General features: G+C 29.8%; 1 protein-coding gene across 1 annotated transcript; it reads right to left on the reverse strand.

Moving 5' to 3' along the window:
- Positions 1 to 6,087: 6,087 nt before the first annotated feature.
- LOC129968680 (uncharacterized) lies at positions 6,088 to 30,945 on the reverse strand. The gene is made up of 4 exons (XM_056082816.1): positions 30,808 to 30,945; positions 25,837 to 25,962; positions 20,326 to 20,410; positions 6,088 to 12,097 (listed from the first exon to the last, which is right to left on the reverse strand). The coding sequence occupies exons 1-4, from the start codon at positions 30,814 to 30,816 to the stop codon at positions 6,201 to 6,203; spliced, it is 6,117 nt and encodes a 2,038-aa protein (XP_055938791.1). The 5' UTR covers positions 30,817 to 30,945; the 3' UTR covers positions 6,088 to 6,200.
- Positions 30,946 to 72,089: the final 41,144 nt, after the last annotated feature.

Consider the following 72,089-nt stretch of genomic DNA (forward strand, 5'->3'; position numbering starts at 1 on the left):
TTTGGGCGAAGTTAAAAATATCCGGTCTCCTATAGTCAGCATGATTGTAGGATAATCAGAACCCAACTTTTATTTTTGCGTCCATCATTTTAGGCAGATTTATTGTATTTTTTTATTATTGATTTATCGGTTTGGGAATAAACCTGAGCATGAATAAAAATTAGCAATTTGATCGTAAACTTCTCAGTTTATTTACATTTTATTCAATGTTGGATTGTAACAAAAGTCAATGGGCTGATGGAATTTTTATAATTTTATAGTTATAATGATTTATTACATTCTAATTTCACTTGCTAATATTTTTTTTCAGGATTATTTATATTTTATATTTGGAATTGCATTTTCTTTTCTTTTAATGGATCACTATTCTTTTCAATACCAATTTAGTGATATAATGGAGACAGACTTCAATATAAAGAACCATAACTTTTAATGCTACTCTATATTTACATCTAAAGTCTACAAATTGATAATATTTTTTTAATTTCTTAAATTTAAATATTTAAATTTAAAATTTGAATATTTGTGAACAATATGGATAGAAGTCTCATTGCAAAGAAACAAAACTGTTAATGTTGCCAAATATTTTTACCAAAACTTTTACAAATAATATATATATATATGTACATATTTTATTTCTTAAACACTCTGCTAATGTACGTGAGATTTTTACTATATCTTTGATTAAATTAATCTGCCACCATCAAATATGAATTAACTGTTCGTTAAGACAAGTATATTTCCTAGCTTATATCAAAAAATTAAAAAAAAAATGATTAACTAGATTTGATTTTTAAAAATGATAATTTATAAAAAAATATTCCTCAACATTTTTTCTATCTGTAATATATTTATTTTGTGGGACAAACAGTATTACCCTAACTCTGTTTTCTTTGAATACGAAACAATCCGGGAAAAAAAAAAGAAAGGAAAGAAAAAGGAAAAAAAGAAAAAGTATTTCGATAACATCAGCACGATAGCATTGGATAAAACGATAGGGGAAAAAAATAATAAATTAATCAACCTTTGGTTTCTGAAATGATATCTCTTATTTTCTTTTGATGAATCATAAATCATCCGTTTGAGTTCGGTATTACAGAGTTCTTCCTTTCAGAAGATTACTTCCTCCTGTATGAGCTAAAACTGGAGATCAAAATCGAATTGATAATAAATATTACTGGTTAAAAGGAAACATTTCATTCTGTTTTATTATATTGCGCGCTCATAATGCCATGAGTGTATGATGAAAATGTGTTATAGATGTAAAATAACATATAAGAAGCTCGGAGACTAATGCATTTTGAAAAAAAAATTGCTGTAGTTTACTTGACTCTAAAGGTAGTTGTCGAAAGATTATTTCTATTACTTGAACGAATCTGAACTATTGAAAAAAAAATTAAAAATGATTAGAAATTAATTTTTTATTTGCCAAGATTGGATAACTTTATTTAAGATTCTGGCAAGATCTACACATTTCATTTAGAGAGTTTCTAGCTACGGATATGGAATGGATATAACCAATGTTCCTTATTAACGTGGAGAAATAATGTAAGTATTTTTAAAATATATTATCTATGCTTCTTTATCTGTTTGTACATTTCTTTTTGTCCAATTTTTATTTGATTTTTTGTGTCTTTTTATTAATTGATTAATTTTGTTAGTTTGCAATCCCTGAATATTATTTCCTTCACTCATACATAATTAAACATAACTAGTCCGCCCCATCTGCAGGTACACGGAAATTTGAATGGTTCCTCGATTTGCTGAAACAGTATAGGCGGAAACCATGGCTGACTCCTACGGGAACTCCCCAGCCACTGTATAATCCTTCCCGTAGGAGGCACGTCCTCTCGTCGATGAGGGGTTACCGGCCCTTCATCTTTGTACCTACGAAAGCGGCGAGAACCAGCTACTATACAGGAAGCATCTCATTCCCATATCTAAGGCGCCCTCTAGGGGCATTCTCATACATATAGTATCTCAGGTTGAAATTCAGTATCTAATTTAAACTCGAAATGAAATTTTTTACTTGCATTATTTTAAAAAAATTACTATATAGCACTTAAAATGACAAAGTAATACATACAGTTTTTTTTATTGCTTAAGAATTTTAAAGATTTACGTCATTTTTTTTTATCTTAAAAGTGAATCTATTCATGTTTAAAATGTATAACACTAAAAATTACAAAATTTCGCTTAAGATATTTACAATATTTTTACTCTCAGACATCCTTTTGTTATAAAATCTTAAAATATACAGTGCATAACTAACTTTTATGTAGCCTTTACGAAGATTTCAAATAATCTTATTTAAATAAGCAATTTTGACATAAAAAGAATATTTTTACTTGTATGATTAGTGTAAGAAGTAAATATTTGTAGAGTTTATCATTTAAAGAAAACTGTCAGTTAAAAAATTTCCTTCCGCAGTTCTTTTTATGTAGTATGTATGTCATTGTCTCTTTTTCTTTTTAACTTAAAAAGAAACAGATGAAATTAAACATGTTTCAAACATTATCTCCACCCAGTCAATTATTTTGTTTTCAACGTTGAAGTGAAAGAATGAAAATTTTAGATTTATTCACCGAATTTCCCCGTTTTTATTAATTAATATTTGTATTTGATTAATTTCTGCAATCGGGAATCCAATATCACATAATGAATTTTGACCTAGCTATTAAAAACTCTCAAATAGTATAGTTAGCCTTGCATAATGAAATCACTTACAATCCATGTGAAACAGACAATATTTAATACAATAATTATTTTTTAAAAAATGCAGCAAATTGTGTAAATAGATTTTATCTTATTACACAAAGGCAAATAAGAGTTGTCTATCTAACGAATTTTAATCAGAGATGCAACTGAAATTCTGATAAACATCCACTGCTGTGACTTGATAGGATGAAGAAAATGGTAAACTTCATTATAAAAAACACAAACTTTAAAAAATGATTTAGCTTTTTTTTTTTGTTTCTTGATGATGATAGAAATGAAACGCTTATGATGTGCTCTTTAGATCCTTTTTAAGTTTTATTATAAATATCATGGTTAATATGATTAGCTGGTTATTATTAATAACTAGAAGATGTGCCTGTCTAGACCGGTTGTTAACCTGTTAGTAATAAATCATATTTTGATTGTCAAACATTAACGAACTAACGCAGAAAATCTCATGCGCAGCGGTAGAGTGCTTTAGAAATAATATATATATATATATATATATATATATATATATATATATATATATATATATATATATATATATATATATATATATATATATATATATATATATATATATATATATATATATATATATATATATATATATTATTTACAGTACACTTTAGATGTAAATATTTAATAACATTAGAATTTTTATTGGGATTTTCACTGTTTATTACGTTCACGGACACTCAGATCAAAACTAATAAATAAAAGATTGGAACAAATAGGGATCCTCTGAGGAAACAGACAAACAAAAACCCAATGCCGAGCAGGAAATTAAAAAAAAAGTCTAAAAAATCTGAATGAAAATATTAGCAGCAATTATCAGCTTGATCTAATAAAAGAGGTTATAATGAATCATCAAACATGTAAAATAATAATAAAAATTGCATGTCTCAGCTCATTGATCTTTGTTATTTATTCATGTTTTTATTTTATTCGTACACTGATGAATCAGTCATTTTAAACATTGAAAAAGCTACTCGAGTTGCTAGACGCCAAAACAAAAGTTCTGATCTGTATTCGATGGTGTCACAGACCAAAAGAGCGGGGATATTTTTAACTCCGTTCAACGTTACATGCTGATAATCGGTAAAAGTGATTAATCAATTTATCACATGGGTCGGTTACTATAAGTGGCAGTTTATTATCAATGTAATGCCTGATTATTATTAATATTAACTGACTGGTCATACTGACGTGAGATAAATATTGGAATATATTGCGAAGTGATAAATAATTTAATGTATCAAAATTATGCATTCTTAAAAATTAATTTTTTTAAAGATAATTAATAAATTTGTGACAAAAATTATGAAAAAGTTACTACTTTTAGACAAAGATATATATATATATATATATATATATAAAACAGAAAAAAAAGTATGTATTTTGTATCGGGGCTTTTTAATAACACTAGTTAAAAATTTCGTTTTTCTAATTTGATATACCGTAGATTCCTAATTCCAATCTAATTAATAATGAATTGATGATAATTGAATGTTTGAATTAACATTTTCAAACTTTTTTTACTGGCAGTATTCATGTTGTAGCTGTAGAATGTTTAATTTTATTTATGAACTGATACAATTGTCGTACCAATAAAAAATTAGGTTCCTTTATTTTTTTTATTCAATTTATTCCTTTTATTATTATCTTTTTTATCATTATTTTTTATCACCTATAGTAAATAACTTAAGCATTTAAGAATAGGTTGACCATCTTATTCTTCTGTGTTTCCCTCCCCATTGCTAAGTCACAGAATAAGCAAGAATTTTCACAATCACAAGTCACAGAATTTCGCATTTTCGAAGTATATAGAAATGGTGTGGATTGAATTACCTCCACTCTGATAAGGGGCAGTATATCCTGCGAAAAAATTTAGACTTTGGTCAGTTATGATTATTAAGATTCACCCTTCAATTCCCTTGTTATTGTAGCCAGTGATGTTTTTCATATGACACCTAATACTTAAGCAGGGAAGTGGGTAGATCTTGTGTAATTCTTCCGATGTGCTTTTGTATATTCCAGTATGTGATTACATGATTTATTACTCTTAAATAAAAACAAGAGGGTGATCGAAGGTAGCTACAGATCTTACTTTTAATTATTAAAAAAATAGGTGAAAGCATCTTCTGGCTCTTGATTTTTGACATCTCGTAATTTAAAGGTTAAGGCTTGAAATTCACTTATAAAGCGTAAGTGCATATATGCAAAACTTTGGTATAGAGGCAATCCTTAATTAGATTAATCAAGTAACCATAGTACAGGCTTCTGTCAACCAGTGTCACAATTGTCAATCAATGATATAACAAACAATAAGAATGTAAGCTTGAAGTTTTAATTAATTATTAAAATTTTTCCAAAACAATGAATTTAATCTTCCAAAGCCAGCGGGAATGGACACCTCGAAATTTTCTCTCATATTCCATAATAAAGGTTTTGTTCTCCTCATTGCTCGCAAAAATTGTGGACCTTGGATAAGTAGGAGAATGCTTTACTTGAGATTGACGTACAATTATTACAATTGATAGCAATTTTACATTTTTACTGAATCTATAGTATGTTCCTTGGCGAGTGTTTTGGCGATTAATCTCTGGCATGTGCTTAATAGTATTCGAAGATTGAATTTGTACTTTAGAACACGTTTTTCTCTAACTAAACTAAACTTTATTGGAACTAAAATTTAACATAGAACTATAGTTATGGCAACAAAATCACATATGAAATTTGATGTTGTTAATCCATTGGAATTTTGAATTTTCGCTTTCTGAAAGTACGTACTAACTTATAATCGGACAATCAGACAGACAGACTTCTTCTGAATAGATTTTGCTCAAAATCTGATAGAAATCTACAAATTTGATATAAAATCCATATATCAAATTTGTGCGAAAATAATTGTTTGTAAAAATTTGCCAAAGTATTGTGAGCTGGCGAATTTCGTCAACTCTTCTTAACTTTCGGCCTCTTCTATTGCAGGAGAAAAAGTGGAATTATAAATGCAGTTATTTAGTAAAATGAAGATATTTTTTTAAAAAGTTTATATAAATTTTAATTTGCAGTGAAATAAATATGTCTTTTCGAAGACATATTTATTATTATTATCAAAGCTTATTTAAAGCACTTTATATTATGCTTATTCATAGAATAAACTATATTGCTTATTCATGTTAGTAACATGTAATACTAAAATAAATATAATTTCTACATAATTCTTGATTCTATATTTAATAAAATATTGTTCAAACTCTTTTAATACAACACATTTAAAATCAATATATCATCAGTAATAAAAAAAAATATATATATAAATATTTATTTTAGAAGTATTAGAAAGCAATAATGACGCACAAAGAGTTTTAATACAAACATTTAATATAAAATTAAAAATAAATTCGGATTTATACTCATTTCAAAACTATTCAATATAAAGCTATATCTAACATTGCGTTTCTTTCTTTTTTCGTTCACACTAAAATTTGATCTAATCTTTCCTGCTGCTGTACGATGGGGCTTCGAAGGTGGGGAACACGGTAATTGAATGGAGACATAAATGATGGAAGAGGTACGTAACTAGGGACATCTACTGGAAGTTTTTCTTGCAGATATTTTTGACTAAGATTGTCCAAAACCATTTTTGATTTTCTAGATGGTAGGCCAATATTTCTTTTCAATTGCATCTGTTCAAAAACTACTGGCTTCGGCAACTGACTTTGCTCAATAACATCATCGACTTTCATTTGTAACTGACTACTATCACTCGTGTCTAACAATTTTTGAACAGTTTGACTAATTGGAGTATTAATCGCTTTTACACTTTGGGTAAAAACTGGTTCCTCAGCTTGTGCTACAGCCAAATTCGGTTCAATCTTCTGCTGCAGTTCAATGCTTTCTTGACCAACCTTTTGTTGAACTTGGATCATTGGTTGCATCTTAGAGGCACCTTCTAAAGATAACTGTGGATTTGATGTTCTTGAACCTGAAAAAATAGAACCTCTTACGCCACTTCCATACCTTTGCAATGAAGGATCCCTAGAACCTGATGGTAATCTCTGACCATCTCTCCCAGGACCTATGTAAGAAACTGGAATAAACGAGTCGGAAGACAAGGGACCAGAGACACGACCAGAAAGACTTTTCGATATATCGCTTATCTCGGCTGCTGAAAGAGAAATTTTATTAATATCAGTATCTCCTTTTAATACTCCTGACAAAGCTTGTCTTAGTTCCTCTTCATTCTGCTTTTCCATTAACTGCCTATTTAATTCAATTATATTTGCGTTCAGGCCGGGTCCCGATAAAATAGGACTTTTGTCCTCAGGTTTCCTTAAAACAGGTGCAGAGATTTGGGGCTTCGGTAAAGCTTGAGGAGAAACTCGAAGCACAGGTGTTGATGATCTTTGATTTCCTGTAACACTGCCTCCAGCTATGCCTGCTGAATTTATCATGGCAGATTGAATGTTTGCACCTTGAATGACTGTTGTAGCTCCTGTCCTTTGTCCTGGAATAATTCGTCCTGCACCTTGTACACCTGAAGTCGTCACTCGTGTGCCAGTGTATCTTATACGTTGATCGAATCCACTTACAGCTCCAGCACTTCCACCGATGATCTGTGGTTTGGGAGCAGCAGGAATTCTCTGTCTAACAACTGCTGGTCTCCTTTGCTGAGGTGTTGGAATAGCTGGTTTTCTTTGTGCTGGTGCCGCTGGCTTTGGTAACTGCTCTGGTCTTCTCTGTTGAGGAACTGGAGCTGCTGGTCTCGGGGCTGCGCCACCCACTCGTCTGGATAAGTCTGTGAGTTCAGCCTCCGAAAGAATTATTGCTCCAAGATCTGAATCAGTTCGTACAATTCCGGACAACGTTTGTTTGATTTCCTGTTCGCTCTGCTTTTGCATTAATTGCCTGTTCAGTTCTACAATATCTGTGCTCAGATCAGGTTGTGGCAGTATCGGAACAGGGGCCTGTGGCTTAGGCAATGCTGGAGCTGGAACTTGTGGCTTTGGAATAACTTGCGGAGAAACCCGTGGCCTGGGTGCTGCTGCTCCCTGACTTCCGAGCTGGAAACCTCCTACAGCATTACCGAGAATAAATTGCATGTTTTCTCCTTGAATGATAGGTGTACCTCCGATTGCTTGCCCTGGAATAATTCGTCCTGCACTTTGTACTCCTGAAGTCGTCACTCGAGTGCCAGTGTATCTTATACGTTGATCGAATCCACTCACAGCTCCTGCACTTCCACCGATGATCTGTGGTTTGGGAGCAGCTGGAATTCTCTGTCTAACAACTGCTGGTCTCCTTTGCTGAGGTGTTGGAATAGCTGGTTTTCTTTGTGCTGGTGCTGCTGGCTTTGGTAACTGCTCTGGTCTTCTTTGTTGAGGAGCTGGAGCTGCTGGTCTCGGGGCTGCGCCACCCACTCGTCTGGATAAGTCTGTGAGTTCAGCCTCCGAAAGAATTATTGCTCCAAGATCTGAATCAGTTCGTACAATTCCGGACAACGTTTGTTTGATTTCCTGTTCGCTCTGCTTTTGCATTAATTGCCTGTTAAGTTCTACAATATCTGTGCTCAGATCAGGTTGTGGTAGTGTTGGAGCAGGGGCCTGTGGTTTAGGCAGTGCTGGAGCTGAAACTTGTGGCTTTGGAATAGCTTGCGGAGAAACCCGTGGCCTGGGTACTGCTGCTCCTTGACTGCCGGGCTGCAAACCTCCTACAGCATTACCGAGAATAAATTGCATGTTTTCTCCTTGAATGATAGGTGTACCGCCGATTGCTTGCCCTGGAATAATTCGTGCTGCACTTTGTACACCTGAAGTTGTCACTCGTGTGCCAGTGTATCTTATACGGTGATCGAATCCACTTACAGCTCCTGCACTTCCACCGATGATCTGTGGTTTGGGAGCAGCTGGAATTCTCTGTCTAACAACTGCTGGTCTCCTTTGCTGAGGTGTTGGAATAGCTGGTTTTCTTTGTGCTGGTGCTGCTGGCTTTGGTAACTGCTCTGGTCTTCTCTGTTGAGGAGCTGGAGCTGCTGGTCTCGGGGCTGCGCCACCCACTCGTCTGGATAAGTCTGTGAGTTCAGCCTCCGAAAGAATTATTGCTCCAAGATCTGAATCAGTTCGTACAATTCCGGACAACGTTTCTTTGATTTCCTGTTCGCTCTGCTTTTGCATTAATTGCCTGTTCAGTTCTACAATATCTGTGCTCAGATCAGGTTGTGGCAGTATCGGAACAGGGGCCTGTGGCTTAGGCAGTGCTGGAGCTGAAACTTGTGGCTTTGGAATAGCTTGCGGAGAAACCCGTGGCCTGGGTACTGCTGCTCCCTGACTTCCGGGCTGAAAACCTCCTGCAGCATTACCGAGAATAAATTGCATGTTTTCTCCTTGAATGATAGGTGTACCTCCGATTGCTTGCCCTGGAATAATTCGTCCTGCACTTTGTACTCCTGAAGTCGTCACTCGAGTGCCAGTGTATCTTATACGTTGATCGAATCCACTCACAGCTCCTGCACTTCCACCGATGATCTGTGGTTTGGGAGCAGCTGGAATTCTCTGTCTAACAACTGCTGGTCTCCTTTGCTGAGGTGTTGGAATAGCTGGTTTTCTTTGTGCTGGTGCTGCTGGCTTTGGTAACTGCTCTGGTCTTCTTTGTTGAGGAGCTGGAGCTGCTGGTCTCGGGGCTGCGCCACCCACTCGTCTGGATAAGTCTGTGAGTTCAGCCTCCGAAAGAATTATTGCTCCAAGATCTGAATCAGTTCGTACAATTCCGGACAACGTTTGTTTGATTTCCTGTTCGCTCTGCTTTTGCATTAATTGCCTGTTAAGTTCTACAATATCTGTGCTCAGATCAGGTTGTGGTAGTGTTGGAGCAGGGGCCTGTGGTTTAGGCAGTGCTGGAGCTGAAACTTGTGGCTTTGGAATAGCTTGCGGAGAAACCCGTGGCCTGGGTACTGCTGCTCCTTGACTGCCGGGCTGCAAACCTCCTACAGCATTACCGAGAATAAATTGCATGTTTTCTCCTTGAATGATAGGTGTACCGCCGATTGCTTGCCCTGGAATAATTCGTGCTGCACTTTGTACACCTGAAGTTGTCACTCGTGTGCCAGTGTATCTTATACGTTGATCGAATCCACTTACAGCTCCTGCACTTCCACCGATGATCTGTGGTTTGGGAGCAGCTGGAATTCTTTGTCTAACAACTGCTGGTCTCCTTTGCTGAGGTGTTGGAATAGCTGGTTTTCTTTGTGCTGGTGCTGCTGGCTTTGGTAACTGCTCTGGTCTTCTCTGTTGAGGAGCTGGAGCTGCTGGTCTCGGGGCTGCGCCACCCACTCGTCTGGATAAGTCTGTGAGTTCAGCCTCCGAAAGAATTATTGCTCCAAGATCTGAATCAGTTCGTACAATTCCGGACAACGTTTCTTTGATTTCCTGTTCGCTCTGCTTTTGCATTAATTGCCTGTTCAGTTCTACAATATCTGTGCTCAGATCAGGTTGTGGCAGTATCGGAACAGGGGCCTGTGGCTTAGGCAGTGCTGGAGCTGAAACTTGTGGCTTTGGAATAACTTGCGGAGAAACCCGTGGCCTGGGTGCTGCTGCTCCCTGACTTCCGAGCTGGAAACCTCCTACAGCATTACCGAGAATAAATTGCATGTTTTCTCCTTGAATAATAGGTGTACCTCCGATTGCTTGCCCTGGAATAATTTGTCCAGCACCTTGTACTCCTGAAGTCGTCACTCTTGTGCCAGTGTATCTTATACGTTGATCGAATCCACTCACAGCTCCTGCACTTCCACCGATGATCTGTGGTTTGGGAGCAGCTGGAATTCTCTGTCTAACAACTGCTGGTCTCCTTTGCTGAGGTGTTGGAATAGCTGGTTTTCTTTGTGCTGGTGCTGCTGGCTTTGGTAACTGCTCTGGTCTTCTCTGTTGAGGAGCTGGAGCTGCTGGTCTCGGGGCTGCGCCACCCACTCGTCTGGATAAGTCTGTGAGTTCAGCCTCCGAAAGAATTATTGCTCCAAGATCTGAATCAGTTCGTACAATTCCGGACAACGTTTGTTTGATTTCCTGTTCGCTCTGCTTTTGCATTAATTGCCTGTTCAGTTCTACAATATCTGTGCTCAGATCAGGTTGTGGCAGTATCGGAACAGGGGCCTGTGGCTTAGGCAGTGCTGGAGCTGAAACTTGTGGCTTTGGAATAGCTTGCGGAGAAACCCGTGGCCTGGGTACTGCTGCTCCCTGACTTCCGGGCTGAAAACCTCCTGCAGCATTACCGAGAATAAATTGCATGTTTTCTCCTTGAATGATAGGTGTACCTCCGATTGCTTGCCCTGGAATAATTCGTCCTGCACTTTGTACTCCTGAAGTCGTCACTCGAGTGCCAGTGTATCTTATACGTTGATCGAATCCACTCACAGATCCAGTATCTCCGCCGATTATCTGTGGGTTGGGAGCGACAGGTATTCTTTGTCTTACCGTTGCTGGTCTGGCTCGTGGGAACTGTTCTGGTCTTCTTTGTTGTGGTGCTGGTTTAATTGGTCTCATTTGTTGTCTTTGATTTGGTGCTCTTCCTTGAGTTTCTTGAATTTCTCCCCTCAAGGCATTGGCTCCGATACGCATTGATATGTCGTTTAGCTCAGCTTCCGAAAGTGTAATCGCACCAATATCTGAATCTGCATTCACGATGCCTGCTAGGGTTCGCTTGAGCTCTTCCTCACTTTGCTTTTCCATTAACTGCCTGTTCAATAATTTAATGTCAGTACTTAATTCTTGATTTCTTATTAAGGGCGTAGCAGTCAGGATTTTTCTGGCTTCTTCGATTCCAGCAAACTCGGTTGGTGCTCGTTCTCCTATATACTGTAAAGGCTGAACTTGCATAGTTTGAGGTAAAACATCGCTTCCTTCTTTTGTGACGGCCGAGGTAAGTTTTTGCTGAGTGAGAATTATGTTAGGCTGATTTAACTTCGTTTCTGCCGATTTGATTGTTTTTTGGGGGAGAATTGATGATGACGTTTTAATTGCTGTAACAACTGTTTGATCGACGATTGGTCTTGATACAGGTTCTCTAAACTGTGGATCTGAGACTGAAAATCGAGTTTTACCCTTTGTAGCAGCAGCAACAGTCTTTAATCTTTTAATATCCGGTGCTTGAACAGCTTCTGCTGCAGGAACGGGGGAAGTTTTCCCGACTGTTGAAGCCAAAGCACTAACAGTTTTGAGACCTTTAACTCGTCCTGGATCACTAGCATCAGCAACTTGAACAACTGGAGCTTGTGCGACAGGCTCAACTGCAGCTTGGTGCAGTTCTGCCGTGCGGTGTGTTTTGCCAGAGAACTCATGTGGTACTTGTACTGTTTTCAAACCAAAAGGAGCTGTTCCTATTGAGGAATAAAAAACTTTGCTAAGTATATTTTTAGCATTGAATAATTTCCTTTTTTATAATTTGGGCAATTATTTTTATGAAAATTAATTTAAATTCTGTTATATTTTTAAAGATATAATTTTGTAATAAATATTTCCTCACTTTCTTTTGCATTAGACTGTGAAATTTTGTACAGTTGTGCGTTCTCAGTTCTTCTTAGAATATAATTATAAATTCACCTATTAATTTTGTTTTCATACGTGAACGTTCTAGCAGTTTGTGAATTTTATCAAAATTAATCATAAGTTCCGTAATGAATTATAAATTGTGTCCAATACTAAAAAGATAGCAAATTATTTTTAATGCGAATTTTAGCAAATGTAAATGTTTTCAAACCAAAAGGAGCTGTTCCTATTGGGGAATAAAAAAATTTGCTAAGTATATTTTTTAGCATTGAATAATTATAAGTATATTAAAAATTAGAATATACTTTTTTCATCAAAATTCTGAATGTAAAAGAAGTATAAGAGGATTGGGTGCTAAAAAATTATGATTAAAAATCAAATCACAATTGTATTGAAAGAAAGAAAATTCCTAAATATTCATTAATCTCAAATGCTTAATGAATGTAACTGAAATTCCATTTGCTTGAAGCATTTCCATCTAAACATTCTTATTTTACAACAAATGAAAAATAATTTTTAAAAATTGAAATTTATTTTGTTAGGAATTCATTAATTTCTAAGTTCCGTAGTAGTTTAGCAATGAAAGCTTTGGAGTAGATGGTAAACGGTGACAAAAATGAGTTCCACAGCAGTTTAGCGATGAAAACTTTGGAATAGATGGTAAGTGATGTCAAAAATACATAATTGGATATGGTAAATGCTACGAATTTACCAATAAATTCCAAAAATACCGTAAAAATGCCAAATATCTGTCCATACTGTTTAAAAATAAAGTATGTTCCGAACGTTTTGAATATAGTAATTAAGATATGCAAAATTATTGGTAAACCAGTAGGAATAATCTCGGAAAAGATAAAATTTTGGTGACTTTGGATTTTATTCAGAATTTACTAAGGTTATGAAAAATCTTTATAAGCAGAACTTCGTTGTATTAAACTGGAAACTAAAACCTAACTTGTCTATGAATTTTTGTCGAACTTGTCTTTTGGGATTGGACGCTTGCTTAATGGATTGTCAAGTATGGATGTCCATTATGGATTGGCCCGAGTTTATTTCCCACGTAACTCTTGTATATTTTTTTGATATATCGCGTCCTGTTTTACTTTTTGTAGCGTAGGTAGTTGAACCAAACAGACATTTTGGTTCTCTTTCTAATAATTAGTTGGGTTCAATACCTCATTTAGCCTTTTGCGTTGTACCAATTTTATAATTCGTTATTTGCAGAATGACGAACCGACTTTCTTTTTTCGTTTTTCTAAAATATAGAGTTTTGTCCAAACCTTAACTTTTGGCCAGGTAAAATCTTCAGCATTTCCAGACACTCCTTGCTAAGAAATGTTATGGTAAATTGTCAGGAAAGACAGAAGAGAGTTTGTATTGATAGAGTTGGTAAATTAAAAGAGATTAGGATGCCATTTGTTGATATCTATCTGATTTTTACCTAAATATTTCAACAGGATAATGTTTTAAAGCTGGAATACTTTCTGTAAATTGCCTCACATTAAAAATTGCATCGAGAGCAAACTGGTGCGTAATGTACTGAATGCAGCACTTTATAGAGTTATATCATTAAGGCTATAGCTATAAAATTTGCCTTGCATGTTAGCTGTCTAATAAAAATAACTTTTCAGAAAAATTATTCAAATAAAAATTAATATAAATTTTAACTTTTTTCTTCAATAATTTTGGAGTACTAAAACTGTTTATGTACTACTTCATCGAATCTTTTGCTATTATGCTTTTGGTAATGCTAACGGTATTATAAAAACATAGTTTTACATAAATTTCAAAATAGAATTTTCGCTTAATAAATTGGTGAAAGTGGACCCAAGGTATTTAGGTATTTCCCCCTTTTTATTTTAAATTTATAAACAGAATAGCCCCAAAAGTGAAAATATTGAGGTAAGACATATGCTTAAATTTTAATATAATCGCCAAAATGAAAAAAAAATGTCTGTAAGTAAAATGCTCCTTTTATACTAATCTATAAACATGCAAAATTTCTTACTTCTATCTGTAAAATTTGGTGAGATATTAAGAGGTAAATGTACTAACCTAGACCACTTTTTCATGCCTAAAATTGCTATTTGAAGTCTTTGGTGATACATTTCAAGGTTAATACAATATCACAATATGTTATTAAAAGTACAAAACCAGAAAATAATAATTAATCAACCTTTATTAAATTTAAAAAATCAGATAAGCATTAATTGTCTTACAAAATTTGTTCAAAATTAACGTCTTCGATTTTTATATAAAATTTTGCTCTTCATTCAGATGCTTACAGCCAACTGTATTACTGTTACATAAAGTAAAATGTCTCTCGTTGGTTACTTATAATAATTTTTTTTATTCATTCCTAGCTCACTTTTCGGAAAAACAAGCGCACAATTGCGAACAAAGAATTTTATCTTCTTGTTCGGATTTACTGTAGTTTTTCTTAGATATCTTCTATGTTCAATTTCTCAAATTTTGATATAATTAAGGTTTATATTAAAATTCATGTTTAATAAATCTGATTATAATAAATTTACTCAAGGCAAAATATAAATTTTCCCCTCTTAATTATCATCAATGGTGATGTAAATGGTATCATCAATGGTTGTTGAGGCATAATATAATTTCCTTGCTCTTTCATCATTATTTTCTTTAAAGAAGGCATAAATGAAATAAAATGAGGACATAATGAATGTGATATAGATGTATGATGATAGAGACTCAAATTACAATTTTCTTGTGATATTGAAAAGATTTTGCTCAGAGAAAGAATTTTGTGGACATTTAAATTATTTTTAAACGAATTAGTATACGGGAATTTAAATTCATTGATGATAAAGCATTTTTATGCATTTCAACTCGTTTTGTGAAATTTCTAGAAGATACTTTCTTTCCTCATATAACCTGAGAAAAATCTATGAGTAAAAAGTTTTTTTTTCTTAATTATTTCAAATGTTTCTACAAGTTAATAAATTTCTGCCTAAGAAATTCGGACTATATTCTTAATTTCTATCTCTGCAGACTTTTTATTTTAAAATGTTTCACATACAAATTATGTTTGTAAAAAAATGCATTGAACATATATTAATGGTTATAATATGTGAAGAATAAAAGATATGTATCTGAAAAAATATTTAAACGAAGGGAAAACTATCTCTTACTAGACATAAGAAAGATTTGGAATGTATTTCTTTGTCTTATTTCAGGCTACATATCGAAGTCCAGATATGCGTATCGAGGTCATTTCCTGTGCTCTCAGTATATTTAAAAGCCAGAGCAGAAATGAAATCGAAATCGAATCCAATTTCGCTTAACCATTCAGCAATAGCACATGTAAAAGAAAATCTAATTGTTTATTTAAAGAGAATGTTTGATAAATAATTTTTTATTTTAATTTTATACAAGCTTAAATATCCTTTAATGAATCTCAAAATGCAAACAGAGTCGCTTCAATCAGCATGACTCTAGTAGAACACAGATATGTACAATATTGAATGATGTTTATCAATATTCACCACAATATTGTATAATATTGATTAATATCATATAATGAACAATATTTTACAATATTGTGCAACAGGTTGTGCTACCTAGGGGAGACAGCCGGCAGTATTATAAATTAAAATTTGTATTTCATTGATTACATTTTTTATCATTTAATAAAAATAATTTGATATTCATATATAAACAAATTAATATATTTAGTTGCATACGCAAAGTGGGCCAAATATGTGTGTGTTAAACAGCGGGATATGAATAGCTTATGGACATGGATCAAACTTCATTTTTAGACTGCAGTTTTAAGTTTTCTGCTAATCGTTTGACAAAAGTATATAATTTAGAATTTTGTCCTGCTAAATTATTCAGTTTCAATTGTCGTTCAACAACTAAATATTTTGTAAAATTAATTTACATAGATTTTTCTTAGGTATATTGCTGATCATATTATTTTGTATAAAAAGCATTTAGCTGTTAGAAATAAAAAAAAGTATTCGGACATTTGATGAAGCATTGTTATATTAAAGCGAATATGATGAAAAAGGAAAGGGAAAGGCAAAAATTTTGAAATTTAATTTAATGAATATCAAGAAGCTTTCAAAAAGGAATTTATAATTGTCACCGGCTTTGCATATAATGAAAATTAAGAAAAGAGAGAGGGAAAATGAAATAATTAATTCTTATATTTACAAAATAATATTTTAGAATGAAATACGGTCTCTTTATTCCTATGACATCAAACAATAGAACGCATTTTTGAACTCGATATTAAATTCTTAAAAATATTAAACATGAATATTGTTGATCCAATAACATTTTTCTCATATTTCTCCTACTTCCCTAGATGCATAATTTATGGTTTTTTGCCTTTTGGATTATTGGAAAGAATAATAAATAATCAGAGTGTAGACCTAAAATTACTATTTTGCAAAGCTATTTAAAAGTTGGAATTAATGTTACATTTTTATCTGACATAAATTTGACGCTTTTATAAAAAAACGCTATTATCATAGAAACAAAAAGTTAGAAAGATAATTTAGAATAAGAGTAATCAAATTAAATTGAGTTTTTAATAGCGTATATTAATTAGAGTATAAAGCAGCAAAATTTTTTTATTTCAATTATTTTCTACTTTTTAATTTTTAGATCTTTTGTTTCCCAAACTTAAAATTAGGAGACCTTTTTGATATGGAATCAAAATTTAAATTAATCAATAGCTAACTGAACATCAATTTCAAAAAATCTGAAATTTCTATTGTTATTGATAGTGCAAAAGTGAAATCAAAATGTGAAAATTAAGTAATGAAAAATAAGTTTAAGTGAAAAATAAGTAAAATAAGTATGGAAGTAATTGAAAACTCTATCACAAAATTTCATTTTCTCAAGCATAAAACAAGTTAATTAAAAGTATTTAGTAAATCATTTAAATAGCATAAATTTTATCTAAAATAACTGATTAAAATGATGCCACTATTATTTAAAAATCTAAGAATCTCTGTAGTTTGAGATGCTATTTATATCAAAACAAAATGCACTTAAATGATCTTTGTTTTGAGTTCCTTAAAAACCAAATCTAATACTTTAAAACCTTGCAATTAATAAATTATTTCTTATACAGAAAATTGCTATCATCATAAAACATAAAAAAACATCATAATAATCATCATACTGATTAAAAATATCTTTCAAAAATCGTCATCAGGATAATTAAAAAATGACGTTCTGCCAATCTTAATTTAATCTCAAATTCACTCGTGTGTCATGAATGACGAGAGAGAGTACATCAACACCATCAACTTTCATAAATAAAAGTTATGCAGGATTTTGGCCAGTAATATCTAAAAAATAGATTGAGAGGCCAGTAATCTCTAAAAATAGATATAAAAATCATGGTGAGTAAGATTTTGAAAAATCTAAGGATTTTTTTGAATGAATTAGCTTATTTCAGAATAATTAGAAAATTTGTATTTTATATCAAGTAGAACTGATAAAACTAAGCCAAAAATCTTGGAGTCCAGAACTGTGAAATATTATTACTAATAGCAATAAAAATGAATGTGTGTGTGTTGGAACTCTACTGGACTAACCATTAGAAGCAGGGTTACCAAATTTGGCTCAATTTACTTTAAAGGATGTAAATAGGTATTTTTGATTGAATTTTGAAATTGTAATTACTTAAAATTAAACATGATTTTGGCATTTTTCGTCCATAATATCTAGAACTATATTTATACAAAGTCATTGTTTTATGTCATTTTAAAATTAATATATATATATATATATATATCTTTTTGGAGATGTGAATTTTGTTTTCGTAAAAGATTTTATTCATTTTGGAAATTCTAAAAACATGTTTTGCATAATATGTAAAAAGGTTTTCCTATTATGACAATGAAAATTAAACCCTTTTTACTTTTTTTCTATAAATATTTGATTGCGCGAATTTTTATACTCTTGAAATCAAAGAAAGAATTGCCTACGCAGTTTACATGATTATTATCTGCACGGTTTACACGATTATTATTTACGCATTTTACATGCTCATTATTTGCGCAGTTCACATGATTATTATTTACGCAGTTTACATGATTATTATCTATGCAGTTTACATGATGTATAAGAGAAAAAAATGCTCCTGAAGACAACATAGAATTGAAAGATGTATGACCCAGACAGTTTCGTTTTTAATGACATGCGTGTGTCTTATAATGAAAATCTGAGACAAAATTTGCTTCTTACTTCCAGATTATCGACTGTTAATTTTTTCATTTATTTTGAAAGCAATTAAAGATTTATAACCATGCTTTGAAATTTAACACCAGATATACCGAGTTATATTTCTCAACTTCCTTACAATATCATCACAGATTCGTGGTCAGAAGTTTACAGATATTGGAGGTCTCATCTCGCTAGGTAAACTCTTAATCCAAGGATTCAGTGCGTATTTAAAGCTGAAGTGTGTCTTCATTTTCTACTGCTCAAAATGACCTGGATGTAGATTTTTACCTAAAGTAGAAATCAACTGTATTCCCAATATATATCAGGTTTGGTTACTTTTCTGAAGGATTCAGGGAAAACAGACTCATGTCTTTGCTTCGCTTAAAAGAATATTAGGCAATCTAGCTGCAAATTTAACAGCAGCGGGCAATTCTTTGCTAAAATTTCACCATTTTCGAAACATGTTCGTTAAAAATACAACCAGATGTTGAAGCTCAAAATATGTCCTGACTCAGCCATGTCGAGTTTTATCACACGAAAGTCGCTGCTAGGTCTTTTTTGAACCCTGAATCTGATGCTCTTTCAGTCAAACCTGATTTCTCCGTTATTTCGAAATATATGGTGTTCATTCCTGTTGGTCTCCTGTATTCTCAAACAGCCTTATTAATTCAACAAATTAATAATCAATTAATTTCCTATTTTTCCTAGCATCCTATTTCCTATTTTTCTCATCAAATTTGCATGAAAATTACTATACTTGATGAAAAATGGGTCAAGGTCTCCATTGTTCTGACATTCGCATTCTTAAAATTGAGATTTGCTCTCGATGGTATCGAATCAATTTTGAAATGATTCGATTTTTCTCTTTTTATTTACACCAATCTATTTTATTCAGTTATACATATCCAAAAATAAAAGTATATGAAAACATACGTATCTTGAAAAGAATTACTTTTACGATGTATTGTGGAAAAATATTTTTCAAAAATAATTCTAAAGAAAAATTTATTAATACATTAGGTTAATATTTTTTTAAACATATCACGTCAGCTTTTTTTCTTCTGTCAGAAGAAGAATAGAAATAAAATAAAAGATTTTGAAAAGCACTTTTTTTCTTTCTAAATCAAATTTTTGAAAGGCAAAGCAAAATTCGAAACATTTGAGGAATCAAATTAAAAATGAATTAGAATTTAATATTTTAATTAAATATGAGTTTTAATCAATTTTAATTTTTTACTAATATTTAATAATTTCTTTTATTTTGAAATTTATTGTGGTTTCGTTTTTTTTAGATTTATTTTTTATTTTTCTTTATTTTCTATTTTCCTATTGAATCTTTTTTCAGCGCATTACTTTTTAGCGATTTTTGTTTTGGCACTCAGATTTTAATTTTTTGAAACTTTATAGTATATCGATACGTTTTAATTTGCATACTTTTTTATCTTTTAAATATTTTTTACCTTTTAGTCTTGATTATACGTAATTATATTGATGCATTGTAAATATATATATATATATATATATATATATATATATATATATATATATATATATATATATATATATATATTGAATATATTATTCTAAATAAATATAATATTTATACTTTTTATATAATTATACGGATTATTTCATAAACAATCAGTATAATGCAATCATGAAGATATAAATGTGCATGCCATTTTTTTACGATGTGATATGATGCGACATACCTTTTCCTCATATAAGATGCATATTAGATCATATTAGATACCAGAAATGAAATTTTCTCATCATATAAAATGTGTATGATATGATCATGGTCTACAATCTGCTTTATTGTTCAGTAATAACACTAAAACAATACCTTTTTTTGTGATTGCTTCTACCGATGTTGTTTTAACACTGGCCGGTATTGATGTCTTCGTAATAACAGCTGGAGCAGCTTCTTCCTAAAAATAACAATAAATAAGATCTATCATGTTTTTATTATTTTATTATACATAAACAAATTGTTAAAAAATTTGAAAATATATATAAATGTGTTTAATATTTATAAAATATTAAATATAATATTTTTACAAATTGAGAATTTTGATATTGTTCGTTATATACTGTTAGCTTCAATTTCTCTTTAATACGTCAAATATATTGTTATAAAATATACTTAATATTATATGATTTAAGGAAACATAAATTTACATGATTTAAATTCAAACGATTCAATCATATTAGAAATTCAAACGATAGATATTAACTAAAATAAATAAATAATTAATTAATTGATAAATATAGTTAATATAATTTTATTTATCATTCCCAAGTAAAATTATGTTGTTGAAATATTAAAAAATCGTTGAAAGTATTTTTTAAAATTAAAAATAAATAAGCAATAGCATTTGACGATCAATTTTTTTAGTTTCTCTTTTATCGAAATTATACAAAGATATAGTATTGTAATTGTTAAAAATATTTGATGTTGAGGATGTGAAGAATTATAATCTGTGAATTTTAGAACATCATAGGTTGGTTCCCCACCCCGAATTTTTAAAATTAATTAAGTTTATCTACTACAAGATAAAATTCATAACTCCAAAACATTACAGGCAACATTAATCAAATTTAATATGCTTTTAAATCAAATTTGTAGATTTTCGTCACATTTTGGCCAACATTTATCGGATGGAAATCGGCTTGTGGATGTTTGTTCTACGTGCATGGATGTTGCAATACTGACAAAACATAATCAATTAGATATACGAAATTTGATATGTGATCTTAAATTAAAACTGCAAATTTATACCAACTTTTAGACACAACCAATAGACGGGCTGGGTTTCAATATGCAGTTTAGATTCTTTTGTTATATCCTGTAGTTACATGCAGAACGCGCCTTATTGCGTAAGTGTATGATAAAATATAGAGGACAGTACTTCCTTTATTTAAAAGCCAATTTTTGTTTTTTGATTTTACAATTAAAAATCAAATTGAAGTAGTTCTGTTACTCTCATGTGGAATATAAGAAAAAAATTAACATCATTAGAGCGAAATAGCCCAAAGATGATGAAGGGCCATTTGAGATTATTTCATTCGGAGGTTTGATTTGAATTTCATCATTTCTTCTTGTAGTGCCATTTGATGACGAAAACGCTAGTTCAAGACCTATTTTTTTGTTTTCTGAATCTGTGTATATTCAAGATTGTTATGAATAAAATTTATTTGATCTTCTCATATACAATAGGAAATTCGATCACGGAATCTTATCGCATGGTTATTGTACAAACGAGTCAAACTTTTGTGGCGTAGCTTCAAAATTGGCCATTGAAACATCACCACTTCACTACTTTATTACGGACTTGTTAAGGTTTTCAGCTTATACCAAGTGTCTCTTTGAATCGTAGCCCATTAGTTAAGTTTTTAACCATTAAAGATAGGCATATACTTTCATTGTTAAAATGTTTAAATGGCGTTCAGAATTATATTTTTTTGTTGCTTGAAGCGTACTTATACTAGTGAAAACTATACTTATGAAAAGATTATGAACGTTTTATACAATCCATCATTTCAATTAATCCATTCTTAACACAGTAGCATTTTAAACAAAACCATTCTTCTGCTAACAAAAGTGATCGATTTATAAAGCATTGAATATCAAAATTAGATTTGTCAACAGCTATCTTAAGAAAATGCTATGAGTTGATTGATGGTATTTTATAAATCGGTCATCGATATGGTATAAAATCATTTGAAATTTAATTTTCAAAGCTCATAACTTTATCCCTTCTTTGTCGTTAAAGTGGAAGCATTTCTCCCCTATAATATTTATGTTTCAAAAATATTTGACTGATTATGACTAATATGATTGGGGACTGTATAAAAATTTGAACGTCGTAATTTTTTTAGAAATTTATTTATGGACTCAAGTAACATGAAATATAATTTTATACGTGATTGAAGTTCTTTTCGATTTGGAAATATGTGACAATATCGAAGGTTTGGAAATTAGAATGGACATCAAGGCTATACTATCAAAATTCAACTGTCGAATACTGTATTATGTTTCATGACATTTATTGCCATTTTTGTATACTATAGGAAATAAATTATGGAATGAAAATTTGTGAGTAATTTTCAAATGACAGAATGACCAATCATAGTGAAATAATATTACTTTAAATATTTCAGGAAACTGAGTCAAAAATAATCTCAAAGCATATCATTTTTCTTTTTTAGTCTGTAATATGAAATTAGATATACAATTTAAGATCTCTTGCTTAATTTATTCATACTACAAAAGAATTTTGAGAACAGTAATGTCTATAAATATAGATGGTTTTAAAACTTCAGATAGTTTGAAAAATATTGCGAAAAAGGTGAAAATTTCGGAACATTTTCAAAGTATTCTACTCTGAATTAGTTATCCCTTTTGTTTATTGTTACGGTATTTCTATTGGATACTTCATGTGAATGCAACATTATTGGTCAAACTGTTACGTTTCATGCAGCTTCTGCAAAGAATGTGTAATAAATACTGTGTGCCATATATGACAGTAAAATAAAAGCATTATTAACTGCTACATTGAAGAGCTTATAATTCTTATATTGGTGTTTATTGCTTTCAACACGAGTTTGTAATTATAAATAACTAATTTCGCAATCGGAATGATCAGTTCAAAACTTGCCTTTTCTTACAAAACTGATAATTTTTATATAACTTAGAAAGCTATGTATCCTGTTGAATCTTGGTGAAATTATAAACTCGTGCTAAGTACTTGATGATTTCAAGCAATTTTATTTAAGTTCTTCTGTTCTTCGGGAATAGAAATCCAAGAATCGCACTTTGGTACGATTTCGAGTGCTACATTTTATATCCCCTTTCTCACTCGTTTAAATTTTGGTTCATGGGCGCCATTTTGGGACGAACCTCATACTTTTGAATCTTTGCCAGATGGCAAAACTAATATTTGAATCGACACATACTTTTCCAAGTTTCTATATTCACTAGAAGGAATTGACTCACAGCTGTATATTGACGTCACAAAAGATGAGTCTCATACGTAGCGAATAAGTGAGAGAACCAAATGTAGAAATTTTGATTCTCAGTGATGACAGTTTGATTTGAAGCAGAGATGACAGTTTGTTAGATAGTAAACGGGCAAGGCGGTTCTTTTTTGCATTTTATGAGGTCTTAAAAATTAAGTACAATCAAATGGAAAAATATTTAAAATTTTTCTCATCGCAAGTTCCTTAAGTCTGTCCAACATAATCCATGCCTTATTTTCTATACCACACAACGGCTTCTCAGACATGTGCCAGAGACACTGGCGAAGAGTTACGAAGATTGATAAATCCATCACCACTTATTAAAAAGGTCTATAAATTATTAAACACGTGTATGGTTAAAGCAGTATGATGTTTTTAACTAGAAATCTTGCGAGGTCTTTATTTTGTAATGATTCTAGACTTAAAAAAAACTAAATAAAAAATTACGTTAAAAATTCAAAATAATTTAAAGTACTGTATTGTAGGCTTTCTTTATTTATTAAGAAAGTTCCAGAATCGTTTCAGCATTCTAATTCCTTACAATTTAATAATCCTTACTGAAATTTGATTATACTGCAGAAAATTTATTATAAGAAAACTTTTATAAGAGAAGAATATTTAGATATATTTGTATAAAAGTTTTAAAAAATTTCACTGCATTGATTACTTAAAAAAAAACTATTTAACAGGCATCAGGATGTGAATTTCTAGGAGGAACTTGTTGAAGGACTTAGTTGTAACAAGGATATTACAACTTCAGAGTTACTTACCATCGTAAGTCGTAACATAAGTTATAAAGAAAACGTGTTTTGTGATTTAACACCAGGACTTTCAGCCTTTTGTGATACAAATATCCCGCCGTCTATACAATTATTTTCAACATTTTTGTACTCATTATTCATAGAATTTCTTTCGATTATGACAGTATCCTTCAATGGCAGTTAATTGGAATTTTCGTGTGTCATTTTTGGTCGTTAAGTCTACTTTGTTCACTTATAATTTCTCAACCCACATCTGATTAGTACTCACAACTTTTGCTTTCTTTGAAACAGAATTTTATTATATTAATATTCTTTTTCATTTTGTTGCCGTTAAGGTTGTCTGGTTTAGAGACAGTCGCAAGTTCAAGTTTAGATTCCTGTAAAGATTTGCCTTCTGTCTGGGTGTGCATGAAATTTTAATTATGGATTACTTTGTATGTTAGATTTATGTTTCGTTTAAATTAGCCGGGCATTCTTACAAAATGAACTTCAAAACTTTGAAGAATGATTAAAAAGACAAGAAAGATTCTTGAGTGAACACATCACTCTTCAAATTTCCATACAGCATTCACGGGTGAAGTTATGGCAAAGCTTACATACGATAGACAAGCTATCCGTATTTGATCCGCATTTGATTTGATGATAAAACTTGAATCCAATCTGGATTCAAGTTTTAAATTAAAGAATGCTCTTAAGATTTATCTATAAGGCACTGTTACTGATCTAATCAGGGTTAAATATTCTCGGGTTAGCACAGAGTCTGAATTTAAACAGTAGCTACCCCGAGCAAAATACTTGTAGTATAGTATCTGAGAATAATATCATGGAACATTAACTAAGATTAACAGCTAACTTCCATAAAAATTCAATCTCATTATCTTTGCATTGCCATTTCAATTATCAGATAATTTTTATTTGTTTGTTATATTTTTTATATGATACTTTTTATTTTGTTATTTTTAGAGAAGTTAGTTCGATTGATAGAGATCGCTGGATTGATATTTTATTATTAAATATAAAAATTTATGCATTTAAATTAAATTAAAATTTTAACATATTATTCACTGAAACGTTTTTGATGAATATGCTTTAAATTTTAAATTTTTTAAAATTAATATTTAATGAATTTTAAATATTGATTGATATCATAAATGTATTAAAATTCAAATAAACTTTCTCTAAATTTCAAAGCAATTAATAGAACTAGTTAATCGAGTATATCATAATTTTTTTTTTTAATTTCGAGTATATCTTAAATTTAATTTAATAATCCTAACTTATTTATTATGTAAACTGTAATGAATAAAAATTAATAATCTACATTTCTTTAATTTGGTTATTAATATTAATATAATATTTTATCAGAATATAAGTTCAAGTTAAATTTAAAAACTATTCTTCTCATTTCTTACTCTTTATTCCTAATTTATACAAATCTACACATCTTTTGAAAAAAAAATGAAATAGAAAACATGACAGTTAAGATTTATTCTAATTTTGATTGATTGACAATGACTGATATAAGATTGTGATGAAATATTTTAAAGTATTTAATAAAATATTATGAGGCAAACCTGCTGAATGAAAGCCTGAGGAACTGATTTTATGCCACTGCCTGCACCTTTGATGTGGTCGCCTCCTTTTATGTGGTCTCCCCCGACGTTGGAGAAGGCCAATAGGGTCAAAAGACCCCAGGTTATCTGAAATATGAGAACAAGCCATTAGCTTTGTATTTATGAGTATGCATATTAAAATGAATGTGATAGGGATGTTGAAATGGAAAGATGAGGAATTGCGATTCTAAATATTTTAGTTAGATATCAGTGATGTAAATGAGAAAAGACAAAATATTAAAAATGAATTTATAAATCCTCTTTTAAAAATTCACTTTTATACGCCGTCGTTATGTGACTTTTTTGCTGTAAATATTTCTGTAATCGAAATGAAATTCTAATTATTTTGGCGAAGATATAGGAATGTTCATTCGCTCTTTATTGTTTATTATGTCTTTGAAGGATAAGATTTTATTCCATCTTATCACCTCTTTCCTTATTAGCAGTCACCCAATTACAACGAAACAAAGGAGTATAACGGTCTACAATGTGATTACAGATCCCACAGATTAGGCTCGCAAGGTGAGCGAAAGCTATTGGAATTTAATTGAACTATAGTTGTGCCAGGTCGTGCTCAAATGTAAAAAATCTGCTCCCACAGAATTTGTACTCCCTAAAGAAAAGTTATCTCACATTGACTAATATTCAATTGAATGTCATTTTAAGATAACAAAGGTTTTAATTTTAGTTGTTAAATATATATATTTATTTCATAATTGTATTCTTGATTTTAGAAAGACATGAATTTTTCTTAAATTTATAACCCATTATTTTATTTCAATTTTTTTTTATTATCGAAGCTTTGATTCTGAGGCAGATAAATGCAAAAGCTGTTATCTTTCTCAATATTTTTCGTAGCAGTTTCATTTATAATACTTATAAATCTGAGTTTAATTTAGTTAGAAATTGGCTTAAGCTAAATTGTATTTACTTATTAAGAAGCAAATTGTAGTTAAAATATCCTTGAATAAAAAAGTTTCAATTATTGATTTAAAAATTTTATAATTAAAAGTTTTATAATTTAAAACGAATATATGTGAACCTTATTTTAACCTTTTCTATCGTCTTGCCATTTATTTACGAAGTGACTTGCCTGGAGCTTGCAAATTTTAGTAGTGTTAGAAAATAATTGATAATTTCATGGCCTTATACCGAAATATTATTATATTGACTAATTGATATTATGATACATATATATTATTATACTGACTGATTGATATTATGATACAGAAATATTATTATACTGACTGATTGATACTGAAATATTTTTATACTGACTGATTGATACTTATTATAATGCTGAAATATTATTATACTGACTGATTGATACTTATTATAATGCTGAAATATTATTATACTGACTGATTGATACTTATTATAATGCTGAAATATTATTATACTGACTGATTGATACTTATTATAATGCTGAAATATTATTATACTGACTGATTGATACTTATTATAATGCTGAAATATTATTATACTGACTGATTGATACTTATTATAATGCTGAAATATTATTATACTGACTGATTGATACTTATTATAATGCTGAAATATTATTATACTGACCGATACTTATTATGATATTTAAATATTATTATACTGACTGATCGATACTTATTATAATGCTGAAATATTATTATACTGACTGATTGATATTGAAATATTTTTATACTGACTGATTGATACTTATTATAATGCTGAAATATTATTATACTGACTGATTGATACTTATTATAATGCTGAAATATTATTATACTGACTGATTGATATTGAAATATTTTTATACTGACTGATCGATACTTATTATAATGCTGAAATATTATTATACTGACTGATTGATATTGAAATATTTTTATACTGACTGATTGATACTTATTATAATGCTGAAATATTATTATACTGACCGATACTTATTATGATATTTAAATATTATTATACTGACTGATCGATACTTATTATAATGCGGAAATATTATTATATTGACTGATCGATACTCATTATGATCCGGAAATATTAGTATACTGATTTTATATAATATATTGTGTATTAAAACATCAGAAGCAATCAATAGCGTCACCAGTGAAAGATAAAAAAAAGTGGAAAGCGCTGAATAAATTATATAAATTATTCAGTGTTTATATAACTTCATAGCTTTAAAATTTCTAACTTTATTTTTCCTTTTTTAGCTATTTTTCGTTTTAAGTGTATAATTTGCTCAGAAAAACTTATTTCTGATCAAACATATCTATTAATTAAGAATATTGTCTCAAATTAAATTCCGCTCTTTTTCGCTTTTTTTGCTATTTCTGATCAATCATATCCTTTAATGAAAGACATAGTCTCAGATTAAATTTCGCTCTATTTCGCTTTTTTTGCTATTTCTGATCAATCATATCCTTTAATGAAAGACATAGTCTCAGATTAAGTTTCGCTCTATTTCGCTTTTTTTGCTATTTCTGATCGATCATATCCTTTAATGAAAGACATAGTCTCAGATTAAATTTCGCTCTATTTCGCTTTTTTTGCTATTTCTGATCAATCATATCCTTTAATGAAAGACATAGTCTCAGATTAAATTCCGCTCTTTTTCGCTTTTTTTGCTATTTCTGATCAATCATATCCTTTAATGAAAGACATAGTCTCAGATTAAATTTCGCTCTATTTCGCTTTTTTTGCTATTTCTGATCAATCATATCCTTTAATGAAAGACATAGTCTCAGATTAAATTTCGCTCTATTTCGCTTTTTTTGCTATTTCTGATCAATCATATCCTTTAATGAAAGACATAGTCTCAGATTAAGTTTCGCTCTATTTCGCTTTTTTTGCTATTTCTGATCAATCATATCCTTTAATGAAAGACATAGTCTCAGATTAAATTTCGCTCTATTTCGCTTTTTTTGCTATTTCTGATCAATCATATCCTTTAATGAAAGACATAGTCTCAGATTAAATTCCGCTCTTTTTCGCTTTTTTTGCTATTTCTGATCAATCATATCCTTTAATGAAAGACATAGTCTCAGATTAAATTCCGCTCTTTTTCGCTTTTTTTGCTATTTCTGATCAATCATATCCTTTAATGAAAGACATAGTCTCAGATTAAATTTCGCTCTATTTCGCTTTTTTTTTTGTTGTTGCTAATGCTTTGTTGCGATTTACTTTTTTGATTAAAATAGAAAAATACATATGAGTCTGTTTACACAGTTATCTAAATAAGGCGGCTGCATAATGGATCATATATGTAAATAAAATCTAAATGCATTTTATTTGAAAGTAATTAAAAATAGCTTCTAATTGAAAAACTAATTACTATTATGATTTTTGGAAACGAAGGCCATTAATTTAGTATGCTTACTTATAATTAGATAGAAACTTACTTTTTACTTTCAGAATTACTTTTTGAGAATTACAAAGATTATTCCTAATGTTTAAAATTACTTTTAATAAAATCTTAAATAATGTGTAAAATAAGCACAAATAAGACAGTCAAACATTTAAGATATAAAATTTTAAAACAATGCTAAAAATCAATTTTTTAGTATAAATAAATTTTATGCTAAAAAATAATACGTACGTACGAAAATTACGGCGAAATGATTACGTATGGTTTAAATTTCGAAGAATTCTTAAACTTATAATTTCTTAGTTTTAATATATTTTTGATTTATTTATTTAATTAATCTTTTAATTTTTAAAAAAGTTATTAGATTTAAGTACAGAAATATACATTATATTTCGTGAGTTTATAAAAATCACGTTCTTATTATTATAAAATTTATTTATGTAAAAAATGATACGATATAAAAAATGTATAAAAAATATAGTTTTTTGATAAAGAAATAATAATTTATTAATAAAAATTTATAAAATAAAATAATTTTTTCAATAAAGAAATAATATTTTTATAGTTATTTTATTCTATTAAAATAATGAAATTAAAAAGTAATATTATAGATTGAAATTTTTTGATATAAAATGCTAAAAAAACATTTTTTGTTTAAAAATATCTTTATTCTCATAGAATTTGTTTACAAACCCTTGCTTTTTTGTACTGAAGTATTTACAGTATTTGAAATATGAATTTATCTGAATTAAAAAATGAATTCAGCAGAATGAAAGTAATAAAATGATGTAATTTTTAACACACACACACATATATAATAAATTCTTTGAAAAGTTTTGTTATGTATAGAAATCTTCATCGCCATTGTTATTTTATCAGTAATTCATAAAACAAATTCTTTAGAATTATTCTTTCATTTGTTTCTAGACTCATTGTTCATCAAAAGATTTTTTAAAATTTAATCAAAATTTGTTGAAATGTAATGACTTCAACGTCATCATATCCATAATGTACAGAAACATATAATTTTTTAATACCACATATGAATACGCCTTTTTTATTTGTTAAAGTTGTTATTATATATAATGATAATAAAATTTCCTTTAATTATCAATAAAATGGAAAGAAATGTCACTTGATTCTTTTAAATTTCGAATCTTGGTTTAATCTTTGAAAAATAAAATTATTTTTTCAATTCATTATGAATAAATAAACGTTTTTTTTAAAATTATGATAAATAAACAATATTTTTTTTTCTTTTGCGGCATTTAATCAGAGCTTTGTTGATCGATTGACAACTAAAAAATGTATTCGAATTTGATTTCAATTCCAGTATCAATTTTCTTTTAAAGAAAACAAATGAATCACTTAAACATAGAAGATCTTTTCAAATATTTTACTAGATTAAAAGTCAAATCATCAATGATAATAAGTAAACTTCACAAATAAGAAAAAAAATCAACAAATAAATATGTATGCATAAATAAATATGTCCTGTCAAATACTTTTTTTTAACAATGCACTTGGGAATTTCCGCCCAATCAATCAGGAGAAAAACAATTAAAAAAATAGCACCCATGACTTACCAAAATCATGGTGTGTCCGCGCCTGTGTTAACTGGACACTTGAGATTCGCCTAACAGGTAGCGATTAACGGTCCCACTTCCCTTTTTATAATCTTAAGGAAGATCCTCATCGCCCCAGGTTAATTTATTCAATCTATCGACTTAGCATTCAAATCTCACTTGTGGTCATCTCATCCTGGGGATTTCAAGAAGCAGAGATTAATACCGCCAAGGCCTTTCACAGTAGATCACTGTGCAAAACAGCTTTAACGGCGATCGTACGTGACTTCAATTATTCAGGGGTCTTCGCGACAAGTTGATAGGTTATGAAGAAAGGTCGGGGGGTAGAAAGACTACCTGTCATCTTCGCTACGATTTGTGTGCCTTACTTGATGACAGACAGAACCTTCCTTTCTTCGGCTGCCAGTTCTGCAAGTTGGGGAGTTCAATTTTTGTTCGTGTTTCGTGAAAAAAATGGTGCCTCATATGAAATATAAATGATTCATAAATGGAATTATCCCCCCGAACCCTGTTAATGAAAATTAGCGGAACTTCCATTTTAGATAGAAAAGATGTAAAAAGTTTTCTTCTTTTGGAAAAATGTCAAGGTTAGAATTCGAGTTATCTGAGACACGTCCATGTTTTTGTTTTCTTTTAGATGTTATAAAACAGTTTTGGTGCGCCAAAATTCTTGTAATGTTTCAGATAAAACCGTTATTTCTTTATTATTTGTTTTCTTTTTACTTTGTTGAAGCTATCTTTGGAAGAACTTGAATACAATAATTTCTAAAAGAATTCTTTTGTTATCTGGGTGCCTCAAGCATGTTTGAAATTTCATTCTTATCTTTTTATTCGAAAATCTATTTAAATATTACCAAAAAAAGTATAGCGGGGAATACATTTTGGTATATTTGGTATATAAATTAGGATTGGCTAATCTGACATTGATTTGCTCGTGTTTATTAAAATATTTTATCAATACCGATACTAATCGGAATTTGTAAAATTCTGAGTTATTTCAATTCATTTCTTAACTCCGTAAAATTGTGCTATCCTTTTGATAGCTTTTTAAAAAATAAAAATAAATAAAATTTCCAGTTGTAATTTTTTATTTTATTTTAAAACTATTAATTGTTATAAACTCATTTTGATTTTTTAAAAAGTATTTGTTCAATTTAATTCTGATTTATCGTTTTATTTTTTAGCTAATTTGTGGAATTCCTGCTGCGATTAGCCAAACGTTGACTACAAGCTCTTGACTTGCAATATTTTTTTTTCTCAAATTTTAATGCATGCATGTTAAATAATATGAAATGAAGTGGGCCTTCAATAATTTTTCCAAAATATATTAATATCCGAAAAATAGCACCTTTTTGTCTGCATTATTACAAAGTGAATTTTTCATGAATTCTCTAAAAATAAAAATAAAAAAAAACAATTACAGAACATTATTTGTTTCTCTCTCTCAGACACAGTAAGAAAAAAAAAATTTAAAATTTCCGTACTAATGAACGTAATTTCATGCATTATTTCATTTATTCTTTTTTTCAAAATGCTATTTATTTTACATGTATGAAATTTAAATATATTATTTAATATCTATTATTTTAAAAAGTTTCAAAATATTATATATTTGTTCGTCTGAAAACTTTCATTGCATTCAATTTATTTCTCTCAAATCACTAAAAACAGTTCGTCAAATTCAGCGTAAAATTTTGATTCGATTATGAAGTTCTTTAGAATTCATCAGTTGTGTTGTAATTCAAATTAATGTAAAAAAATTTCCCTTTGCACTTGATATACCGTAATTAAACAAGTAAATAAGTCAAATCCTCAATAGAAAAAAAGAGATTAAATTCAGTGCCAGACAAAATATCCACTTAAAATCTCAATAAAAGTCAGAGTTTCAATATAAATGGCCGGACTCTTGGTTTCCTAGAATTCCAGAAGTATCTTTATGTATCGCTTGGAATAAAACCAGGAATCTCAATCATCAATTCTATCAGAGTGAGGAAATCTTTGCTAAAGCGTCTATCATTTATGAATACAGTCAGAAAACAGTAGAACCCATAGCTTTCTCCTACAATTGATCTACAATTTATGAATACATGCAGGAAATAGTAGAATCTATAGCTTTCTTTTATAATTGGTCTACAATTTATGAATACATTCAGAAAATAGTAGAACCCATAGCTTTCTCCTACAAATGGTCTACAATTTATGAATACATTCAAGAAATAGTAGAACCCATGGCTTTCACCTACAATTGGTCTACAATTTATGAATACATGCAAGAAATAGTAAAACCCATAGTTTTCTCCTACAATTGATGTACAATTTATGAATACATGCAGGAAATAGTAGAATCTGTAGCTTTCTCCAACAGTTGGTCTACAATTCATAAATTATATTCAGAAAATAGTAGAACCCATAGCTTTCTTCTACAACTGGTCTACAATTTATGAATTCATTCAGAAAATAGTAGAACCCATAGCTTTCTCCTTCCAAAAACTATGGGTCTTAATTTTCGAGCCTATCCAGTATAATATTTTCTATTATAAAACATATTCTATGTCTTGTTTCTATAATAGTTTTGAAAAGGCTTTGCATTCTCAAGACAGTGCCCACTTAATGAACTGTCTTATAGATGAGCAATCTATTCATTTACTATTCACTTGAAATTAATTCGGAACAAAATATAGAGAAGAATATTTGTTTTCTGTTATTGAATCATAAACACTGCCAGAACTTTGGAATTTGTTATAGAAAAGACCCATTACTTTCTGGCAGTTAAAACAATGAAAGTTGGTTTGTAGGTCAGAATTCTAAGATTTATATCGAATTCTGAAAACTTCTTAATGGTATCCTATGTCCTCTTCTAAAGATTAACCCTGTTTGTTCGTGTACTTTGATTACACAAATTATCTTACAGTGATATAAACTGTACAAGAAGAAATTCTAATTCATGAATTTTTGACGGTTCCGCCATTCCATCATAATATACTATTCCTTCAATACCTAGAAAGAGCCACTCCGACAATTTGGTATTAGAGCAATATTTGGTTCACCAGCAAGAAAACATACTAGCTTTAAGAATCAGGTGCATAGAAATGGCAGGAAAGAAGTCAAAGCTTTGAAATAATTACACCAAATATCATAAAGATTCACACCAGCTTCTTCATATTTGATGGAGATGCGTCATGATTTTGATCTGCAATAGAATAGCGAGTATGAAACAGCTAGTCCAATTTTTCAAACTTCTGCGTTATATGAATGTGAGAGTCTTTAAAGTTTGACCAGATTCTGTCTAGATTACTGTCAGTACTTCAAACGGAGGCGGAAATATATGTTTGTGCATTCTACGATCTATTATATTGTATTTTCGTTCGAAATCGAATAATATTGAATTGTAACAAAGTTTTTATTTGAACTTCCAAAAATCTTACAAAAGATATGAAAGTATTTTTTATTTCCCTTCATGTAAGCTAAACATATGAATAATCCTTTAATAGCTAAACATTTCTTTTGCGTATTCTCCAGAGATGGTGAAAAATTAAAGGGACATTTTAAAGGCCAAGAGAATATAGACACAGATCAAATACATAAATTAAGAATCCTGATTAACTTGTTTCATTTCATAAAATATTTACGATTCTCCCAAATTTTTGTGTAAATATGTTGGTAAAAGCTGAAGTTTGTTTTACAAGTGTTATACAATTATAACAAAATAATGTTTTACAAGTTTTGAGCTAGTGAAAGTAATTTATTCGAACGTTAATAAAAAATTTTATGATTGGTGATTCAGGCGGAGATTAGTTTTGACTGTTTCATTATAATTTTAATTTACTAGCAACTGAAGCATACCAATCAAAATCACAAAACAGAGGATAATTGAGAATTAAGAGGTATTTAATATTTGTCTGAGTAGGACAGATTTTCTTGAATTTATTCCTTGAAATTAGCAATTTGTTTGATTAAAATAAATAATTAAATCTTACAAATCGCTAATATCTTAATTAATTTGGAATAATTAAGTATTTAATATAATTTTGGAATTTTTATATAAACTCTTTTTTGATATCAAAATTCTCAAGCATTCTCATTTGAAATACAACTACCCATATCCAATCGCCCCATATACAATAAAGTAAATGTTGACATTTTAAATAATTAATTTCCAAATGCCTTTGGATTACTTCATATTTACTTATTTTTAAGTATTTCTGTATTATTTTATACTTTTCTTCTTTTTATTTCTTCATTAATTCTTGTAATTTCTTTCATGCAGTCATGCTTCCGCTTTGTCATTACATTTAATGGAAAGAAGAATATTTCAGAGATTCTTAGCCATTGCATTGCATAAGTTGTAATTTCAATTCCTTTTTCTTTATTTGATTATTTATGATTATTCCTTAATAATAATTCAATGGTTATTTTAATTATTCGAGGTATGATTTAATCTTTCGTCTCAGAAGATTAATATAAAGGATCAGATTGAAAACTTTTGTACCAATGTACCAAAGTATTATAATTTTGAACTACAGTTGATTAAGAAATATGATTTTAGTATTGAATTCCCAATACAGTAATTTTATATATCAATACTATATACATAAAGATCTTTGTTGCTAATGAGAGTTATTAAGATTTGAACTTTGGCTTAATGACAGTTTAATTATCAAAAATCTTATAATTTTCTCACGAGTCAGATATTATTGCGAAGTGATTGAGAACCTAATATGGCAGATTTCTTATATAGAACACCGGATATTTTTTATTTAAAATAATAGGCTTAAATACCATCGTCTTAGTGTTTAGTTTGGAAATTTAATATGTGTAAATCTATCATAAGTATTCTTTATTTATTACAAAAATATTTAAATAAATAATTTCAAATATGTCAATTCAAACCCAATCTGCTAGAAATATATTACCCTAAACAGCTTAATCAACAATACCCTTTCTTTCACAATACTTATTGTTATCTGTTTTGTTCTGTTTAATTTTGTTTTAGAAATAAAAAAATAAATTGTCTATTTAACTAAAATAAACAGTTTATTTTTATTTTGAAACACAATCTATTAAGAAGATTTTCAAATCTGCAATGTGATTACAAAGTCTTTTTATAATTTGAAAAATATTATCTAAACCTACAATTGGCATGACATTTTATTAAAATTTATTTCAAGAATTCGGTTATTACCAAGCTTTGTGTTCATATGCCATATATATTGCATTTAATTTTGATAAAGTATAGACTATTGCATAAACTTCTAAAAGTGTTCTTATTATAGTTATAAAAAGAGGTTATGCATCATCATGAAAAGTTTTCTTAAATATTTCGCTAAAGAAATTGTATCGAAAAAATAACTCTAAAACCAAATCTATATTAGAGAGCTAAAGCAAGAGTGCAGTGATGGCCTTGCCATTATTAATTGCAGAGAACATGGCAAGAATGCAAAAAATACCTCCTCCGTTGTTCCTCTTTTATTCTAATTTTCAGATATATCTGCTCATTTGTTTTCTTAATAAAATCTTAAAATTGATAAGATATTTTGTGAGCATTCTCTACATCTAATAATACAGTAGTTCTTTTTTCGTCTAATAATCCAGCCATATTACTAAATGGAATGGAAAAATTACATTTTTGAGTTAAGAAATATTCTTCTATTTTTAATTCGAAATTAATTCATCTTCGTACTATAAATATAAATTCCACTTCCTGAATATCATTATTTCCTTTATGGAATCTTATTGAATTCCGAATGTTATTTCCAAAGAAATCTTATCTGTAAACTGAAAGGCGAAGGTAGATTTCCATTGCTTAGAGATATGTGAAAAAGTAAATTTTATCTATCCCTATTATTTAATTTTCTCATTTCAAAAGAGCTGGAGCTTTGAAACTGAAGTGGATATTACGCAACTGACAAGAGCGTTTTCATCTAGTTCTCACTTAGTTAGATTTATTTTTAAAGTTGAAATTAGGATCTGAAAATCGATTTTCAATCTCTATCTTCTAAAGGAATGCAGTTATAAAAAACATGAAACACAATCGTTATTTTTTATGATTATCATTGATAAAACTATTGGCTGCCATGTAACCACATTGATAAAACTTGCCATATATTCTTTTAGGGCCTTTCTGTTTAGTAAAAAATTTTACTAAGTAATATAACAATATATTTTAGAACTTCACCCTGTAGCTCCATTGCAGATTTAATATAATCTTCTGTTTCTGTATCAGTAATGTCTCAACCCTTTCCTTAACAGGAGATTTTGCTGTAAGTAATTCCACAACATCTTAATCTTCTGCGATATACGAAGTTCTGTTCGTTTGGTTTTCCATATTGCAAATAATAAAATGTTTAACATTGTAGGAAAAGTCCTCAGCAATGTCGTCCTTCGTTATGATGAGACAATAATGCGTCTATTTGAATTTTTTTTTCTTTCGATAATAAAAGAATTTTGAGGAAATGAAAATTTCAACACCCCCCCACCCCGCTTAACAATTCCTGTCTCTTTGAATTGAATGTTTGTTCACCAGAAACTTGCACGAGATTTCAACTCTTACTTTTCTCTCGTTCGTACGAATTCAATCAAAACTACTTTATTTAGTTCTTATGGAATAACATAAGCATTAAACTTACATATGATATACACTTATCAACAAGGAGTGGTTAAACAGTGTAGCAGTTTTCCTGGAATAGTGCCCTGAGGACCATTGAAATTGGTAAAATTCTTGTAAGGAATGTACTGCATAATAAAACCAGCATTTTAAAATGAACAGTAGCTATTAAATCTTTTTGATTATTCCCCAGATATGCATAATTTCAAGTTCATCTCAGAGATTCGCATTATCTGCAAACCAGTTACAAAGAGACTAGGTGCCTTTAGAGAATTTCGTTTAATATTCCGCTGATGATAACTCGTTATTTTAGCAGTCCAGACATAAAGACTGTATGATATAAAATTGTATAAAGCAATAAAAAATTGAAATTTCTGGAATTCAACAAATATTTGTTATAGACTGCATTGCTAAATGATTTATTTAATCAAATTTCTTCTAATGTGGGTGTAATGTTCTACAAATTCTATATAACATGTGTTTAATTGTTTGTTAAATCAATATTCTTCATCTATTTTTACTTTTATGTGGGTTTTTTTTATACTCTGGATTTATGATTTACCAAAACTTTATAAAGAAAAAAAAAAGTAAGACCGATGTTACGTGACTCACATCACGTATCATCAACTACTTCTATTTTATTACATTCTTAGCAGGAAATACATAGGTTATATGATCAGAAATTCTATTAAATTTTAGGAATTTCAATAGGATTAAATTATTTCTGTATTAATATCATACTACATAAAATCAATCTTTTAATATCACATATTATAAACGGAAAATGTGTTTCTATTCATTTAATTTCAAAGCAGCCAAATATCTTATTGAACTGAAAAAGTTCGGTCAAGCGGAAAAGATTTGTAATGTAATCTGGGTGCTGGCAGTTATTCATTTAAAATGGTTTCTGCAGTAATTTTCAACAAATTTCTAAATAAAGTGCTTTAAAGAGCTTTGAAAATTAATCATTTATAGTCAAGCAATTATACCTCTGTTTAGACGAAACTCCGTGTTTTAAACGGCCATGAATAATAATTTAAAAAAAAGTGTAATTAATTATGTTTGTCAGTGAACATGTTAAATAAGAAACGGCAGAAGTTAGACAAATGTGTATCGTATATAATTTTTGTTCAACACTGGTAGTTTAGATTCAGGTTTTAATTGAAATTCGTCAAAGAGAAATCTGCCTCTGTGTGATATGAACAATTTAAGTTAAAATAACCGAAAGTTGTACTATTGAAATTCGGCTTATGTTTTGTCAACAGTATTGTAGATTTGTATCAGAATTTGGATTAAACACGTACCATTTGTGGTTCGGTTTGTATATGTGCCTTTATCCTATGATTTAAAAACTAAATAAATTGTGTTTGTTATTTTGCTTGCCACCAAAATTATACGCATGTATCTGACTCCGGATGAAATCAGTCATAAAAAAAGTCCAAATTATATGCTTATTTTTCCTTACTATGAGGCATAAAGCTTGCCATATTGTGTAATATGCTTAAAATAGAAGAGACAGCATTCTCGCTTGTTTATACAGTAACTGGCATTTATATGGCTTCTCCTCTCAACCAGCGTTCACACGAGGCCAACTATTGTTGATGGTTGATATTGATGGTTGTCTCATTGGGACAATTATCTACTATTGTCCCATTGGGGTCACGTGATCTTCCTGAGGTAGTCGTTGCCTTCTGTTGTGCAGAATAGTTGGCCGAGTAAATGCTGCTTTATGAAAACAGAGGATACAAAAAATTCTGCTTTCATTGAAAAATTACATTTCTTTAGAAATTTTAGTACCTAATAAATTTTCGTTTAGTTAAGAAAATTTGAAACATGGGAGAGAGAAAAATTACTCTCCAGCAAGAATGGGCGTAATAAGAGCAATCAATTTTTTTCTCAAAAATTGCTTTTTAGAATTTTTTTTTCCTCAAATCGTTTCAGGTTGAAAAAAAAGAAAACTAATTTTTCAGCCTTGAAACTCTTCTGGAATTAACTTTTTAAAAAATTAGAACTTCTTGTAGGAATGCTGTAGTTTTTTTAAAATTTTTATTATTATTATTTTTTTTTTTTTTAGATTTTATAACATGCGTTCATAGCGTGTATGCAACACGTCTTTCTTGGATCGCGGAGTTTAATATATTTCTCCATTCATAAATTAGTATTACATTTTGAAATATTAAGCTTTTAAAACTCCATCCAAGCGTCTTTTTTTACTAGATTACTACTTTGAAATTGTTTTAAATTTTAGAGGGATGTGTTTTTTTTCAACCATCGAGGAACTTTACAAATGTTTGGAGATAATTTTTATGTACTTGGGGATGGTTAATAAGAATGAAAAATAAACAAGTCCTTAACATACTTATGAAAATTGCACTTGATACTGCACTAGCAAAAAAAAAAAATTATTTAATAGAAATTCAAATAATACAGTACATTTTTATTTTCCTAAGAATCTCTGTAAAGGAAACAGTGGACATCCTTTCTAATACTTTTTCTCACGCAGAATATCATACTTAAAATATTTATGTTTAAAAAGAAAACTTTCAAAAAATCTACTAGGTCAAATGGAATACAGTTTCATATACATTCAATTAGACTATTTATAATTTATTTAATCGATTTATATTTTATTCAAAAGGGTTTCTATATTCACCATCAGTAACAAATCTGAATTTGGAAATTAAATAGGCGTAAAAATTGAAAGAAAATGGCGTTCGACGCTATTGACTATTATTTATTGCACATTTTGTATAATTTTTCAACTTTATGTCTTTTGAAGCAAAAGTATTATGAATTTGTGTTACATAAACTTTTGTTTGCCTAATGTTTAAAATTTAATAATGAAGCTTTATTTATTTGGTTGTTGCGTTTTTCAGCTACTGTGTTCAAGAGAATCGACACGCAATTTTTTTTCTGAGGGATTTCTTCCAACATTTGATATGGATTTTAAATTCTTCTTCTTCAGTACAGCCGACCATCCCGCCACTGAACGAGGCAATCGAAGTGGTCGACAAGTAACATAACTCGTCCATAACACCGGTCGATTCACCGAACTGACCGAGGTAGGTGGCCTCCAAGAATTCAAAGTTCTAATAATAAAATTACATATTAAGTTTCCGCGATCCTGTTTGTTATATTTTTTAAATAACATGTTTACACAAATGCTTATTCTAGTCATTAGCACAAATGCTTATTAAAAAATTGATTTAGCTTAGCATTATTTACAAAAACTCGCACGTAAAAAGGAATAAGAAATACTTTAGAGATGCAAAAAGTAAAAAAAAAATGTATAATTTAAATAATTTTGATATCAAATACACTATTAATTATACAGACACTCAGTCCATCCAGACAATAACTAGTAATTAAATGTTTTTTAAATCAAATTCTCAAGTGTAAATAATCAGTTTTGAATCAAGTATATTATCAATAATATTACATAATTGAACGTAAGGATGTCATTTTTGTTTTGTATGATTTAAAATTATTATATTTATAGTTTATGCAAATAAGCATAACTATAACAATCTATATAATTTTCTATAATCAGAGGAATTCAAGCATCTGTATATAGATTGTCTTATTCCTTATACTTGTGGGCCTGCAGATGGTTTGAATTTTTGAATCCAACCATTGGCGACACTTCCACTATGTATATATTACCATCCGTCCATTCATTGTCCTTTGATGACTTAACTTTTATCGATATTTTGAAGGGAAGGTTTGATCACTCCAGGAGTTTGGCGCAACAACTGATCTTTGTATTCTCAGAATGGGGAGAATGGGGATTTTATGGTTAGATTTAGAATTGCCATACCTTAAGCTATAGGAACAAAGCTTTATACAAACTATATTCATTATTTCATATTTAATCATATTCATATTTATATTCATATTTAATCATATTCATATTTATATTCATATTTAATCATATTCATATTTATATTCATATTTAATCATATTCATATTTATATTCATATTTAATCATATTCATATTTATATTCATATTTAATCATGCATACGATAGAACATGAGGCTCCGAATTCAAAAGGGTATCAAGTACGAATTACGAGGGCATTAAGGAAAAAAAAAAGAAAAAAAGATGATATTCCAGATAAAGGATGCAGCATAGGTTAAATGGAAGGCTAATTCACAAAAGTGCTCTGCGCAGTTGCTTTAAGCAGCATCACGGTTATACTAATATGTAGAATGCAGCCTAAGTAAAAAATTTTAAGAGTGGATAATATTTGAATTCTGTTTTGGATGTACACCGAAAATGTGGAATGAATTGTACCTGTGTTGAAAAAAATAAATGGAAGAAATGTTTAATTTGATCACAAATATTGCCTTGTTACAACAATAGTAAGTGTTGGTGGATTGAGCCGTATGTGACTCCAGTACCCATTCTCCCTAAAGATGTTGTTCGCAATTGCCACGAAATAAGTAATAAATTCCTTTAATAACCAGTAGGAGTGGTTATTAAAGGAAAACTTCCACTTATACTTTACAGTAAAGGTATTATGCCAGAGAATGCCTTGCTTGGCACTGGTGAACAATAGTTACGAAATATTAACATTCGGCTTAAATTTAGCATTTTTATTGAATCTATCATGGGATACTTGACGAATGTTTGGACGATTAATCCCTGGCATTCAGTTAATAATGTTCAAAAATCGAATTTGTGTTTGACACGCTTTTTTACCATCCGACTGAAGCGAAAATTCGATACAAAACTACATTTGTAGTCACAAAAATCAGTTACCAAATTTGATGTATTTAAGCCATTGCGTTTTTGAATTATCGCGTTTACATGTTTCTGAAAGTACAGACTGACAGACAATCAATCCTTTGTTGGATTTGGTTCAAAATTTAATAAGTATCTATGCTACAGATACTAAATCTATGCACAGAATTTTATTTTGCTTTCTAATTACCGGGTTAAATTATATTCGGACAGATGAACTTCCTCTGAATAGATTTTTCTCAAAGTTTGAAAGAAATCAACAAATTTGGTGTAAAGAGCGCAGATTACATTTCATCCGTCTAGTTCAAAGAATTTTTGAGTTAGCTTCTGTCACAGACAAACAGACATTTTTTAAAAATGCGCTTTCAGAACTTAGAGAGGTAAAAAACATAGAAATTTGTCAAAATCTTGAGTTCGACGAAAGAATACTTTTTCTATACTTCGTATACGAGAAAGTAAAAAACAACAATAATTAAAAATATGAGTTAACAAATGAAGATAACAACGGATGATCAGCAGAATAGAACAACTTTCGGATAATGATCAAATAGGTTGATTATAGTATGCTGGAAGCAATAGAAGTCGATTCCTGTAAGAATCGGGACTACAAAGTGTAAACTTTGAGAGAAAACAGCGAGAACCAAAATTGAAAGTGAAGTCTGAACTGAAACTCAAACTAAAGGTGAAGTTATACTAGTTATAACGCTGGATCGCTTATATGACTACTCAATTGTGTTACTACAATTTGCTTCTTACTGAAGAATACGCCCTTTCACTGCCATGACACAAGCACTGAAATGCTAAGAGTGACGCTCCTCAGTACGCAAACGGCTAAAGTAAGGGTTCAAAGGACTTGCCGATACTGGACGATACTAGCTCCGAATGTTACATTATAAAATAACATAGTCTTTGTCCTATGTTATTTTACATTACATTAAATCGGGCTTTGCACTTTATTTCGCTCTTATTGTGCTTAATTCAACATCAAGGAGTTCCTTGTTTCAGCCGTAAGTGATCGTTGTGCATATCCTAAATTTTATTTTTGTATGTTTTTAGTTCTTGAATTTAAACTAACAATTGATTTAATATCATTTTATTAATCATTTAATATCATTTAATTAATCATTTTAAACATTCCCGGCAATTAGACAATAAATGACTCATTAAAAAATTCCCCTCTTATAATTTTAATAAATAAATAAATCACTTATCCATTACAATGTTAGTTTCATCGCAGCATTATTTCTATTATTACTTCCGCAACTTCTACATGAAGAGTTTTAAGTATAATCGCTATAAATTGAATATTAATAAGTATATTTAATCATCTCACAAGATTAAATATTAAGGCGCATGTAAAAGAGATAATTAAAAATATATTTAAAATTTCCAATCAGGATGAATGGCAACATACGAAAGAAATTCGTAATGAATTTTAGGCTGTTTTATATATTAAAGATTTCTAGCATAGGATACGTTGAAAAAGAAAAACATGTTTCCATACTTATACTATATAATTTTCCATAACTAACATCATATATTCATGCATAGAAAGTACCTGTTGTCTTAGATGAATTCAGTCTAAAATTTACTTCTAATTTTACATTATTAGTATAAAAAAACCATACGCTAAATTACATCGTTGCATTTTGGAATTATCGTGTCGAGTCCCGGTTCGGGCATGGTTGTTCTTCATCTGTGTTCTATCTGTGAGATGTGTCAATGTGCCCCCCTCTAAAAAGGGGTTGTGCAAGCGAATGTGTGAGTTTCATCTTCATATGAACTAGAAGTCAGATTTCTGCCCTCGGGTGCTCAGGGGTCTTTACCCTCAGAAGCTACTGCAACCCCTTTCCGTGGTAACTCGAACACGACATCATCATCATCACAGATGTATTTACAAAAAATGTTTTTAGTCAAAAAAAGTCTTCAAATTAGGGTTAAAATTTTAATATTAAGTTTATAGAATGGATATACTATCTGTAAATTCCGTCTAAATGTATTTGTAATATAAATGTATGATACCAAAATTATTTAAATCTTTCACCAGGGCCATTAAACTTAGAGCTATCTAATTTGGCAAATAATTACTCCTTGGATTCTTATATGATCACTAAGAAAATTTCCAAAGTTTTAGTTTGATTTTTAAATAAAAATTTATCAAATGTAATATGTTTCTTTACTATTTTCGAAATATATGAACGCACAAAACTGTTTTTGCATCTCTTTAAAATAAAATAAAAATATATTTTACAACAGTATTCATTGCATTCATTATTACGTATATAATTGCGATATCAAGTGCTTTTTTTGTAATAAAATTTTTCTAATGTATATTATCAGAACGAATCGACCCTTAAATATCTCGCCATGAAATTTCGAACTGAAAGAATATTGATGTAAATTTCCATCTTTTCATATTTTATTTTGTCATTAATTTTATTTTTGATATATTTCATGTAGGACAAATTTAAAAATAACCTGTATTACATCTTGAATGTTCACAGATTGTGTCGCTTTTTTTTGATGTAAAAACCGTCACTTCTAATGACACTTTCTTCTTTTACGAAAACGAATGATTCATGGTAAACACATTGGGAAAGGGATTGTCAGAAACATAACTTTATAAATAAATCATCTGAGATCGCGAGAAGCGATCTACCTTGTTAATGGATCTCAAAATGGATTCATAATTGCTCCCAGGGATGCTGCAGGCGGCCTTTCGCCTTCACGTGCAAGTCGTAATTTTCGCAGAAAGCGTCCCATCCATAAGGTTTTATGTTTATGGATGAACCGCATCCGGTTGGCTGCCTTGAGACGTAAACACCAGGTGACGGATTTTCTGTTTTGGTGAATTTCTTTGAATGTGATTTTTAATCTGAAGAAACTGGTTTAATTTTTATTCCATAATTAGTATGGTTTCTAGTTGCTTACGCTAGTATATCACAGTTTTTTTAAACCCGTTGTATAACTATTTTGTAAGAGATAGTTTTCTTACTAAGATTACAAGGAAGTTATCTGAAAAAAATTAAAATCACATTGAGTACTTTAAAGAATAATAAATCTGTCTTAATATTATTATTCCCTTAAATATTTTTTTCAATCTTTTACTTAAGTTTATGGGATGAATTCAAATGTCAGTTTTCAGTGCACGTTTCTTTCATTAAAATGTGTTCAAACATATTTGAATCTAGGGAATCTCAAATCACATTTAAATTCAGAAAAAAAATTAAACATTGGAAATAGATTAATTTGTAATTAATTTTTATTCCTGTAAATGATATCTATAAAAAATATATTTATACACCTTTCCTGTAAATGCTTTAAAGAACATTATAAGAAATTTACTCATCAGCTTAAATTATATACAAGGTTTCTCTCTTAGTTTTTATCAAAGTTTCTTATATATATATATATATATATATATATATATATATATATATATATATATATACAAGAAATGATTATATATATATATATACAAGACATGATTATATACAAGAAAACGCAGCGCGGCACAAAGCAGAAGTAAGAAGAGCGAAAAAAGGGATGAACAAATGATCACTACTCTTATATAACATAGGATTTCTGGCCAGGCGCCAATTCAATACACGTGTGACCTTTGACACCTTTTGAAGAGTACAGAAGATATTACTTTCATTTGATACGTTGTACTGATGGCGCGTTATTTTTACAGAGGGATTAATTAAACAGAAAGTGGAATTGGATCAAGAAATAAGAGAATATTTTAGAATGAAGTTACGATGGGCTATTAATTAAGATAAAGTTTTGGAAAATAATTTGGATTAAATTAAGAGTTTAAAATATCATTACATATATACATACACACACATATATATATATATATATATATATATATATATATATATATATATATATATATATATATATATATATATATACAGGGTGTTTCAAAAACCTTGACCGCGGCTTTTATTCCTTAAATATTAATCATAGACATATACTGTAAATTACAAAGTTGCGTAAAAAAAGGTGCAAATTGTTAAGAAATCAATTAAGATTTTCAGGAAATTAAACTTTAAAAAAAAATAAAAAATTTAAATTTTTATACGGACCCCGTTCAAAAATTTCCCAAATGTGCCTCATCCTCTAATAAGGTTATGTACAAATTTCAGAATTTTAGCATGAAAGCTCTCAAAGATATGCTAAAACAAAGTTGATGAAGGGTCAATCACAAATTAAAATGCAAATATTTATTTATAGCTTCAGTGCAGATGATGAGACGCAGGAATACATCATAAGGAAAAAAATATGCTTCATATCTTTAGTTTTAAATACAAATTTTAAAATCTATGCTTCCTGAAAAATACTTTAAAATTTTATATCATGAATTACAGCATATAACTTAAAAATAGCACTGTTAATGAACTTGTAAAAAATTTAGAAATGTTTGCATATGCAAATATATGCCTCTGATTTTTGCGTTCCATAATCTCAACAGACGAGTCGTTATATTATTTGTGCTCTGTCATTGATCAATAGCACAACTTACGTAAGAATAACTCGCACTTAAATATTTCACACTTCTGCTATATTTTGAGAGTGCAATTAGCCTGTACAAACAGTATGTCACAATACAGCAATGAAGAACTTTTTGAAATCCTAATGCTTTACCGTTTTTGCAATCGCAATGCTGGTGAAACTACACTTGAATTTTGGCGTAAATATCCCAATTCCCGACATCCTTCCGGGAGATTTATTTCCCGATTAGTGCAACGAGTGCTACAAATCCTGTCGATACTGCTACGTTCAGTGGTGGCGGGGTGGTCGGCTGTACGCAAGAAGAAGACAAGTGCAACGAGTGCGTGAAAGAAGAAGCATATATCCTGTAGGTGGACCAGGTAGGCCCGTACTTCACTCAACTGATGAAGAAATTGATATTTTGGCTTACTTTTGCAGTCATCCACATAGTGTTCATACTGCTGCTTCAGAAATGAACTTATCACGCGCAGCAGTGTGGAGAATACTGAGACGGAATAGATGGCACCCTTTTAGCGTTCATGGTGTGCAGGAACAGGAGCCAACAGATTAAAATCGTCGTCTAGATTTTTGTAATTGGGCTCTTAATCGGGAAGATGCTAATCCCTCTTTCCTGAAAAACATAATTTGGATAGACGAATGCGGTTTTAAACAAGATGGATGCATATATCCTCAAAATGAGCACTTTTGGTCAGACGTAAATCCATTCGCGGTTCGTTCTTTTCAGCATCAAAGGCAATTTTCTGTGAATGCATGGTGTGGTATCAAAATACGCTTACTTGAACACAAACTGTATGATGGTACGTTGGCGGAAGACAGATATGTAAATGAGATTATGAATGTGGTTGTTCCTGATTTTATGGAGGAACTTCCTCTAACAGTACTTCAACATATTTGGTTCCAACATGATGGATCTCCAGCTCACCATACTACAGTTGTGAAACACTGATTAAATAACGAGTTTCCAGATAAGTGGATTGGTTTGCATGGTCCAGTCGATTTTTCCCCTAGATCACCTGATTTAACGCCTATGGTTTTATTTTTGTGGGGTCGTTTACGTACAGTGGTTTATTTGTCACCTCCCTTAAATAAAGCAGAATTGCAACAACGCATTTTAGAGGGTTGTCGTGACATTACCGAACAAGAACTTGATAGAGTGTACAGAAGTCTCATCAGATGAATGCTGCTCTGTATTGGCATGGTGGAAAACATTTTAAACAAGTTATGTAATTTTCCTTTAAGTTATTATTTCTACAAATTTTTAATACTTTTGAGCCAATGAATAGCAAAATTATTATTTATTTTTTCAATCATTACTTTCTTTGTTAATTTGTGTACGACCCCTAAAACATGACGACCCCCGACATGATATTTCTTCTTTGCAAACTGATATCCAGGCATCAAAAAGTGGTTTAAGTCGCATTTATGTAATTTCGTATCTTGAGACTTTTTGTGATAAAATGCTGAAATTTTGTACATGTCCTTACTTATTGGGAATTTTTTTGTACGGGGTCCGTATTAAAAATTTTGTGTTTTTTTAAGTTTAATCCCCTGAAAATTTCATACCATTTTGCACCTTTTTTTTAAGAAACTTTGTAATTTACAGTATATGTCTATGATCAATATTTAACGAATAAAAGCCACGATCAAGGTTTTTGAGATACCCTGTATATATACAGGGTGTTGCCGAATTCGAACGACAAATTCACAGGGATTAGTAGGCATCAAGAATCAAGAGAATAAAGAATCACCATACAACATAGGGTCCCAAACGACGTTTAGTAGATGAAAATTTCCAAAAATATAAGGAGCCCGAAAACTGTTGGAAAATGTAAAAAATTAATTAAAAAAATAACAAATGCTGTTTCAACTATGAATTTTTTTTGAAGTGAAAGCACATTCTTTTCATGTAGGTAGCATGCCGATTTAATGATCTGGGTGTCGTAAATTATTGAAGTAGTTTAAAACTTTTATTTGCAAAAATATCAAAACTTGAAGAAAAATAAGTTCTTGAAAATGTAAGGAATTTTATACTCTTCAATTTGATATAAGCGTGTAGTCTGAGAACTGGGGAGTTTTAAAGATATTTAAGAAAAACTAAAATGGGCGCCAGAATACATCGCTGCAACATCAGAACCGATGCTCACAGAGGGCGTTGTGAAATTCGAAAGATAAATTCAGTGCAAAGATAATAGGAATTTTAACATAAAATGTACTTTTGTATAAAATATTATAATATTACAATCTGTATAAAATGTTACGATATGCACAAAATTCTTTCATTGCCCGAAACATTTTTTTAGTTATTTTTAAAATGTCGACTGAACTAGATTATTTTTTTCTTAAAAAAACCTGATAGCTAATTTTTTTTTTTTTGCAAAAGTTAGTAATATTTGTTATTTTTTTACCTAAGCAATTGTGGTCTGTAGCGAAATTTGGTAAGTTTACTATTTGATGTCAATTTTTTTTTTCTTTTTTTTGGGGGGGGGGCATTTGTTTATATATGCTTCGTAATCCTCTTGGATTCACTACGTCCTTTTTTCTTCATAGTAATTATATGATTGCCATTGCTTTCAGTATTGTAACTTCGCAATATTTTTCTTTGTTTCTCAATTTGCGTTTTTTATGATTATCTTTAATTAGCTTATCTTTTTTTTTTACTTTGTGTTTCCTTTTTGTTCTTTTTTTAGAGGATTTTTGTTTTGCATTTTGTTTATGTATTTCAATTTGAATATAAAATTAGTTTTTTTCTTCCAGACTATATTATAATGCCACAAGTTTTAGTTCATCGATAGATACATCACTTTCGGCTTGTATTTGCTTAAAACCTTAAGGTAAACTGGTTGACATCAGTACTGGAATTGAAAATGATTCTAGTTAAAAAGCCATGCGCCATTTTGATGCACATTCTTTTGTGCTTTAACCCTTTACACTTGAAGGTCTCTTCTCGGGCACCTTTGAAGAATGGTGCATTATTTTGACGTTTTCTTTATTTATTTTTTAATTTTTATTGTTAAAAACACCTTTAAAGTGGTAAAAAGATAATATATTATATTAAATATATATAATTATATACATTTATTTTAAGGACAATAAACAAGTACTTATATCAGGAGAATCATCATATATCAAATTGCTTTTCTGTGTACAAAGGGATGATAATTAATGTTTATAGGTTCTTATTATTTATAACTGATGATGGTGCAAAGAAAGAAAAAGGTGAAAGTGTCCATTTAGAAAATTTTCTCCAGATTCTACCGGATAAATTGTTAAACTTAGAGCTACTGAATTTGGTACATACTTTCTTCTCGGGCAGTATGGGCTGACTAAGAAATAATTTTTGGTTGATAAAAATTAATAAAATTTTTGAACCTTCAACATTGAAAGAAATTTCTTTAGTAACTTTCGAGCATATTATCATGAAATAATTTTTTATATCTTTTAAGAAATTTTAAAAAATTAGCTTTTTGATCATACTGATTTCATTTCTGTGCAATTATATTTCTCTACTTTTCATTAATTTATAAAAATATTTTGAGAAAGTGTTACAACCATACTTTTTGATTGTTTTTATTATTGTATTTATATTCATATCACTGAAGCGATATTAAATATATTTTTTGTGCGCGCGTTATTGATGATATATAATTGAAAAGAATTAGAGATTCCTAATCCCATACAAATTTTTATTTCTTACAAAACAATTGGTGTATTATTTAAAAACTTTTGGGATTTTATTGCGAAAAGTTGCATTGAGTCATTTTTTTTCGAATATTCTTTATATCCAATTTTACATGATTTAAAGAACGCTAATGGAATGTGACAGATCGGAGGGTGAAGGTCTACGGCGAAAGCATCAAAGTTTCCTAACAAATCACTTTTAATTTTTAACAGATCGCCAAACATGCAATGCCGCAAGGTGATGTTTTCTCTGTTGATCCATTTTGTAACATTTTTTTCTTAGCCGCTAGCTTTAACTTTACTTTTCTCTTTCAGTAGAGACTAAAATATGTCATCTGGTTGACCGCAGAGATTCGAAAAGAATCAGTCTCTACTGATTTCACCATACATGAACTATTTTTTTTTTTTTTTTATTTTGCTTGGCTACCTCTTACATCATTTTTTCATCATCACAAGTGTGATTTCTTTCAAAAATTGCTACCATTTGTGATTTTTTATTATCATCATACACGTAGCAAGACTTCAAAAATCAGTTGCGGTTTTTCAAAATGAAGATTCATGACTTTAACGAACAATGGATTCATTTTTCTTTATTTTTAGATGCAAATGCGATAACGAAATTTTTAACTGATAGATCCTGTGGACACACACATACACAAAGATATGGTCAATTTGCGTATAAAGTGCACGTAAAAGAATTAAACAATTCGAATCTCTAATTTGGAATGTCACAGCATGATGAATGATGTTTCAGACTTATTTCTCGTATCTCCACTTCGTCTGGCTAATCGATTTTGACAGGGTTCAAGATGATTGAAGGTGAAGTTTCGTCAGATAAGGGAATCGACAATCGACCCGATTATATGTTTTTTTCTTTCAAGTGAAGTGAAGTAAAAGTGAAACGTTTTTATCCATAATTAGATTAAACATGTAGCATTAAAATATTTAGTAGACTTTCGAAGGAATCCATATTTTGTTCCTAACGGCTGCACACTTACGAAAAAAAAACACCCGATAACGTTATTTTATCATTTTTTTTTCGGCATTTAAGCATTTAATTCTACTGTTTTCATGAATTTCACTGTATTGTTTAATTAAATGGAAATCTACCATTCAAAGAATTATTCAAATTTGCAGTTTTTTACACACTTTTATGTAAAGATTTGTTTTATGATTGTATAGATGGAATATTTTAATCGCGTTCTTCCATAGTTCCTGGTTTGTTAGAAGTTTTTTGTCTAATTTCTTTTCCCAATAATAATGCCCTATTTTAATATTTCCAGAACTTAATTATCAATTGAGTGATTAATGTAAAATTGAATTTTGATGTCATACAAGAACCGCTCTTACATTTAATTTGAGAACATATTGATAGCTCGATCACATAACATTTATGATAATGAATCACAAGTTAACCTAAAAAGTAGTAAATATTTAGTTTTAAGATTTTTTTAATATATTATTTAAAATGTTTTTTTAGTAATTATTAGTAATTTTGAACATTCTTTATAGCATTTTGAAATGCAAACTGCTAAGCAAATAAATTTGTATAAACATATAAGCAAATAAACTCATTAAAAGTTTCCAAATGAATTGCAAATGATTTATTTACAAAATAAAAGCTAAAGCGTAGGAATTTTTTTTAGAAATATTTAATAAGATGAAAAATGTGATCCAATTCAGAGTTCACCAGGGTTTTGAAAATCGTATTCAATTTCCTATAGTTTTACTCTACTTAGAATGTAAATTTTTTGCAAAAAGAATTATTTGTATATAATTTCTAAGATTAAAGATAGAGCACAAAATAAATTGCTAATAGTACTCAGAATAAAGATGAATGAATACAATTATAATGGAAAAATAATTTGCTGACGATAGCAACCCCCGCACGTTTTTTTTTAATTTTATTTATTTTCTTTTTTATAACAAGGCTGCCTTTTTGCTTTCTCTATGCTAGTAATCGCGTTGATTCAATTCTCGGCTGTGAAACCTGAATGTTCTGAATTCGTAGTCTGATCCCATTAAGCGTTTAAGCTCGCCTGGTTCGCGTCAAAAAAAAAAAAAAAAAAAAAAAAGATAGATTCAGGGACTGTAAGTTCGTTCTAATTAACTGATCACGGTTTCAAGATTGTGAGCTCCATTTCTAAACAGCCCTTGTATTGATACAGAAAGACTTAAATATAACTAAGAGAGCTAATAGATATACTGTATGCTAGAGTACGAAAAAAAAAAAATGCGCATGATTGCATCCGATATATTGTTGTTGCAATTTTTTTTTTCTATTTTACAGGGAAAGAAAATTACATTTCTTAGATTTTTGACCTGACCTTAGATTTTATGATTTAAGAGAGACGTTTAACAAAAATATAGGATCATCCCCTTTTATCCGACCCATTACGTACTGGGACGCTCTTTGTTTGCCATTCTGAGAAATGGAGAAGAAGCTGAAAATATCTAATGAGATTAAAATGGAGTGTTCTGAGACGCTCTCCCTCTCCTTGTATAATATTGTAATTCTCTTCAAATAATACACATTCTTTCTGGTGAACACCATTTTATGTTCGGACACATTTTTTGTGCCACTTCATGTAGACTGTTACAGATTAGGACACCTTTCACAATTGCTGTCACGTTTAGGACCCAACATCGTTCTTACACACACACACTACGTTCTGATACAAAAAAGAATTAACAAAACTTTGTACTCGACAGATACGCCATCTATCGGCGTGAAGCTGTAACAAATATTAACCATTATATTTAGTAATATTAGTATATTTATTAACATTATTATTAGTAATAATATTGTATGATATTAAGCATTGTTCGCAATATTATATAATACTATTGAATATTTTCCCTTCCACTCCTTCCTTAACCTGCTTTTAAAACCTTTTTCCATTAACCTTTTTTTGTAAAGAAGTAAACATCATATATTTCCGAAAAAAAAAATGGAGCTTTGTTGCAGAATTGTTTACGTTTAATGTATGAGTGGTACATCAGTTTAATTTTTCAGCATTTTGAAATTATTAAATTTAAACGCAAGGCATTTCTTTTAGATACGTTCAAAAGAAATTGGGCCTAATTATTTTACCCTTCCGTCATAGATTTTTTTTAGATCGTATCTGTACTTTTTGGGTAAAATTAACGTTATTCTATTCTATAAATATTGTAAGCCTTTTATTTTTTCTTTTGGATTTTACGATTAATCTAGCAGATACCTTTTGATCTAAGGCAAAAATAGAATCCTAAGATACATTAGTGGCTTTTCATTTTGTTTTTTCTTTCAGCTCCTTCTTCGTTCTCTTAATCTTATTAAAAGTATTTAAAAAAGTACATATATATAATTTGGAACTATCTTTGGAATTCCTAGAATTTTTGTATGAAAAAACGATAAATTTTCCCTCTTTAATACTTTTGTTTTATTTACTGTATTATGATGCATAATTCTTTTTATTCTTTCGTATAAAAAGTATAGAGAAAACTTTGTAATTGTTAGACTTTGCTCCCTTAAGATTTTGAGGAATATTCTGCTTTACTTTGTTCTAAATCAAGAAATATCATTCTTGGAATAATTTCTTTCTTTCTGATCTATTGTATACAAATACAGAAGCTATAATTGCATATTGTCCTTACTATAATATCGTAAATCTATACTAAATCCGATTCAATAGACAGAAATAAATTTTACTTACACATTCTCTATTTTTTTTAAAAATTTAGTCTGAGCCATATTTGCAAATATATTGTTTTGCTAGATTCTGTCACTCATATTTAAAAAAAGGCTGCGTATTCTTTTATATATTACGTTTAGTAGACACGTTTTTTTTCCATCAAAATCATCTTCGTTTCGTCTACTGAGAATATTAATCACACAATTTACAATAAAATTTTCACAGGTGTGAATAAAAAAACTTAGATAGGCATGGATATAGACCAGACATCGTTTAGCGGATACACTACGAGATCAAAAATATCAGGACTCTTTAGGATTTATACATTTTCTCCGAATGTTTTCTTAAAATTGGACAAACTATCTTTCAATTTCAACCACGAAAAGAAACCTACAGCATTACATTGAAATTTACGATGAATTCTGTGAACATTCGAGGAAATATTAGCATTTTAGTAAAAGAATTTTAACTACGCATGCGCAAAAGATATCATATTTTTCTTTTCATTATTTGAAAGCCGAGATAGAGAGAGCCATTTATATAAAAGTTCCAATTCAGAAAGAAATCATCATTCAGAGCACCGCATTTCAATTATTCTCCAAAAGAATCTAGAAGACGAAAGGTTGTCTATAAATTGATATTATTTAAGTTTTATCTTTGAATAAATGGACTAAACATAAAAATTTAGAAATAGATTAAACACCATTTTACATTTATAAATTAAGTAGCATGAGTTGCAGTGCATAAATAATCATAAATGAAGAAACTTATTTTGGGATTCATTATTATTTATACAAGTATTAACTTTTTACAACATAATTTAACTTGATGTACAATATAATTAATAGCCTCCTTACAAAGCTATATTCTTCATTCATCTTGCAGAGTTATTACATTTCCCCTTAGATCACTTGATTTAACGCCTATGGATTTATTTTGTAGGGTCGTTTACGTACAGTGGTTTATTTGTCACCTCCCATAAATAAAGTAGAATTGAAAAAACGCTTTTTAGAGGGTTGTCGTGACATCACCGAACAATAATTTGATAGAGTGTACAGAAGTGTCATCAGACGAATGCAGCTCTGTATTGGCATGGATGGAAAGCATTTTGAATTTAATCTTTCCTTTAAGTTATTTTTTCTACAAATTTTTAATACTTTTGAACCAATGAATAGCAAAATAATTATTTATTTTTTCAATCATTACTTTCTTTGTTAATTTGTGTACGACCCCTAAAACACGAACATCCGACATGATATTTCCTCTTTGTGAACTCATATATTATATTAGTTAGATATCTTATATATGAAGGGGGTCCATCGTTTACTCCAACAACAGTTCTCTGGGATGTCGTTGTAATCTAGCTCGAATTCAACGTTCCAATTCATTAGGCAGATAGTTTATAGGATTGAGAATAGGACTCCAAACATCTGAGTCCAATTTCTAGATATCCATATTCACAAACTGATCCTGCACAGCTCGTTCTCTGTGAAGAGGAGAAACTCAAAGAGTAATAATCATTGACAAACTATTTTTTATTATTATTTTTGATGCCTTATTTACTGCAATTTACATTGCGTATTTAATTTAGAAGTGTGAGAATTTATTCAATATATTTCTATTCTTTTATAAAATTCAATATACCTTATCGATGAGTCAAGTTTAAGAATATCAATTTGTAGAAAACCCTTCATTTTTAAGATTCTTTTAGGGAATAACTGAAATTCAATTCAATGTAATGCTGCTATCTTTCCAAATATTAATGATATTCAGCTGAAGTATAAAAGTTGCCCTATAAACCTAGCTTTGAAATTATGAAAGAAAAATGGAAACTATTTCGTACGTATGTAGTTAAAATTTATTGACTAAAAACGCTCATATTTATCTGAAATCTATCAGGTTCATTTTAAATCTTAATATAACACTTAATTACCAATTTATCACATGTTTCGTGAGTATTGTTTAATTTCGTTAAAAATTCTACATTTTATAAACAACAACAACAACAACAACAAAAAACGCGGAAGAATTTATGCTTTTTAAACAAAACTTTATATCTTCATTAAAACGTGCTCTGTTTTTGCGAAAATACGTGTAAGTGATGTGCACAGCAAATAAAACTTATGTTTAAAATTTCAAATAGTTATTTGCTTTCTGTGAAGTGGGGAGGGACAAAATCAGTTACTTTTTCATTAATTTAAGGATCGATCCCTTAAATACTCTCGGAACCTAATCTTCCTTGTTAAATGCGATTCAAGTATAATTTTTTGCATGTTCGGAATTCAAAAGAGGATTCGTTTAATCTTTCTGGAGAAATTCGTAAAAATGCATAAATCCGACATTGTTCTGATGCTTTTGATTACATAACGTATGTACACATTTTAAATGATATTTTTCGGAGAGTATTTTCGAAGTGAGAATCGGAAAAAATATCGAAATTCCGAAATCAAAAAGCAGCATAAATAAGCCGCAAGTTAAAAACACACAGCAATGTTGGTCATTTTCATAGCATTTTTATTTATGTCAAAAATGTTGATTTGCTGCTGAACACATAGACATGATCAGTTTTGATTGCACATTAAAAATGCTTTTCTTACACAACTACACTCTCAAGCGTCGGTGGACGAGCACCCTCTATTTTAGTTTCCAAGGGAGGATCAAAGTGAATTTTAAGATTTCTTATTTCTAATAATATGAGTGGATGACGATCTTAGCTTCTTCGTCAAATGTTCATTCGATTTGCTGTCCCATGCTTACAAAACTAGAAAGATAGTTCTTGTGATGACAGGCATCAGGAGCATGGAGTAATGTTATGTTTCATTTAAAGCAATTACAATGATTGCCCTTATTGAATCGTTAGAAAACTGAAAATTTCATTTTAATTATAAACTACAGTAACAATTCTTGTGATTACAGTCATCAGGAGTATGAAGTAGCGTTCTGTTCCATGTCAAGGAAATTTACATTTATTTGCCCTTATTAAATCGTTAGGAAAGAGATCCCATTTTAATTATAAACTAGAAAAATAATTCTTGCGATTATAGACATCAGGACCTTGGAGTAGCGCTATGTCCCTTATCAAAGCAATTTACAATAATTACCCCTATTAAATCTACAGGAAATAAGATTTCATTTTATTTATATAAGGCGAAACAAAGTGTGAGAAAAAAATTAATTTATTCCCAAAATTTTTCTTCGATTTTCTTAAAATTATTCTTTTTTTGTGCATTTTCTTATTTTTTATTTTGCCTTTTAACTATCTACTGTTTATAGCTTGGCATTCCTTAGGACCTTAGTATAAATGAGCCAGCTGCCGGTCCTCGGATCTCTTCTTTGCTGTCTATCATTTTCTTTGGTACTTTCCTACCGGATAGGATGAATCACACTATCTTTTCCCGTTTGGCTTCAGCTTGGGCAAGGTTCGGATCTTGTGTACTCTTAAAATCGATTGTAACATTTCAGATTAAGTTACATGAGTTCATTGTTTTGATTATTTTACCGCTTATCAGTTTCTTACTGTATTGAAGATATGTACCATAGACGATATAATAAAAACGGTATAATTCAAATATTTATCTTCGATTCGTAGTTTTTTACTGTATTGAAGATATGTACCATAGACGATATAATAAAAACGGTATAATTCAGATATTTATCTTCGATTCGTAGTTTTTTACTGTATTGAAAATATGTACCATAGACGATATAATAAAAACGGTATAATTCAAATATTTATCTTCGATTCGTAGTTTTTTACTGTATTGAAGATATGTACCATAGACGATATAATAAAAACGGTATAATTCAAATATTTATCTTCGATTCGTAGTTTTTTACTGTACTGAAGATATGTACCATAGACGATATAATAAAAACGGTATAATTCAAATATTTATCTTCGATTCGTAGTTTTTTACTGTACTGAAGATATGTACCATAGACGATATAATAAAAACGGTATAGTTCAAATATTTATCTTCGATTCGTAGTTTTTTACTGTATTGAAGGTATGTACCATAGACGATATAATAGAAATGGTAAAATTTAAATATATATCTTCGATTCGTAGTTTCTTACTTTTATGAAATGTATGAAAGATAGTAGTAAAAATATTGCTGAATTTTTCAAATACATACTATTTAAATGATTCGTCTGACAGTTCAACGCAAAAATAAATATTTATGATTTGATTATTTTAAGCAAGTACTATTAGCAAGTAATCTATTAAGATGCCAAGAGAGGTTTGTTATATTTACATTTTGACATAAGAGTGGCAAGTCTTTTTTCTATTTATAAAGTTTTCTTTCTCCTTTTTAATACTGAATAAAGTCTTGAAGAAAAAAAAACGTTATTTGAGCCACCACACTTTACTTTAAAATGTCGATCTAGGCAATCTATCCGAAAAATGTGATTTTTTGCAAAGAAATGAAAATTGTTTCTTACTTTTTGAATTGATTGAAACATAATTGTAAATTCTTTATGTCACTTGAGAAGTTCTACTTATCTTGTCCCATCAGAACTATTGTAACTTCCAATACCGATATCTTCTGATGTATGATGAATAGATCAACTCCTTCGATCTATTCATCAGACATGTCTTGATGTAATAGATCAAAGGAGCAAAATTGTCTACAGGTTGATAAAAGGCATAAGAAGAAAAGATGAAATCGGATGTCTAAGATTTATTGGAGAAGAACACGTTTATAGACAAGAAGAGAGAAATATATTTTTGGTTTAAATCCTCCAAGAAAAATGTTTTTTCTTCCCGTTAAGAAATTTTTCAAAAGTATGATAGCTGACATATGAAAAATGAAAGAAAATAAATAGAACTTATGGAACTGCGCTGTTTCACTGCTGACGTAATGATTTTAAAGTTCGTTTAACAAGTGAATACCACAATTAATAGTTAAAAAATAAAAGAAAAGAAAATTTCACATGTTTCAGGTAGATTTTCACTTAGAAAAATGAATTATACTTAAGTTTACCAAAATCATAGTACTTACACAATTCTCCCAAAAATTAAAGATTATTTATTAATTTTTTGATTGGGTTCGAGTCTAAATTTTGGGTCTCGGTCTAAGAGTCTAGGTTTCGAAACCAGAGTGTAACATATTCGAGTTCGGCTTCAGCGAAGTATTGCCATGAATATGGAAATCCATCCTTCCGCTAGTACAATTGGAGACTTCTATAAGAAATATCTGAAATAAAGTGTCGTCCTCATCATCTGGCAAAATATTTTTATTGGATTCGATATTTTATTTCAGGTCTCGATGCCCGAGTCGGCTTTCGGAACCAGAAGATAGCATAAGTATTTCAGGCCTTCCGCTAGTGCAATAGGAAACTTCAATAAGCGATATAAAGAATCAAGTTTTATCCTTGTCATCTGAATTTTAATCGTTAATTTTTTTATTGGATGATTCTCTATTTCTGGACTTGAGGGTAGAATATGCTAATGATAGATCAGTTATTCAGAGCTACAAGGCCCTTTTTTAATTAAGTCTTTCGTATTGTTTAAAAAAACAGACTTTTATCAAACCAAATTAATTATTAGCAAAAAGATATTTGTTATTAGACCATCGAATTAATTTAAGAAATCTCTTTTTAAAGAATATTATTTATATGATCTTCATTTGACTCGAAGTCGCATGACGTACGTAACTGCACGTGTCACCTAAAATCAGTGTTGCTTATTGTTCTACGATGGGCTGTGAGATCACATAATGCATTTTTGCGCGTTGAATTTGAGTGTATTTATTTGTATTTGTGCGCGTTGTCACTCGAGTAGATTTGCAATGCACCAGTTGGCTTCAGCTTCTCACGCACTACCTGGATTGGTCCATGATTGAATCCTAGTTTGAAAAGGAATGTGGTCGTGACCGAATTGAAACATTTAAACTTAAATTAAAAGTATTTGACTCAATATTTATAAATAAAAAATTGTTTCCTTGTTGATTGTTATTTGTATTGAAATATTGAATTCTAAATCACCATCATGCAAGTGGCTCTTGCTTCGATATTCCGTTTCTTATAAGTGAATTGATTTTACGTAATCTTTTTTTATATGTTTTCCTGATACAGCATAGTAAAATTTCTTCTACCAGCGCCCTTGCATAGGGGTTGAGAGTCTTCCCCGTGAACTGGGCGTCCCGGTTCGGGTATGGTTGTTCTTCTTTTGTGTTCTATCTGTGAGGTGCGTGAATGTGCCCCCCTGTAAAAAGGGGTTGTGCAAGAGAATGTGACGCATGAAGTAACTTAGTCATACTCTTGGCCCTAGTTGGAGTTATTGATAAAACAAGAGACGCTCCCTCGCCTTAAATCGCTGACATATCTGTCAGCGGGCTTGTAAAGTGCCGTAAGTAACAACAACAACAAAATTTCTTCTAGTCTTATTGCATATGTTACAATAAAACAGAAGATACAAGAACAGCAAAATTTAAAACAAATATTCCCATAGCAGTTTAAACCCGAGAAAAAATGAATAAGCAATGCATGAGTAAAATTGGAAATACCAAATTTTGAATAAAATATCATTTGATAGGAAACTAGAGGAAATCCATAATTATAAAATTAAAGATTCTGATACTAAAACCTGAAACATCTTCTTTAAGTTATATTATAAGCAGAATTTCAAGTTAATTCTTTATTTCTAGTTTGTTTCTCTCCAGAAATTATGCATTTTTCTGTTGAAACCCAAGTCGGAAACTGCAATAAATTAAACTTATAAGAAACTAAATTTTAAAAATACTAACTAAATATTAGAAGAATACTTTCGGAAATGGTTTCATCATTCTAAGATATTTAACTTAAGATTGTGTCTGAAAATGATTAAAAATAAAATTCCTTGTGTAAAAATTAAAATTACTTTAAAGGGTTTCAATAATTTTATAAAGATAAATGTGATTTCAGATTAAAATGTTTGTAATATATAGTTTTTCTATTCAATTGCCCTTTAAAGGACAAATTACAACTCTTATATTGTGTGAGAAAATTGCTATATAAAATATAAAGTATATTTTGATTGAAATACCTCTACGCAAAAAATTACGCGCATTAAATTTTTAATCTGATTTAAATTTCTGAAAATAATGAAGAAATTTTTTACAGATGACTAAATAGTTCCAATGAAAGTTTATAGATGGCACCACTAATTATCTTCCCAAATTATTTCTCTGTTTTAAAATGTCTTGTTTTGCTGGAAAAACATTTTTCATGTAATATTAGCTTTCCAACTGCCCACTGTAAAGAAACTGCGTCAGACTTAAAGAGAATTCAAAATATCCTACTCTGACAAATTTTTACAACTCTATTCTTTGGTAACGTTTTAAAAAGTTAATAAAATATATAAGGTTATTTAGGATAATCGGAAGCGAATTAAGAAGAGTTAGTCAGTTTTTTTAAATTAAATATTTTATGAGATGTAAAATAGACTTATAATTTAGGTAAGAGTATAATCATGTATAAGACCTTACATTCATGTATAAGACATTTTTTTAATTAACCAGTCTCCGTTACAGCAACGTTCATAATTGACCCTTGCATAGCTTGACTCCTGATCACGGAAGCGAACTGATTTTCGGACGGTATATTCAAAGTTATGAGAAATTAATGTTTATTTCCTCAGAATTTATTATATTGGCTGATCTCAACTACTATGGATTTTTTTAAAACAATTTTTTTTTTAGTAAAATATATTTTATTTCCTGAAATATCGATTATAAACTATCATATCTGTGCAATTCTCTCGATTTTTTTTTTTTTTTTTTTGCAATTTATAAGCATTTTTTTTCAAATTTTGTTGGCGCAGTATGGCCTTTTCTGATTCTTGGGCCATTTAAACCAACAATCCAATCTAGTCCTCTCTAATTTTGTCGAGAAATGAACATTTATAAAAACAGAAATGACTGAAAACTAAGATTCACGTGAAGCAAATATTTAAAACTTAGGCTTGTGTTATCTTTTGACAATAACTACAGTTTCGTGTCAAATTTTGGTATCCATCGACTTGCAGAAAAGAAATACATATCCTCGCCATATATTCAATAAAAATATAAAATGGCCAAATATCTATATTTCGTAACTATCGTTCACCAATGCCAAGCAAAGCATTCGTGGCCTTATCCGGAGGCCCTTTATTAGAGAGTATGCGAGAAAGTTTCGGGGAGACATTTCCGCTGTGTGTGTGTTTTCTTTTTTCGGTATGGGGTGGGGAATCAAATTATAATCAAGAGAGCTTATAATCTGGATTTCGCAAAACCTAGTTCCAAAGAACGGAAAATCAGCCATAAATTGTTACCGACTGTTCCAAAGATTCTTAAAACGGCGGACTCCTTCTCCCCGAATAAAGCCGATACTGTATACAACTTTGTACAACTTTCAACAATACTGTACAATACTATGTACAACTTTCACATAAATGTTTTAAGTTTATATCGTATTGTTTGTAATTTCACGATTGCCTCTATTGACTCTTTATACTCGAACGTATCCTCTCCAGCTCATCAGGTGCATCATTTTGATATTTCATTCATTTATCTGATAATTTTGGTTGTTTAAAATAATACCTACAGAGTAACATTCTTTTATCTTTAAAATTAGAATTCGATCATATTTATATTTGAGAAATTCCATTTAAAACAGATTAGCGTACAAAGTGCCGGCGTCCTTGCATAGGGGTAGCGCATCTGATCTGGGCGTCCCGGGTTCGAATCCCGGATCCGGCATGGTTGTTCTTCATCTGTGTTCTATCTATGAGGTGTGTGAATGTGTCTCACTATAAAAATGGGTTGTGCAAGCGAATGTGTGAGTTTCATCTTCATATAAGCTAGAAGTCAGACTTCTGTCCTTGGGTGCTCACGGGTCTTTACCCTTAGAAGCTACTACACCCCCTATCCTTGGTAACGCGGAGATGACATCAGCATCAGCGCACAAAGTCTTCTGAATATATGAGCAGAATAATTATAAAAAAAAATTGACGTATTCAGTTCGTTTCACTCTGTAATATTGCGTAACTGACTTCAAAATTAGTTCATATTGCATTCCAGAAAAACTGGAAAGGAATCCTTAAGGAAAAAAAAATATTATTAAAAATATATTCAAAGCCATCTAATTAGTCAGAGTGGATATTTTAAAAACTTTATTTAAACTTAAAACCTTATTAAAATAGCGGTTTCTGATTTGGAAATTTTTTGTTTTTCATGAAAATATTTAAATAACTTATTACATTTTTTACCTCTTAAAATTTTGTGATTTTAAGATATTGACAGTTTGGAAAAATGATTTAAATACTAAATATCATTTCACTTGTAACTAAAATTTAACTGAGAAAATCATGTATAAATCTACAGAAACTAAATGGAAATGAAAATAATAAATTTAATAAAATCCATCATTAAAAAGGTAACTTTTTCAGTGTACATTTTTTAATTTAAAATTTTTCTTTTTTAATCTTTATTTTAAAATTCATTACTTTAAATATTACGGTATCTAGAAATCAATTTTCTCTCAAATTTACAATAAAGTAACGCACTTGTTCAGGATAAAAATTTACTTAAATAAATCCATTATATAAAAATTAAATTCTGGCGATAGTAAAACTATTAGTATAATCGGAAATACACAACAGTACGAAATCTTAAAACCCGAGTTAAATTTTATTAATTTCCTAATTTTTATTTTAATTTAACCCATATTAACTTCATTCTAAAATGTTCTTTTATTTCCTGATCCAATTCCCACTTTTCTTTTAATTGATTCTACACGTTCTCTGTAAAACTGCTGGTCTCAGCCTTTTCTCACGCTCCGAGTGAAGAGATAAAAATCGTTAATACTTACAACATTCTTTCAAAGATACCTAAGATTCCTTTTCCTAAACCGACAGTGTCAAAGTAATGCTTATCAAAATCTCATAATAAAATCACTGAAGGGAAATTTTTTTATTTTTCACGACGTAAACCGACTTCTGTTTTATTGTCACTTCTTGCACATAAAATGCCTTCCGTAGTTAAATAAATCGAAGTTAAATATTTCAAGTGTTTCTTCTATTTGGTCACACAGCTGCTAAAATATATTTGCGCACGCACACACACACGTGAAATCACTGAAGGATTTTTTATTTTTTTTATTTTTCACGATGTAAACCGACGTCAGTTTTATTGTCACTTCTTGTACATAAAATGCCTTCTGTAGTTAAATAAATCGAAGTTAAAAATTTCTAGTGTTTCTTCTATTTGGCCACACAACTGCTAAAATATATTTGCGCACGCACACACACATACACAAACACACACACACACACACATGCACACTCAGATACACACACATACATATATTAAGAAGACAAAAGATGGTGATTATGTAGTTCTTTTTCTTTTTTTTCTTGTAGAGCTCTGGAAAAGTAAAATAGATTAATGATATGTAGTATATATTTTGTAGTTAAAAATTTTCATTAGTTAATATTAAATCACACCTATCGATGCTAGAGATAAAAATATTTTACTATTTTTGTTCCTAAAAGTTTTTAATGTAATTTTATGGTGATTTCATATAAGTTTTTGTATTTTTTTAAGCAAATTACATATTTTTTTGTACTTCTCTAGGTCTAATTATGATTTAAGAATGTTACTATTAATAGAAAAGCTAGACCTGTAATTTATAACAGAACATGATTTCATGTTCAGTTACAGGACGTAGCACCAGATATTGTACGATATTTCCACAATGTTATTTGATATTTTGGATACAGATAATATTGTTAGTGATACCAGATAATATTGTGTTGGGTATTTTGTGCTAATAGGGTAATACTAGGAATAATAGGGCATGAAATTTTTAATACATGTAAAATTCACCTAGAACCTAAATCTTACTATTATTTTAAAGAAAGGCTACACATCCAGAATGTTATAATATTTTAAATTTTGAAATAAATTCATGTTTTTATTTTTGAAATTGAGTACATATATTATATATTTTATCCTTTTTCATGATAATGATTTTTTACCTTTACATTTGTTTCCGATAAATCGCGGTATTATTATAGTATTAACATTAAAAAATGACTTGTTCGTTTTGCGTAACATTTGTAAACAACTGTCTTATTTTAAAATTATTTCCGAATTCCAACATTTCTCACTCAGAACACTAGTTACGTTATCACATAAAGCAGTATTACTCAAATTACTCTGAAATCATTTGTTTCTTTTTGTGATTATTCCACAATAATCATTTATTATACGCCCTTATATATATATTTTTATTGCATTTTGTAATCTAATTCATATCAATTTTCTTGATGTAATGAAATAGCTGTTTTATTAATTTGCAAGCACTATGGTTAACACTAAACAAACCACTAGATGGAGCCATAAGTACTGAAAAAATATCATAGCTTCTTAGACTTAAAAAAAATTAATTATGAATATGGAACATTCCTTATTTATCAATAAAGGCAGAGTCGCCTTATTCAAAGGGTATACTGAATAGTAGCTAAGGCCGTCTAAAAATTTATTATACCGATTTCATAAAAATATAAATTATTTTATCATAATTTTAAAAATGAAGATAGGTTTATAAATTGCAATTAACTAGAGGGCCCAAGATTTTGTAATATAAAATGAAGATGTATATCAGTTCAAAAAATATCCAGGCATTCATATATATTTTTACAATATTTATAAATAAAAAACTTATTTATGAAAATTAAATTACTGTAAAAGCATTAAATAAAATAAAGACTTTTATATATAAATATAAATCTATTATTATTATATTAATCTATATATTTATATATTCTAGATACGATTTCTTTATTTCAATAATATTTTTTATGATCATACTATAAATCTTGTTTCATATTTTTGTATTAAATAAATGAAAATTGTTAAGTATGACAGCGGTATTTTTATATGCCTTAATGCATTAAATTTTAAACATATTATTGTATTTTTGCATTATGAATATATAGGATAGAAGAAAAGTATATCTTTTTTTTCCTCGTATACAAAGTATCAAGAAAGTATTGTAATTGACGAGATATCGACGAGTCTTCACGTTTCAGTCCTTCCTGAGTTCGAAAAACATTTTTGTCATTATGTTTGTCTGTGACAAAGATAACTCAAAAACGCGTTGAGCTAGATAGATGAAATTTTGTATATGTTCCTTTCATAAAATTTATAGATTTCTATCAAATTTTGAGCAACATTGATTCACAAGAAGTAAGGCTGAGAAGAGAACTGGATGGCTGAAATTTGTAAGATACAAATTTAACATTTATATTGTAGACACCTGTAAAATTTTGAGCCCAATACAATAAGGGGCTGACCATCTATAGGTCTTTGCTTTCAGAAAAAACGCGATGACTCAAAAACACAGTGACTTAAGTATTAGGTGAGTGCAAAAGTTCTACCCGTTTTTGACTATGCAAATTTGCAATGGAATTGACGTCACATATGACACTGTAATGGCGCAAATAGTCTGCCAATCAAAAGTGTGAATGCCTCACATGTAAATGCATCGTGTCTCACAAAGTTAATCATCTCAAAAAAAATGTCAGAAAGTGTAGCATGGAAAATGAGAAGGAGCATATAATACATTGTTTGTTAAACGAGTTCGATAAAAAGAGTAAGGCAGCCGCAGCATGTCACAATGTTTGTCAAGTTTATGGGGAGGATACAATAGACGGAAGCACAGGTCGTCGATGGTTTCGAAAATTTAGGTAAGGAGACAGGAGCTGCCAAAGTCAGGCTAGGAGTGGACGGTCATCACACATTGGATAAGGCGATATTGACCAAGCCATAAGGAACAACCTGAACACAACCATGCAAGAATTATCAGAGACCTTCAACGTGCACTGGACAATGGTAGAGAGATTGCTGGTTAAGTTGGGTTTTGTAAGAAAGTTGGATTGTTGTGTTCCACATAACCTGACAGCTAATGAACGGCATGACCGAATCGCCACCTGTGTTTCCTTTCTTTCCCGGTACAAAAACGACTTATTTTTGACACCAATTGTGACAGGAGACGAGAAGTGCATTATGTACCGTAATGTAAAGAGTCGTAGGACTGTGTGTCGCCCTTCTGATCCGCCTGCATCGATTTCGAATGATGAACTTCATCCCAAGAACATGTGTGGTGGGATGTGCAGGGAATAATTCATTGGGAGGTCCTGTTACTCAACCAAATCATCAATGCTACTTTCTACTGTTGACAGTTATACAGGCTGCATTCAAATTTGGTAGAAAAGCAGCCAGATCTCATCAATCGTCGCGGTGTTATCCTTCATCATGATAACGCCAGAACACATGCTGCTGTCATCACTCGCCAAAAGTTACTTGGCTTTGGTTGGAAGGTTTTATCCTACCCTCCCTATTCTCTTGACTTGGCACCAACTGAATATCACCTATTTCTTGCGTTGAACAATTCCTTTCGTCAGAAAATCTTTGATGGTCTTGATGCTATGAAAACTGCCAGCCAAGACAATTTTTAATCAAAACCGCCGGAATTTTACCATAGTTTGATTCATTTCCTACCAGAAAGATGGCAAAAGGTTATGGATAGCAATGGAGACTATGCACAATAATAGATACTGTTCATTTTGCATTTATTTGCTCTTTTCTATGGGTAATAAAAACGAGTATAACTTTTGCACGCACCCAATATATCAAAATTGGTATGTTATTTTGTGAATGCAAGTGTAGATCTATGTCAAATTGTCATTTCAGTCGGTTGGTAAAAACGCTATCTAAAGGTTTGAGAATGAAATTAATATAATTCTCCTCAATTTACTATTGTTCAAAATTTCAACTTTCATTTCAAAATTACCCGTTATTTGAGGTGTTAAGTGTTCACTGAGAACATTTTAAACATTTTAATTATACTTTTAATCGATTAAAAATGAAACAAAATGCTAAGGCTTTTACTTCAATAATTTCAGAGAATATGCAAGTGAATTTGGTTTTCAGCATTAAAACCACTTTTACACTAGTTTTAAAATGATACTAATTTTGTTTCAATGAAAATGTTTCATTTTAATATTTTTTTCAAATATTTCAATTTTTCAATTCAAAGTTTTAAGCCCAATTTATAAAACCCTTCATTTGCATGGTTTGACACTGTTAAGATGAAATATATATTTTTTTCCTTTCTACTACAAATATTTAATCCATAGCAAAATTTTCTTTCTTCCTTTTATTGAAAAAAATATTAGTTTTAGACTGAGATTTTTACTGTGTAGTTGAAGACAATAATGACAACTAAAACCTAAAGCATTGTAATAAATTTTTACGATATACCGAATGAGTGGCTCGAATGTATCTAATCTTTTTCCATTAAATTTTGTTTTCACTTAAATGCTTGAATTTATTTTTGTTTTCTCTTTTAAAATTTTGCCAATAGCAGCAGCAGTTATACATCTACAAATACGTCTATAATTATTTCAGAACCTTCTTCTGATTATTCATTTTTTTACCATTTTTATTTCATAATACTTATACACATTTCATTAACTCAGGCACAATAACATAATAAAATAAATAAAGCATCCTATCCCATAACTTCTGTATTAGAAAACAGATCATAGTTTCATTAAAATTCATATTAATGGAAAATAAAAAAAAAATACAGTTATAATTACAAGCAATTAAAATGAAACAGATTTCTTAATGTGCATTACATGCTGGAAAAAAGTAAAACGCTATTTGTGTATTTCTCATTTATGTGTCTTCATCTTAATTCGGATTCATTCATAACTACAATTTATTTTTAAAAAGATTAATATCCATTACAATAATATCCATTATGTTGCACAATGATTGCAATATATTGAGCGATTTTATAATACATTATTTAATAATCAACAATATGATACAATATTGCTAATACTGTTTCATATCATACAATATTGAACAATATATATGTGCTACTAAAGAAACGTTTTAACAAAACGCAAAGCACTTAATTTGTACGATACAAAACTTCTGCTATATGTCTTTTCTCCAGTTTTAAAATGCATTTCTTTCAGTGGTTATTATTTTTCTCTTAAGGAAAAATAAACATCTCTTAAAGGAAAAACTTTTCTTGGAAGGTAGAAGTTATAACATTATTTTACCATTTCCAAATTAAGAATGCCCCAAAAGTCGAATATTGAGAACATTTTATAGCTAAAGATTGAAGAAAGGACAATGGGAGAGTCACTTCATGTCATTTCACCAAACTTATTTGTCTAATAAGCACATCATTCTCGAATTCCAATGCCTTTTAGTATTAACATTTTTTTCTGTATTGCTCCTCTGTTAAACTCTAACTCTGTTAAAACTCTAAGATGTCTATAAAATATGAACACTTTCGTTGAAAGATGAAACTGAAATTTTAAAAAGTTAACAAGAGTACAGTATTAACAAAGGTAGCCTTGAGGAAAAGAAAGAAAATTCCAGTATGGCAAAATAAAATCTCTTACAGGCAGTAGCTCGCTTTTCAAAGAAACTACATATAGTAAAAGACTAATTTACTGATTAAGTTTTTAACGCGCCTTCCACAAATGAAAATGTGCTTACAGAAAAAGCAAAAAGAAAAAAAGTTTGCAAAAGATTTTTTTTTTTTTTAACCGGATGGTTTAAAAATTCAGAATGTGGCATGTTATAACGGTATGACAGCTGAAGAAGTAAGTTAGCACATAACTCAACATTTTACCAACAAAAATTGATATAATCAGCTAAAAGATAGTTACAATGATGAAATTAGTATCATTTGAAACCTGCGCGAATTCTAGAAGGACTATAATGGTGAGAATTCTAAAGCTTGCCTCATTCTTTTACTTTGAAAAGATAATTCTTCTAAAGATTAAGAAAGTCATGGAAGTCAAGATATTAAGAAAACATTAAAATATTGCAAGTAAGTTATGAAGTAAAATCATAGATGACTGCTAGGGATTGCAATACCGGTATACCGGGATACCGAATACCGGTATTTTGAGCTATTTGTACAATTTTGTAATACCGTAATAATATTCACAAGTTTAAATACCGGTTTTTCGGTATTTACTAGAAATTTTTAAAATTGTCTTCACTATATGTTCAGGTATCGCGAAAATAGCAAAATAGTATGCGTTTTTGTTTTTATACCTCTCTCACGGACAAAATTAATTAGCTAATTAATGGCTTAATTAATTGCTTAAATCTAAATTAGAGAAACATGGATTATCTCTGAAAGAAAATATTGTATCCATAACGACTGATGGAGAAGCAATTATGAAAAAAGTTGGAAAGTTGATTGGTGCAAATTAGCAATTGTGCTATGAACATGGAATTCCATTAGGAGTAATAGATGTATTGTACCAAAAAAATAAAGAACCGAAGAATCCAAATACTGTGGATATAGAAACTTGGATTCCAACTTTGAAAAGAGTAAGAGTGATATTGACAATGAAGATAATGACAATGTAATTGTTGAAGAATATATTTCTAATGATTATGAAATATTAACCTATCAAGAATTGATTCCTATAATTTATAAAGTTCGAAAAATTGTTAAGATATTTAAACGTTCCCCTATAAAAAGGATATATTACTAAAATATATATTAACTGAAAATAAAACAGAATATATGTTAATATTAGATTCTAAAGCACGTTGGAACAGTTTACTCCTAATGATGGAACGATTTTTGAAACTAAGAAATCTTAATCCAAAAAGCAATAATCGACTTAAACCTACAAATTAATTTTTCAGATAGTGAATTCGACTTAATATCTAGAACTGTATCAGCTCTACTTCCAATAAAACTGACTGTTGAGGCATTATGTCGGAGAGATTCTAATTCATTAACAGCCAATGCTACAATAAATTTCATGTTGCCGTCACTGAAAGAACAGCGCACATCACTATCTCAAGAATGATATATTACATTGAAAAAATCACACAGAAGAAAGGCATACCGAAATATAAAATGTCTTACGGTATTTATAATTATTATAATGATTTTTAAAATGTAAATGAAAATGAAGAAAAGAGACTAACCAATTCAAATCTGATCAAGTTTATAGTAAATGTTCTTAAAATTTTTTACCCACAAACCTATCCACATTCAGAAGAATTCGGTACAGTTTTCGAAGTTTCTGATGACACTAATATCGATAGTGAAAAGGAATTGTCTCTTGAACAAAAATGAAAATTAGCGATAAATAAATAAAAAAAAATCAATAAACCAAAATACAATACAGAAATAAGCTATATCTAAAACCATCCGACGAAAAATCGATTTATTTGAAGATGAGGGATTTAGAGGTAAATACTTGGAAAAAGTATATCGCGCATTGCTAACAGTACCACCCACTAGCGTAAATACCGAAAGAGCGTTTTCGACAGATGGTCATTTTTACACAAAATTACTTTTCAGGCGTAATGACAGTACAATGGATGCATTATGTTTTTTAAGATCCCATTTCAAAAATTTGTAATAGTACCACAGACTGAATATTGATATTTACACTTTTTTTGTGATTTAAATAAATAAGATGTTTCTTTACTTTTTTGTGATCATATACTGTTATAATTTATAAGTTACAAATTATTTTTTGTGATATTTACACTCTCTAACAAAACTGGCAAATAAAACAAAGAAACTCCTGCGTTTTGTTCCTTTTTCTAAAATTTCTAATACCGGTATCCCGGTATTAAGATTTAAAAAATACCGAATACCGGTATTGAAATTTTGGTCCAGTATTGCAATCCCTAATGACTGCTAACATTTTTACTGAATTTTCCAAAAACTGATTCAAATATGAAAAAACAAAAATGTAAAATTTTGTTCTTTATCTCAAGTAGCACAGCTTGTTGCACAATATTGTACAGTGTTACATTTTTTCCATGTTCAACAATATTATACAATATTGCCAATATTGGTTTAATATCAAATAATATTTTACAATATATACCTGCTACTAGGGATGCACCAATATAATACTCGTTCTCAAGAAACTGTCTTTTGAAAATGAATTTGTTTCCATCAAATAGTATGAGTAAATAATAAATCTTTGACTAGAAAATTATAAAACATTTGAAAGTACTGT

The sequence above is a fragment of the Argiope bruennichi genome, chromosome 5 (assembly GCF_947563725.1).
Source record: "Argiope bruennichi chromosome 5, qqArgBrue1.1, whole genome shotgun sequence".
Lineage (NCBI taxonomy): Eukaryota > Metazoa > Arthropoda > Arachnida > Araneae > Araneidae > Argiope > Argiope bruennichi.

What these genes read in the sequence shown, in the direction of transcription:
- LOC129968680 (XM_056082816.1), bottom strand. An exon ending in CTCAGGCTTTCATTCAGCAG is followed by an intron (nt 20,411 to 25,836) that starts GTTTGCCTCATA and finishes TGTTATTTTTAG; the next exon opens with GAAGAAGCTGCTCCAGCTGT. An exon ending in AGAAGCAATCACAAAAAAAG is followed by an intron (nt 12,098 to 20,325) that starts GTATTGTTTTAG and finishes ATTCCTCAATAG; the next exon opens with GAACAGCTCCTTTTGGTTTG.